General features: G+C 32.4%; 2 protein-coding genes and 1 pseudogene across 2 annotated transcripts; all 3 read left to right on the top strand.

Moving 5' to 3' along the window:
* The first annotated feature begins 33,793 nt into the window (after positions 1–33,793).
* Positions 33,794–34,481, top strand: LOC148572900 (dof zinc finger protein DOF3.4 pseudogene; annotated as a pseudogene).
* A 3,645-nt stretch (positions 34,482–38,126) lies between these two features.
* LOC107624074 (uncharacterized) lies at positions 38,127–39,602 on the top strand. The gene has a single exon (XM_016326521.3). The coding sequence runs from the start codon at positions 38,409–38,411 to the stop codon at positions 39,387–39,389; it is 981 nt and encodes a 326-aa protein (XP_016182007.1). The 5' UTR covers positions 38,127–38,408; the 3' UTR covers positions 39,390–39,602.
* Positions 39,603–62,626: 23,024 nt separating this feature from the next.
* On the top strand, positions 62,627–64,075 carry LOC148572899 (uncharacterized). Its single transcript, XM_088503883.1, has one exon. It carries the CDS (start codon positions 62,907–62,909, stop codon positions 63,885–63,887), a length of 981 nt encoding a protein of 326 aa, XP_088360009.1. The 5' UTR covers positions 62,627–62,906; the 3' UTR covers positions 63,888–64,075.
* The last annotated feature ends 8,014 nt before the right edge of the window (positions 64,076–72,089 follow it).

Below are 72,089 nucleotides of genomic sequence, written 5' to 3'. Positions count from 1 at the left end.
CAGAAAGGATGACATGATGGCTTTCCAATAATGAAAAAATCTGCAATCCGGGGAGAAAAAATAAAAAGTAAAAAATTCTTAAAAGGGATAAAAACTAAAAAGCCAATAAGGATGTGGATGCATGGGAAGAATATGAACTACTTCAAGAAAAATATTAATATTTTTACTTTTGGATATGATTAGGTTATTATTTGAAACGTTGAAAATATATTTAAGAGTCAAGTCATTAATTAAAGGTGAATTTTATCCCATCACTTTTAAAATAATATGTAATTTATTTTTTATGATATGTCAAGTTTTAATTGAATAATATATTAATTATAATAAAATAATTTTATAATTAAAATATTATTTAAAATAAATAATTATATAATTTTTTAAAATATTAATAATCAAATTCCTCTTTTCTCTAAATTATTCTACCTAAAAAAATATCTTCTATATATCCTCGTCCTTCCAAGCTTCACCATTGTCCTTTATTTATTTATCTCAATCTCAGTTTTACTACTTATAATTAATTAATTTTATCAATAAAAAATTAATTCTAATTAAATTATATAACTATACCACGAAACTAATAGATTATTTCATATATAAAATTGATTGTGCTTAAAATGCTACTTATTATTTATTTGCGACTTTTTATAAAGAGGCGTTGGAGCGCAAAAACTACTTCTTAAATAAGTGTCTGTTTGTGATTAATATGCCGTTGAATATAAATACAAGTGTTAATTTTAGTAGCTTATTGTAAATAAATTATACTAAAATTTTAAAGATGAGATTTTTTTTAAACTGAACTGCACCTAATTATTAATACTATAAAAAAAATAGTGGAGTATGGTGTGAATTTGATGGTGATCAGTTTTGTTATTAATATTTTAAAAAATTATATAATTATTTATTTTAAATAATAACTTAATTAATATAAAATAATTCTACTACAATTAAAATATTATAGAAGATAAATTACATGTTATTTTAAAGAAAATTGAATAGAATTTATCTTAATTAAATTGTATTTCATACGCTAAAATATAAAATTAATCAAATATTAATAAGTTCATGTATAAAAGTACATTGAGGTAATTAACAAAATCTTTAATTTCTAGCACCAAATTTATTATTTATTTGAGATTGATGTTCAAACTTTTTCAGAGGATCAACGTTTATTAATGGAATAGAGAATCGTGAATAATTGATGTCTAAGCTTCGTTTGTTTAAAGAATCAACATTTATTTTACTGTTGAATAATAATCAAAATTTTGCGTTAATAATGAAGAGCAAAATCTAACACTACCAAAAATACGGGAGTTACCAACGGGAAGGTACCCACGAACGATAAACAGTAGCAAAATTTAATGACCGTGTTAACCAATGGCAACGTATTATATCTCTGTGGCCAAATTTTATGGAGTTTTCCAACGTTTTCGTTTGTCCCTGGCCAATTTGAGATGGATTATCTCATTTGCCACAGACCCAATGATCACCGTGACAAAATGGAACGATATCCACTTTCAATTCCGTGCTTAAAATTTCATTCTCCTAGAATAACCTCAATTATATATAACTTAGAAAAAAATCTTTAATATTGGTTAAGATTCAATTTCAAAAGCTCTCAATTAAAATGTGAAATGAAGATTTAAAAGAACAACTTAATTCAAATAATTACATAATAATTTTAGATGTGATTTTTTTAATATTTATCTTTTAAGTATTAATGCTCTAGAATTTATCTTTTAGGTACCAATGCTATAATCTTATTTTTTTTTTATTTGTTAACAAAAATTAGATAAAATTTAATTTAAAATATGTAATTATCTTATACTAGCGGTTCAATAGACACTATCTTAATTGTTCAGACGCTTTTTTATTGAGTTAAAAAATATTTTTATATTTTTATTTTTAAAATTATAAATTTAACAGGAATATATAAAAATTAGTTATTAAAAAATAAAATATTTTAAATTATTTAAGATATGCAAAAAATATAAAATAATTAAGTTTAAATTGAAAAAGATAAAAAAGTTACGTTGTTATTGTATATAATAAAATTAACATAAAGATTCAGGGACATGGTTTACAAATTACTTATTTATATATCAAATCTATTTATTTTTTCAATGTTATTTAATTTGAAACAAATTTAAAAATTTATATTCAAAATATTTTTTATCTTTATGCATAATTTGAATAGATAAAAAATATTTCTTTATTCTTATACTAAACATCTTTAATTATTTTTAATTTTATTATTATTTTAACATTATTATTTTTTATTTTGATTTTATTTATTTTTATAGCAAATATCTGCAAAAAAAAATGTTATGTTCGATTTTTATTATTTATTTTACTTTTTTATAGTCGTTTAAGTTAGACCTCTTACTTGTTGAGTGATGTTTACTCCCAACCAAAAAAAATACTTATGAAGTCATATTCATTTTTATTTATAGGAGTACATCTATTATATCATAATTTTAATAATTAATATAAATAAAAAAAATAAAAAAAATTTATATGTTTTTTAATTATTTCTAAGGGTGAATTATATGTATTCCTATAATTAAGAAATAGACTTATCTTATTCCATAATAAATAAATTTTTTAATTATTTAATTTATAAAAAAATTCCATCTTTTTATTTATTCTAAAAATTAAAAATAAAAATTAGTATTTATACTTGATTAACATAATTAAAATAAAATATAAAAATAAACTTTGAATAGAGATAAAAATATAAAATTTTAAATTTCAAAATATAAAACAGTTAAAAGATAAAGTAATTATTTAAATATAATTTTTTTAAAGCAGTCTATAAACTTAGATAAATGAATTTTATATATAAAATGAGTCATTATATATTGACATAAATGATAATTCTTCATAAATAAACAAAGAAACTAAACTCATAATTTTATTTCAATTTGAGAATTTGCGCCAAAAATCGAGCTTAATTCAAGTCACGCCAAAAACCCAAGCTTGAATCAAAACCGCCCCACTTTTTATTTTCAGTTTCGGAGCTCATTCAAGCTTTCGCTCGCCGGCCCTAATCCGCCTCTGCATGTATCCGTCTCCTCGGGCTCAGATCTCGTACCCCCGCTAGGCTCCGATCTCGCGCTGCTGGCAACATCAACGCTCATGATACGCGCGCACAGGTCACATCTCTCACTCGCTGACGCTGCTGTACCTCCTGCCTGTGGTCGCCTCCTCCGATCTCAGACCTCGCACCTCCGGCAGCCTCCAACATTACACTTCAAGCGACATTCACAGTCGTGGTTTGCGCTCACAGGTCACAGGTCTTACTTGGTCACACTGCTCAAGGTCGTTGTCGTCAACAACAAGAACTTCTCCAGGTTTTTTTTTTTCAAATTTAATCCTTTGTAAATTTTTATTTGATCTGGTATTTATGTATTTCAGAAAAAAAAAAAAAAGAAGGGATTAGATGATGGTTTAGAAACGGGCATATGTTCTGTATTATTTGATTTGATGTTGTAAGGAATTATCCTTTTGTTGCCTCCCTCATACAGAGTATTAATTGCAAATTTAAGATTGGCACAAAACTAGGAGCAACCTAGCACTTAGAATTCCTAATACGGTACGATAATTTTCTCTTTAACATGATGCATATTATAGGTGACATTTTAAGCAAATAGTTTGATATCACTAACACATAATGGAATCATAGTCATCATTACTATAGGGATTTTTTTCTATATTGGGCTTCTCAATTTACTTATATAATAATTTGAATGCTAATCTTATTTATTGATATAAAATTTACTGCTATTAAACTAGTTATTATGAAAGTGGATATAGTTGTTCATATTTTAAAAACTTTTTATTTACTGCAAAAATTTCCTTTCATTTCTCATGAATCATATATTCTTGAATCTAGTTATATGGATCAATACTCTTGATGTTTATGTTTCGGTTTTATACTTAAGAGATTATAGAAGGTCGGAGAAACATTATCCAACTTAACCAAAGATATATTTACTAGTTTCTAAATAGGAAATTATTGATTTAGTATGGTTAGATATGACTGATTTCTTTCAATTATTAATGATAAAATTTTGGAAATATTCTGAATCTGAATTTAAATTTGACTTGTTAAATATGCTCTATGATTAACTTACTGAATATGCTGTATTGGATTATGCTTATTAATGTTTAATTTAGTTAACTTACTGAATTTAAGTTTGACTTGTTAAATATGCTCTATGGTTTTTTTTGTATGTTATTTAACTTCTTGTGTTTCAATTATATGAACTATTTTATGTCTGTTTTATTTGATTTTTATTTTTTCTGAATTCTTTTTACGCTGTCTATAACTTTGTGTCGCAGGCATTTAGAATACTATGAAACATAAACGTAATATCAGCGGACAATCAATCCTTGAAGAATTACGAAGACAAAGTGAAGACATAAACTTGAGTTCGGAAGATGGGTTGGAACAAATAAGTCTCAATGATTATTAGATGGACGATGAAGTACCTACCTTCTCTGATTCTATGCCACACATTGAGTCGAAATGATGTATCTCATGTCATGTTTATTTTAATTTTAATTTATGTCTAATTTATACTGTTATTAGAGTTACTTATATTTTTGTCGTACAGAATTATAAAACTTGGTTTTTGTTATTTCTTTACTATATATATGAACAATGCATATGCTTTAATTTACTCTTATTACTTAGTTTGCTATTTTTTTTATTTTAATGTTATTATCGTTGCTTTGATTGTTTATTTTGTTATAAAATTATTTTAATATGTATATATATATATATATATATATATATATATATATATATATATATATGCAATATTAATTTAAAAAAATATTCAATTGATAACTATAGTTGAGAGTTTTTTTTTTAATTGAAAAAAAATTAGCTACGGATTAATGTGTTGGTAAATAACCCATAATATTGGCCACGGAAAAAAGCGTGGAAAAAAAAGCCCAGCCTATCAAATATTTTTTGTGCATGGTTTTTTTTGCCACAGAAAAAATCGTGGCTAAATTACCCAACAACGTTTAGCCACAAAAAAAATGTGGCAAAAAAAGCCCAGCCTATCGATATTAGCCACGGAAAAATTGTGACAAAACTATACTCATTAGTTACACTGTTGTCATTTAGCCATGGTTTAGAGTGTGGCCAATAACATAAAAACCGTGGCTATTTAGATGTCTCCACGGATCATAAAACCGTAGCTAACCGGCCGAAAACCGTGGCTAACGAAAAAGGCGTCGCCCTTGTTAGCCACGGAAATGTATTCGTTGTTAACGCTTAGTCGCCACGGATTTTCTTGATGTTAGCCACAGTTTTTTTCGTGGCTAACCACCGCTTTTGTGGTAGTGTAAGTTATAATAAGAGAATGTCCATATTTATACTTGAAGAAGCAATAATAACAATAAAAGAGCTAATCGTTATTATAAATAGTCAAAATTTAGTATAATAATAATGAACAACAAACATATATATAACGGAAGTTGGAACCTCAATTTTAAAGAGAAGAGATTGTGGTAGCTAAACATATTTGTTGCGTTGATATAATTAAGAGTCATCGTTAACTTAGGTGTGAGAAGAATTTTTTAGTTATGTGCTAAGCATCAAGGTTTGGTTTCAATGTCACAAAAAAACTAAGAACATATTCAATTTTTTATAGAAGAACTCCTCAGATTGAAAATTATGTATTGATTGGCATTGTATTTTGATTCTTTTATTCTGTTTTGATATTTACATCGAAATACTTTGTCTTTTTAACATGTTAGAGGACTTGTGAAATGTTTATGTAACTTTGATGAGACTGTCAAAAGAATTATATAATCAACCATAAGTTATTTATAAAACTATTCTCTTTATTTAAGTCGAGGCTATAACTTAACAATAAAAAAAATGGCCATATACTATGATAACATGATATGGTAATTTGCTTGTTTAGGTCATTAATTAAGAGTAAATTTTTGAATATTAAGTTAATCATGAGCTAATAACTAATCTTTAATAATGTTTTATTTTATTTTCCGATAGTAGAAGACTGGTCATAAAATCTATTATTACATGATGTCCTTAAGAATTAAACTCTGCATAACACTTAAGCAATCCAACCAATTATCACTTGTATTATTCTTGATGGGTAAATAATAAAGTGAGTAATTAATCACATTTAAATTTATAATTTTTATTATATATGAGTTTTATTATTTTAGATTAAAAATGATTAATTTTTTATTTTAAAATTTTATCAATTTTTTTTAATTTATTATGATTCGGTCAATAAATTACTGTATTATAAAATAGAATCGGTTGCAACAAGTAAAACTTGAATCTGAAATTTTTAGGTGACCACTGATTAGTAGAGTTAGCTGTTTGATAGAGTAATTTTTTTTTTTGTTTCCCACGGTATCCCCCAACCCGACAGGTCAAGGACTAATCCGTCGCGGATCTGAGCTCCATTTAAGAGTCTGCCGCTGATCAATGGGTTATTGCATGCACAAGGCGGGATTCGAATCCCCGACACTTGCTTAAGAGGACGAGTGAGCTGACCACTCGACCAACTCAAGTTGGTTTTTGATAGAGTAATTTATTGAAAAGTATATTAGAAAGAAAATCTTGTGGCCCAAGCCGCAAGTAGGCTAGAAAGCAAGGCAGCCATGGCCCAATAGTTATCCATAAAAGAAAATGACACTATATGCTTTTTTCTAGAAGTCATTGATTCCATTTAACCAACTAATAACGTTTTAAATTAATTAATTAAAAGCCATCCCATTGTATTATCCAAACAATTGGAGCTAGTTGAATATGGTCAACGGGGAACAAGCACTTTGGTTGTGGAAGGCGGCGCAGCCTTCACCAGGAATAAAATTGTTAATATAATTAAATAATATTATTGGACATGGATACATACAATTTATTATTATATGAATAATATGCACCAAAGAAGTGATAAATTTTTATGATGTGTCTTGAGAATAAATAGAACAAACATATATAACAATTATTTTTTAACGATAATAATTGAAATAATAAATTATCAAAATGATATATGAAAATTTATTTCATTAATAAAAATAATTTTGAAAAACATAAATAATAAATAAATTTTGAAAATTTAAAAACAGGATAAAAATAAAAAATATTATTTTTCATTTATAAGTATCACACAAATTTTATTATTAACAAATGACTTGTTTATTTGATTAGAATTTTTACAAAAGACTTGAATAAATATTTAGAAGGTGCATATCACAAAATAGAATAAAATTCAATTACTAGAATTTTTTTTATCAATTTAAAAAAAAAAATTTGTCATTCACAAAAGCAAATTACAAAAAATTTTACTTAGCATAAAATCGCAAAATTTAATCTTATTTCTTTAACCATGTTTACAAAAAATACACATTAAAATCTGATTTTTAAAGTTTTTTTTTAAATATATATTTACTATTTAGTTATATTTTGTCATGTTTTTAAATTTTATTTGAATTTATCTATTGTTCATATTTTTTAGAATTATTTTTGTCAATAAAATAAATTTTTAAGTACTATTTTAATTAGTATTTTACCCTAATTAAAAAGAAAAGACTTTAACGGTTGACATGAAATCCAACACATGTTAAAACAACTATTTTTTTTCTTATAGAAAACAATAATGAAAGAGTTTGTTTATGTTGTAAAATTACATATTTACCCCAAAAAATAAACTATTAAATAAAGGTATGTAATAAATGATTATATATTTAATAAATTATTAAATTTCAAATTGTGCTTACTATGGTATGGCTCGTCTTAGCCGATCATTATTCTAGCACGAGGTTGAATTTCTCTTCAAATTTGTTACTTATACAAGGGAAAGGATATTTGATCAAAACGCATAAAATATTCCTAATAATCTTAAAGCAATATGTTATATTGGTAAGAGAAAAATTATACCAAGATAGTGGAGTGATATAGAAGTACATTTTCTTCTTAGGAATTTCGAGTTTATTTGAACTCTTGAACTGAACAAAATCTTTCTAAATTTTGTAGTTATAGGTTCTCAGATCATATCAGTTGAATTCCCAATAGTAAGTGTGAAGTTTCTTGATGTGCAAGGTATAAAAAGAACAATGTGATTATGCAGAAAGATGAAACAGAATTGTAAAAAAAAAGAGGTAAAAGGCTAAAAGAGTAATATTATTATCAATCCCGCTACGTACGTTACCAACAGTATTTCTGCCAACTTCTACCAACTCTTATTTATGACTGTGTTTAATGAAAGTGTCTTTGCAGATGTGTCTAATAAAAATGTCTTTTTTATAGCTGTGTTTAATGAAAGTGTCTTTATAAATATATTTCCTAGATGTGTTTTTTTATACATGTATTTAAAATATAATAATTAATTATTGTTGGCAATAAGTTGACAGATAGTATATTGGTATCGTATACTTTTTCTATTATTATTTTTGAAGTATTTAATTTGATTGTATATTATTGCTTTATTATGTTTGTATATATAGATATAGAAAATTAATTTTTAAATAATTAACGTTACTTGTTTTTAATTGCAAGATTTTTTTTGGATAATTTAGAGTTTAAGATTAGAATTTAGTATAGAATATAAAATTTAAGATTTATAATTTAAATTTTAAAAAATTGTTGGACCCGAAAATTTAGTATTAACGTGAGATTGGTTAGAGAGACAGAAAATTTACCCCCTTAATTAACTATTTCAGTTTTTAATCGAATCTTGGGATACTCTTTTTTTTTTTTTTTTTTCGCGTTTAGAGACCTAATACCTACTTATTGACCTTTATAAATTAAGTCGCATTATTTGAAATTCTAATAAAGTGATCATATATATATATATATATATATATATATATATATATATATATATATATATATATATATCAGATCCATTTGGAGGGTTGGAAAAAATGAAAAATTCAGTGGAAGCTTGGAAGGATTGATAATAATGTGTTGTGTATTTATGTATCTTCATGCATGTGGCAATTATTGGGCGTAAACAATAATGAATCTGAATTTTGGACTTAATATTTTGACATGTTATTACTATATTTTTGTTCAATGAATACATACCATTAAGTGCAAGATAAAAATCGGATTGATGGTGACACTAATCGAAAAAGATTAGAAAACATGGTAGTGACAGTTATTTTGATCAATCAAATCCCACATACAATCCTAGCTATTGATATATATATATGCACAAAAATATGGAGACAAAGGGAAAAAATAGCATATGAAATGTTAATCATTGAAATTGCGTCCAGTTTTGATATGACATTATTGTAAAGCCGGGTATAAAACAGGATGCAATTGGGGACAAATAATCCTCTTCACTAGAAAAACTCTAATTAAACATAATAGAGAAGAATGAACAATTAGGAGTGGCAACGGGGTGGGTAGGAGTGGGTTTTTGCTCTACTCGATCCCGCTTCATTGTACAACAACCCGCATAAAATTCGTCCCGTTTTTATTCGTGGCTAGTAAAACGTTGAACCCTAATCCGCTCTTGCGGGTACCCGCCCCGCCTCTACCGTCTCTATAATTATTAAAATCATGGTTCTGAAAACCGAACCGGACTGGCCGGTTCAACCGGAAACTGGTCATATGGTCGGTTTGATTAACTCTAAAAATCGGCTAGCAAAAAATTGGTCAGAAAACCGGTCAAACCGACGGTTAACCGGTGAACCATCAGAACCGGTCAGGTTTTTTTAAGGGATTTCCGGTTCATGGCTACACTCAAAACGGCGTCGTTTCTAGTGTCATATATATGACAAAAACACCCTGAAGATTGAAACCCTAGCCGCTATCTCTTACCCTCATCCCACCCCTCTCTTTCTCTTACCCTCATCCCACCCCTCTCTTCCTCTCTGAAATTTGACCTCTGGAGAAGAATCCAGCCCCAAACCCCCTTGGAAGCCACAGCCACCATCCTCCCTCTGTTTTGTTAATTTGGCTTTGCTCTTACAAAACCAGATATCTTCTTGGAATTAGTATTAATCTCTGCTAGAGGATTGGTTATGAAGCTTCCTCCATCGCTATGAAGCCTGAGTCTATGGCTTCTCAACTCGGTTTCAGCATTCATGTCATCTTGATGGAGGACTGCGGCAAGCAATTGGGTGCCGTCAGATCTAGATAATTGGGAGGATGAATACCGGCTCTGTGTTCTCTTCCAAAACTTAGCGCTTAAAATTTCAGAACCTGGTAGCAAGCAACATGCATACCTAGGAGCACCAGGTTTAGACATTCTTCCACTTGATACGGCCAAATCATAAGAGATCTCATCCAACGCAAACTCAAGGCCTTGCACACGAGTCTCCAGAGAACGCATTCCACTCTCAGATCTTGAACCCAACCATAATCCTTTTTCCACAGCAACACCCAGCCACCATCCACTCTTCAGATCGGCCCTCTTCTCGCCGTCGCCGTGCTCGGAGCTCTTCTCACCGTCGCATCTCTCTCTTCAAGCTCTCTGTATCTCTCCCACGGTTGCTTACTCACAGTAGCAACCCTTGCTTTCACCTTCATCCTCCGACAGTTGTTGAAGTCCACTGTCCTTCTGACTGAGTTAATTTTTCTAGCTTTGAGTTAATTTTTCTGAAATAATTTTGTTGATTGTTGATGTTTTTTGTTAATTTTTTTGTTGATTTCTGATTTTATTGTCCAATTGTAATGGATTTTAACTTCTGAATTTGTCTTCTGAATTTCTGGATGTAATTGTTAAATGTTGATTGTGTTTTGAAATTGCATGTATCTTTTAATTTCTGAGTTTGTCTTTTGAATTTCTAGATGTACTTGTTAAATGTTGATTGTGTTCTGAAATTGCATGTAGTTTTTAGGTTTTAACTTCTGAGTTTGCTTCTGAATTTCTGGATGTAATTGTTAAATGTTAATGTGTTCTGAAATTGCATGTATGTTGGTTTGTTGATGTGATTAAAAATTGTATAAATTTTTGTTAATAATTCATATTTAGTTGTTGATTGTATTTAATTTGTGCAAGTTTGTGTTTGTGTTTGTGATGGTTGCTGATTATAAAAATATTTTATATTTAATTAAACCGGTTGAACTCCGGTTGAACCTTGGTTGAACCGTTGAACCGTTAAACCAGTCACCTTACCGGTTCATTGACCGGTTCGGTTTTCGGAACCTTGATTAAAATCTAATAAATAAAATTAAATTTTAAAATTTATATAACCATCATCACATACATAACATAAATTAAAGTAAAAATTTAAATATAATACAATATTATTAATCATTTACTAATTGTTTTACATATATTATACATATTATATATTAAAATGATATATATTATATATATAGCGGGTATTACCTAAACCCGACCCCGCCCCGCCCCACCCCTTCCAAGAACCCGCCCCGCTAAAAACCCGCCCCGGTACGGAGCGGGTAATTATCCGCCCCGAGCAAGTAGGGACGGGGTGGATACCCGCGGGTTCAGGTGGTATTGCCATCCCTATGAAGAACCAACATTTCATAGTTGAATCAACATTACAATCTCTTAATAACCATCCATACATACATACATACATACATACCGGAGGATTTGTTGGCCTTCAACAAAATCCATCAGCCTAATGAAGGTTTAACTAAGATTTAGGTTATATTTGATTAGAGTCTATACTTTATAGTTTATATGCACAAAATACATGAACATATTAGAATTAAAATATGTTTGGTACGGTTGTATTGAAACACAGAGAAAGAAGGACACAATATAATGGAACTGAAATATATTATCCCAATGTACAACTCAAAAAAATTTGCCACTTGAAATCTTTCTTTACAGAAGGTGAATGAGGATGAGGACACATAGCAATGCAACAAAAAGGTATAGAGTTGCTTTTATGTACAACAATTTTAAACTACTGCCATTGTTATCTATAGTGATTAGTTGGTCACAAAATCACTGCCAATTGAGGTTCTCAATGATACCCTATGGCAATTTTCTATAACGGTTTTTAGAATGCCAGGCTCATTGCTCTAGTCCTTAAAAAATGGTATCTTTTGTAGGAGTTTTGGCAACAGTTGTTTAAATTTTCATTTTGATTTTGTAGCGCTTTTGAACTGTTGCAAATCTTACAACATACAAGACACATTTGTTAGAAGTTTTGAACCACCACCATTTACATATAATTTGTTTTACCGGAAAATTCCATCAGGTTCTTCATTTTTTTCCAACTATTTAATTTTCATACAATACTACATAATTTATCTATTGCAGTTAATTAAAGTATCAATACCATCTAAATTTATAATTAAAAAGTTAAGAAGTCTATTGCAGTTAAAAAGTCTAAGGAGAGTAGTGGTAGCTATTCTTAATTAGAATGTGTATTAAAAATATTCCAAAAATATGTAAAAATTTGTTGTTGAATTGGAAGGTCATATATATATATATATATATATATATATATATAGAGAGAGAGAGAGAGAGAGAGAGAGAGAGAGAGAGAGAGAGAGAGAGAGAGAGAGAGAGAGAGAGAGAGAGAGTGCTGCATGATTCTCAAAAGAGGGGCAAAGATAAAAAGCGCCAAAGAAGATTGAACAATCAATGGTTGATGTACTCTTCTTTATTGCTTAATTTTAGAAAAGTATTATCCAGTGTTTGACTTAGGAGAATTAATATTTCATCAAGGCAAAAAAATTTCGTTATGGTCTCTCATGAACGCTCATCGAGAATAATTCTTCAAGAAGCAGATCAAGTGCAACAAAGTACGAAACTTAAATCCCAAGAGGACATGGATCTTAACCAGCTCAGTGATAAGGCTGATATAGCTCTAAATCCACATAATGAAGTTGTCTCTATACCGAAATCATCCTATAAGGATTTTTTTTTATTGAAATCAGTTAGCCCAGAAATCGATGAAATTTCTGATTATGATAAAGACATCGATGAAGCCACTCCAAATCTGGAGGATAAATGATATAAGGAGGCCGAAGCTAACGTAGAGGAAGAAAATTTTTTTGACCCTTATCCAATTATTAACGTAACTAAAGAGGAATTCAAAGAATGGTGCAAATCAGATGGTGAGCAGCCTTTATCGTGAAGCTCTTAGTGGAGGACCCTGAATGGTGTCAAGACATTACTTAATCATCCAGAGATGGAGACCCTTCTTTCTCTCATATGAACAAGCAGTTCGGAAGATTGCGGTTTGGATTCGCATCCCAAACCTTTCAATTGAACTCTATATCTATCGCTTCGTTTGGAGGGTTGGATCGGCTATAGGAGCCATGCTCAAGATCGACAAGACAACCTCGATTCACTCTCGGGGCCGATTTACCAGAATTTGTGTGGAGATTGATCTTGCAAAAAAATTTGTTCCGAAAATTTCTGTCATGGAGAGCATCCTGAATGTTGAATATGAGGGGCTACAACTCATTTTCTTTAGTTGTGGTCTCTATGGTCATAGAGCCAATCAGTGTAACGAACTGTTGGGCCAACCGTGGGGAGCTCTCGACCACCGGAGAGATTTCGGGGAGAAATCAAGCGAGAGAACATAAGATGAGAAGACACCACATCCAACTCAAAACCTTAAGGTGTCAAGTAAATGGGTCTCTCATCTTATAAACTTCTCACTCTTCCTTACTTTCTTTGATGTGGGACTAACTTCAACACTCCTCACACTTGTAACACTAACAATCTCCCCCTCAAGTGTGAGCCTCCACATCAAGCATCAACTCCCCTCTAGCTCCTCCACCACATATGAGTATTCGTCCATCACACAGCCGCAAAACACCACGGGACACGCCGTCCGGACCACCTTTGCCGGGAAGACTTTTGATGCTTCACCTTGAATACCCCTTAGAATACCCCTTAAAACCAGACCGATTAAACCATCGGCTCTGATACCACTTTGTTAGGCCAACCGTGGGGAGCTCTCGACCACCGGAGAGATTTCGGGGAGAAATCAAGCGAGAGAACATAAGATGAGAAGACACCACATCCAACTCAAAACCTTAAGGTGTCAAGTAAATGGGTCTCTCATCTTATAAACTCCTCACTCTTCCTTACTTTCTTTGATGTGGGACTAACTTCAACACTCCTCATACTTGCAACACTAACACAAACCTCCAGTGAAAGGACACGATCACCAGTCGGAAGCTAGTGCTGGGACTTTGGCCAAGGTCACGGTGAATGGTAACCACAAAAATCAAGACAATCAAGCTCCCAATATGGATAGTTCGAATTACCAGTCAAATATGGAGACAAATCAAGACTCTCAACGGAAGTTGGTAACTACTCAAGAGGCTCCTAATTTCGGGCCTTGGATGATGGTGAGGAAACAACTAAGGAAGCGGCATGAGAAAAGCACTGTAACATCTAAAGAAGCCCGATTTGTAACACCCTACCACACAGAGCTTTACGCTTAAGTCGTAAAACAGAGGTGGTGTGGTATTACGACCTCTAAAATAAAATGTATATATATAATAGCAGAAGAATTATAATATGCTAGGAGCCTTGAAGAATAGAGGAAATAAAAATCGCGAAATAAAAGTGCAACACTCAAAGAACGAGTTAACTTGCGTGCTAAGAAAACCATAACTATTAAACATATGGTAATAGAAGTAGGAATAGAGTGCTAAAGATACAAAATAACAAGCTCCTAACTCAGCCTGCGAATCAAGACTGGCCGGAGAATATTTACACATATGTACATACATATCCAAAACCCAAAAGTACATATACACAATCATGCCTCTCCATAAACCTCTAAGAGGATCAAAAAGAACAAGTTATGCGGAGAGAAAGCTAAGTACATATATATTCATCACTGTACAACAAAACTACCTGGTAACCACTCCGCTTTAAGAGTCCAGACGCCTAACGAGGTGCCTCTCGACCTGCATCTGAAAAACAACAACATAGTATGGAATGAGAACCAGAGGTTCTCAGTATGGTAAAGGTGCCACACACATAATATATAAGGTCCTGGGAATGCCAGAGGCAATCCTAGAATGCCGACACTCAGATTATAGAGCTTAAAGTATTAAACAGAAGCCATAAGAGGTGGTTTTCTAAGAATATTTAAACCTAACTTAACCTCAAAATCTAAGTCCCATACTGCCATTACTCCATACCTCCAACTTCATCATGCATTTTCACAGACAAATAGACAGATAAAGACAAGCACAAGAAGGTTACAATTACTGCAGGTAACAAATACACATTTGACATGGCAAATACATATAGGCACACCCAATTAAAGCACAAGCAAGTAATTCATGTATTATGCATATGATGCATGCCTGTCCTATGGCTGATGAGGCTCATCTGTCGGTTATCCAGCCAACCCGACAAGTCTGAATTGTCCTTAGACTGTCCCCTGACGTGCATCCCCAAGAGTCTATGCATAGCTTTATCTCAAATAATCAATATTACTCAATGGGGGTAACATTCCCGGGAATTTATATAGTGCCCAGTCACACTTACGTCGTAGGGTCAACAGAGTATCGAGTTTTCAACCTGGTACACGTGGTGGCAAGCCACGGCACTTAATCCAGGGAACCTCGTATCTCAGATCATTAAATTATTCAAGCCATATAAATAATTCAATTATAATTCATCAACATCCACATTATTCTCAATCGCATCTCTTTCATCATCATACATCAATCATATTCAATCCTTATCCTTCATTATCACACCTCCCATTCCGTCCATCAATAGTTCCAATCCAAAACATAATTCATTCTTTTCTAAATGAATCAAACTTAAAACATGCTCATTTTCTTAATAACTCAAAATCAAACCATATAACCTTTGAATATAAATATTTTTAAATAATCATATAAATAAAATCTCTAATTTTTATAAAATTTTTCCAGCATCTCCTCTAAAACTCGGACTTTGCCACCCTTTTCGGGTCCAAACCTGCATTCTTTTCAATTCAACATACCCTTCTTCATCATCATAACAGTCACCACAATAAATCCACCTTAGATCAACAGTGAAGGTTGTGGTAGGCTTAGAGAAGGGGGTTGAATCTATGCCTTCCTCTTAATTGCTGTTATTACCCTTTTAAAACAAACTTTCAATTCAGGTTCTGTTTGAACTCAGCAGCGGAAATTTATGAGACGATTTATTTTTGTCTTATGAATATCAGAAAACAGAACTCAGCAGAGAAGAGAAAAGCTAACACCAGCATGTATCTTGGTTCGGTTGCCTTGTGCTATGCAACCTACATCCAGTCTCCTCCACAAATATGGAAGAATTTCATTATAGTTAACAGTATTACATACACCAATTTCACAGGATTGACCCAATCCTTTCATACTCAAGTTCTAACCTAACTTGACATTGGCTATGCTAATACCTAACTAATCACTCTTAGTGCTAACCCAACTAAGAAAGGGATACCTTACAGGTACAAGATACAAGACATAAACATACCTAAAGAAATCTGAAAATAACTCTAGGCTTTTCTCTCAAGTGTTTCTTTCAGCCTTTTTCCACTCATGGCTTTTACTTGAGCTTTCTCACAATGCCTTTTCTCACAAGAAATTACAAAAAGATAAACTTAGAAAAGTACATTACAATCAGTAAAACATGAAGGAGATTGACTTCATCAGCAGCCTCTTTGCTATGTGTAAAATCAGATTCGCAAACCTCAGATACAGTTCTTCAGTATTGGCCAAATGCTTCTTTGAAAGAAAGCATTATCCAAGTAGAGGAACTTTTTCAGAACACAACTCACAAACTCTGGTTTTCTCTCCTTGCTTTCTGAAGGAGCAGCAAGCTTCTTTTATCTCCTTGCATGTTGTTGGGTTCTTCTTCCAAGGTCAACACCTTGAGCCTTGAGCTTCACCAATCCACAGATTCACTTTTTCACATTAAACCTTAGAGTAGAAACTTTGCTTCTGACTTCATCATCTTGACCGAAAGCCATGAAACAGCAACCATAGAAATCTTCCAAAGGTCAACTTGATCTGAGCCCTTGAAAACCAACTTGGTCCCCAAGTCTTGTTTAAGACCGTAGATACACAGCAGGGAAGAACAGAAATCCTCTTTCTCTTGTATCCCATTTCGGATAGAGCAGAGAGTTGGGAAGAAGAGATGTAACCGAGTTGCATGTATGAGAAAAAGATTTACCTATAACCTAAGCTTGATTTGGTTTGGATTTGTTGAGATGACTTCTGCCTTTCAAGCTTAGTTTCTCTTTCTTGCTTCTTTGGTGACTATCTTGGTGAAGAAGCTCTTTCTCTCTTTCTCTTTCTTACTTTTCTGAGGCTGATTTGACTTGGTCAGATAGAGATGAACGTTGCACTTTGAAAGAAAGAAGACTTCAATCTTACAAGAGAAGCTTTGTGGGATGGATACGGGCTTAGATTGGTTTTCCATTAAACAACCCGTTGGTGCCTTGCCTTGCTTCTTTGAAGAATTTTTGCTTGAGATGAATGACTCGGGCTTGTCTTTATTTTCACTTACTATTCAGCCCATTAGCATATATCTTTTGTTTGATGTTTGGCTGCTGCAACACTTGTTTTTAGCCTACATCACTTATCAAAAATAATCAAAATTAATTTGGTGATTAGCCCACTAATCAAATGTTTGTCATCATCAATTCTATTAATTAATTTCTTAACTCAACAATCTCCCCCTTGATGACAAACATGATTTAATTAATAATCAAAAGAAGTTTAGTTTGAGTAAGATTTAGAAACTCCCTTTGAATGATGTTGCTTGCTAATGTGTTGCTCCTCCTTTCCTTTTCAACAGTAGCTCCCCCTGAATTTATGCTCTTTCTTTTTTGTTCCTGTTTACATTAAGCTTAAAAGGAGCTATTCAAGATGTAACTTGACTAAGGGATCATCAACACAGATTCAGCCCAGTATTTCTTATCATGATGACAGCAAAAGCATATTGTAAAACAAAATCAATTTGCAAAACAAAGTTCAGTACAAAAGCAATTTGCAAAACAAAGTTCAGGTCTTATCAGAAAAATCAGCAGCAGTATAAGGCAATATCAATCAACTGAATCAACTGAATCAACTTTTAATAGCTATTACTCCCCCTTTTGTCATCAAGGGCGGATAATAAGCAAGATCAACAAAGACAAAGTCTTGCATCCTGCAGAAAAGAGTTAGCCCATAGTGCAAATTACTGACTAAACTACCAAAGGTGCAGCAATATCTAGAGTTATTACAGTCATCCAAAATGAAACAGTTCAAAAGTAGCTAAAGAAATAGAATTCATGAGACAAAAAGAGAGCAGCAACAACAGTTTTCATGAGACAAATCCTAGGCATCAGAACCATTCCCCTCCGAAGCAGCTTCCTCTTCAACATCAGTGGCATTGTCTTCATCATTGTGAAGGTTGTCAATGAAGGTCATGAGCACAGCCACCCTGTCCCTTGATTTTCTCAGAAAGTTCTCATGCTTGCTAGCTAGCTTCCTTTGTTCCTTGCTCATGGCAATCATATGATTTGATTGGAAACAAACTCTTGAGCGACATCCTTGACCACATTCAGCAGAGCAGATTTCTTCCCAGTGGAGATGGAAGTATCCTCGGTGGAAGGAGGAGGAGAGTCATCTGGAATGAACTCTTCATCATCATCATCTAGAACCACTCTCTCAGATCTAGTTGGTCCTTTTTGCTGTTTCACTGAACCATCTCCTTTTAGGTATGAATGTCTGTTTTCATAAGCCTCATTTGACAGATCAACACCAAAATTCTCAAATATGCAAGTTAAAAACATGCCATAAGGTAGTGCTTTATCTTTCACACTTCTAACAGAATCAAACATGTATCTAGCCATCAAATAGGCAAAAGAGATTTCTGTTTTAGTGATTAGGGCATACAAAATAAGTGTGTCCGTGTAAGAGACCCTTTGATATGAACCACTTTGAGGAATCAAGATGTGATTAACAATTCGGTGCAACTAAGCACGTTCATATCCTAGGACTTTGTGAGTAGGTGTGATACCATCAATTAAGGAAACATGTTCACAAATGTGAGCCAAAGCATCATGGTAAGAGATACCAACCTCATCATCCCACTTTACAGATGTATAAGCACACGGCCCAACATCAGTGTACTTCAAGGAGTCACTGATAGTTTCATTATTCAAGATAATGTCTCTACCCTTAACATACGAATGCACACTTCCTTCATGGTAAGTCATGTTTGCATAAAATTCTTTGACCAACTGAGGATATACAGGTTTTTTGATTTTGAAAAGGTGATTCCAGTCTAAAAATTCCAAATTTTCAACAAAAGGAAAATCTTTCTTTTTCAAATCAGGTAAATCAGACAGAAAGATGGACATAGAGTACGATATTGAATAACTCCCTCATAAAAATTGTGGTTCATGGCAGATTTGAAATGATGGGGTTAAAGTCTGAGTGAGATGTCATGTAGTGTGATTTGTGAGCAAAAGGATCAATGTCTGGTTCTCTAATAGATTTGAGAGGGCGATGAGGGTTACCTCTTTGTGATCGAACAGGGACAGACCTTGACTTAGGTTTTGCTGTCTCAGGAACAGGTTCTTCAACAGCAGGACGCTTCCCCTTGGATGAGCCAGGTTTCGAAGAGCTTGGTTTGGAGGGCGTCGTCTTAGGTGGTGGCGTCGGCTTGGCAGGAGCAGGGTACCTTGGAGTGGTTTTGGTTCGCGCCATGGGAACAGAGCGAGGAGGAGAAGGAGATGGAGTAAAGGTCCGGTCTTGGGAGCGAGTGGAAGGTTTTGAGGGAAGTTTGTAAACTTTTTCACGAGGAGGCCTTTTAGCAATGGTTTTCTTCCTCATTTGGTTAGTTTCAGTCTTTTGAGGGAAGAGAAGCAGTAAAGTGAGTGGGAAGAAACCGAAGAGTGTGAGGGGAAGTTATGGAGGGAAGAGAGGGAGTGTTGGTAACCGTACCCAAAAGTGGATTTCCAAAACCATGCAACTGCATCACCATTTGAAAAGACTTGAAAAGACATGACCTCATAAAAGAAAGTTTTGATTTGATTAAAAATTTAATTTTAAAATTTTGAAATCCAAAAAAATTAAACTGAAAATCCCCTTTTTTAAAAAAAAAAATAAAAGAAAACTTTTTCAAATAAATTAAACACACAGGTCAACAAAAATTAACCAAAAAATGTAACATTCATATTTGGGCCCAGAGATGTTGGACTTAAGGAAACAGGTTTGGACCACTCATGATCTGAATTTTGAGGTTGGCTCAGATTGAGGTTCATTTGAAACAAGCCCAAAACACGCTGACTTGAGGGAAATGTTCATCACCTGCCCAGAATTGTCTCATGCCTGTTTATGAGACAAAAAGCTCCAGCAAATACATCAGCATTTTTCAAACAAAGAATCATAACTCAGAATTCCTAGACTATCCCTAAGCATGCAGAATCTATCCTCAGCTAATGGTTTTGTGAAAATATCTGCTAATTGCTCCTCTGATTTAACAAATTGAATACTAATATCTCCCTTTTGGACATGTTCTCTTATTGAGTGAAATTTCACTTCAATATGCTTAGTCCTAGAGTGCAAAACTAGATTTTTAGAAATATTAATGGCACTCATATTATCACACATCAAAGGAATATTTTCAGCATTTAATTTGTAATCAGCAAACTGTGTTTTTAACCATAAAAGCTAAGAACAACAAGAAGAAGCAGCTATATACTCAGCCTCTGCAGTGGAAAGGGCCACTGTTGGTTGCTTCTTACTTGACCATACATTTAAGGACTTCCCAAGGAAGTAACATAAACCAGAAGTGCTCCTTCTATCAACGCTATCACCAGCAAAATCTGCATCACAATAACCAACTGCAGAAAAATCATCAATCTTAGGATACCATAAACCAAAATTGGATGTGCCATGAACATATCTAATGATCCTTTTAACTGCAGAAAGATGTGACTCTTTAGGTTTGGATTGGAACCTAGAACACAATCCAACACTTTGCACAATATCGGGTCTAGAGGAAGTTAAGTACATTAGAGAACCAATCATTCCTCTATACCTAGTCTCATCAACATCTTTCTCAGTTTCTCCCTTATCTAATTTAGAACTAGGATGCATGGGAGTTTCCATGGGTTTGGCATTTTCCATACCAAATTTCTTAACTAATTCCTTGGCATACTTCTCTTGATGAATGAAAATACCTTTTTCAGATTGTTTAATTTGCAGCCCAAGGAAGAAATTAAGTTCACCCATCATACTCATGTCAAATTCACTTGTCATGAGTTTTCCAAATTCAGAACAAAGGGATTCATTGGCAGATCCAGAAATAATGTCATCAACATATATTTGAACTAGAATAAAAGAATCATTAGAGTTCTTAATAAATAGAGTTGTGTCAGTGGTGCCTCTTTGAAAACCATTTTTCAAAAGAAAAGAGCTAAGTCTCTCATACCAAGCTCTAGGAGCTTGTCTTAAACCATAGAGAGCTTTAGATAATTTGAAAACATGATCAAAATGCTCTTTATTTTCAAAACCAGGAGGCTACTCCACATACACTTTTCTATCTATTACTCCATTCAAAAATACACATTTCACATCCATTTGATATAATTTAAAACCACAATATGCAGCATAAGCTAAGAGAAGTCTTATGGCTTCCATTCGGGCAACAGGGGCAAAGGATTCATCATAGTCTATTCCTTCTTCTTGGTCATAACCTTGTGCCACTAGCCTTGCCTTGTTTCTTGCAATGCTACCATCTTCTCCCAACTTATTCCGAAAAATCCACTTGGTGCCGGTCACTTTCTTTCCACTTGGCCTTGGAACCAAAGTCCATACTTGGTTCTTTTCAAACTCAAGAAGCTCATCCTCCATAGCTTTAACCCAAGAGGGATCACTGAGTGCTTCCTTGACGTTTTGAGGCTCAATTTGTGAAAGAAGGGCAATGTTTGATCCTTCATTTTCCTTTTTAGTGGAAGACCTTGTTTGCACTCCATGAGAGACGTCCCCAATGACAAATTTCTTAGGATAATTCTTCAAGAATCTCCATTCACGAGGTCTGGTCGACTTGGATGCAGATTGAGATACCAAGGGATTCTGGGTGCTGCTGGCTTCAGGATTTCCTTCAGATTCATGAGACAAAATGGAATTGTTTCTCGAATTTTCAGCAGTTGCAGTTTCTGGTTCAGTTTGACCAGAATGTCCTTTCTCTTGATTTTGCACAGTTTCAACTTCCTTTTGAGCTTGATTTCCTGCATCACAATCTTCCAAAATGCTTTGTACCAAGTTAGTGTCACAGAATGTAACATGTATAGACTCCTCAATAATCCTAGCATCTTGATGATAAACCCTATATGCTTTACTAGTTGTGGAATATCCTACAAACAAATACTCATAAGCCTTTGGATCAAATTTTTCCAAATTTTCTTTATTATTTAAAACAAAATTTGCATCCAAAGATGTGTAAGTAATCTAAGTTTGGTGGGTAGCCTTTCCAAAGTTCATAAGGGGTTTTCTTCAAAAATTTCCTTATGATTGTTCTGTTTAAAATGTGGCAAGCTGTGTTTACCGCTTCAGCCCAAAGGAATTTTGGAACATTACTCTCACAAAGCATAGCTCTTGTCATCTCTTGTATGCTTCTATTTCTTCTTTCCACAACACCATTTTGTTGTGGTGTTCTTGGACAAGAGAAGTTGTGAGATATTCCAAATTCCTCACAAAAGGATTCAAACAAATTATTTTCAAATTCAGTTCCATGATCGCTTCTTATAGAAGAGATTTTCAAATCCTTTTCATTTTGAATTTTCTTGCAAAAAGGTTCAAAGGCCGAAAAGGCTTCATTTTTGTGTGCAAGAAATAAAACCCAACCAAACCTAGTATAGTCATCCACAATCAGTAAACCATAATGTTTACCACCTAGGCTTTGAGTTCTTGTTGGACCAAATAAATCAATGTGTAGCAACTCAAGTGGTCTTTTAGTAGAGATGTCTTCCTTTGGTTTAAAAGAACTTTTTGTTTGTTTTCCCATTTGGCAAGCATCACAAGTGATGTCTTTGTCAAACTTTATCAAAGGAAGACCTCTTACTAATTCTTTCTTTACAAGTTTGTTTATTTAAAACATACTTGCATGGCCCAATCTCTTGTGCCATAACCACTTTTCAGATTCTTTAGAGTGAAGACAAGCTACATTTTGATCCTTTAGTTTATCAAGAGTAAGTCCATACATATTATTGAAACGCTTGGTAACAAACATCACTTCATTTGTCTTTTCATTAACAACACAACATTCAAGCCTTTTGAAAACAACTAAATATCCTAAATCACACAGCTGACTTATACTCAAAAGATTGTGCTTTAAACCACATACCAAAAGTACATCATCAATGAAAGTAGATTGCTCATTACCTACTTTTCCAACAGCAATGATTTTACCTTTACCATCATCTCCAAAGGTCACAAAACCTCCATCATACTTATTTAGTTTGATGAAGTAGGTTGACCTTCCAGTCATGTGCCTTGAACATCCACTATTCATGTACCACATGTCCTTTTTGTTCTTGGATGCTAGGCAAATCTGCAAGATGAGTTTCAAGTAGCCTTAGGTATCCAAATTAATTTGGATCCTTTGAAGTTAATCCATCTTGGTTGCCCAAGTGCATTGAAATCATAGACAACATTGTAAACTTAATTTCCAACAACTCTTTTTTCAATGAAACATTGTTCATATGAGTGACCAAATTTCTTGCAATTGACACAATGATTTTCAGATGTGTGTCGCTGAAATTGAGGTGAGTTATATTGCTTGAAATGATTAAAGTGTTGAAATTTTCTGGTTTTTGGAGGAGATGCATTTCTTATGACAAACTGATTTTTATTAAAGTTGTTCCTCTTTGCAAAAGCATTTTCACCAGAATTTCTTTGAACATTTTTACCTTTCAAATATGAGGTTTTGTTGTAAAATGGTGGTTTCTTGAAAACAGCCTCATTTTTCGAAATGTAACCCAAACCTGGCCGGTTTGAACTCGGATCAGTTCTTGGTGAAGGCTCAGTTTCACTTGTGTATGCTTCATCAAATTTTTCTTCACAAGTTGAAACATATCCGATACCTGATTTGCTTGGTATGGATTTGGTATTTGATGAAGAAGCCACAAATTTTATAGAGGAAGTATTAGAAACTGCATCTTCCTTAGCTATGTAGCCTAAACCAGATTTTTCAAACAATGGTCTTTGACTTGCAAGTAATTTGTCCAAGTTGCTAGAACCTTGAGCAAATTTTGCTAAGTCACCATTCAGTCTTTTAATCATATCATTTAATCTTTCATTTTCAGCAATTAACTCATGAGAAGGATCCACAATGTGCTTTCCTTTTAATTTTTCAAGTTCAGATTTTAGAAATCTGTTTTCTTCAATGATGTCCAAAGCACATTCAATTTCCTTCACTTTTTCTTTTAAAAAATCATTTTCATCTCTTAACACATCTCTTTCAGATCTGCATTCATTGTATTTATCAAGCAGTTTTGATGTGTTTAAAGTGAGATCATCAATAATAGCATGCAAATCCTCAATGGTCAAATCATAATAGTTTACCTCATCAAGATTGTTGTTTCCAGCCATGAAGCAGTCTTTGTCATCTCCTTCAGATTCTTCTTCTTCATTTGAGTCATTCTCAAGATCCTCCTAAGCTGCTATGAGTACTCTCTTCCTTTCCTTCTTTCCTTTGTCCTCCTTTTTGAGCTTTGGACAGTTTAGCTTGAAGTGTCCAGCCTCCTTGCAGTGATGGCACGTCACCTTGCTCAAGTCGATCTTGTGTTCCTTTGAACTTGAACCCTTGTATTTGCCCTTGTTCTTCATCATCCTTCTAAATCTCCTAGCAAAAAACAAAAGCTCGTCATCTGAAATACCATCACTAGACTCACTCTCTTTTGGTTCTATTTGTGACTTGAGGGCTATTCCCTTTTTCTTTGAGTCTGTGTTTGTGTGTGTAGCTTCATTAGCAAGGAGTTTTCCTCTCAGCTCATCATAGGTTATGGGACTTAGGTTGTTACTTTCGGTTAGGACAGTGGCAGTGGTTTCCCATTCTTTTGTGAGGCTTCTAAGGAGTTTTCTCACCAAGGTTTGTTCTGTATAGTTTGTACCCATAGCATCAAGGTTGTTGATTATGATTGAGAATCTCTCAAACGCTTCATCAATGCTTTCTCCATCCTTCATGCTAAACATCTCGTACTCTTTTCGCAGCATATCAATCCTCGTTTCTTTGACTTGTTTAGTGCCTTCATGTGTAACCTAGAGTTTTTCCCAGATTTCTTTGGCTGTCTTGCATCTAGACACCTTCCGGTACTCTTCAAAGCTGATAGCACAGTGAAGAAGGTTGATGGCTTTGGCATTCAGCTCTATCTTCTTCTTATCATCTTCATTCCATTCAGCTTCTTCTTTTGGAGTCACCACTCCATTAGCACTTGTTTTTGTTGGAATCTTGGGACCGCTCACAACAATCTTCCATATGTTGTAGTCAATGGATTGGATGAAAATCCTTATCCTTTCTTTCCAGTAGGAGTAGTTCTTCTCGTTGAAGAAAGGTGGCCGGTTGTTTGACTGGCCTTCAGTGAGGGTGTAGGCAACTGTGGTTGTGCCCAAGTTGTTCGCCATTGGATCTTTGCTCCAAGCGGTTAAGCTTGATTCTTGAGACCGTGATACCAATTGAAGGTTGTGGTAGGCTTAGAGAAGGGGGTTGAATCTATGCCTTCCTCTTAATTGCTGTTATTACCCTTTTAAAACAAACTTTCAATTCAGGTTTTGTTTGAACTCAGCAGCGGAAATTTATGAGACAATTTATTTTTGTCTCATGAATATCAAAAAACATAACTCAGTAGAGAAGAGAAAAGCTAACACCAGCATGTATCTTAGTTCGGTTGCCTTGTGCTATGCAACTTACATCCAGTCTCCTCCACAAATATGGAAGAATTTCACTATAGTTAACAGTATTACATACATCAATTTCACAGGATTGACCCAATCCTTTCACACTCAAGTTCTAACCTAACTTGACATTAGCTATGCTAATACCTAACTAATCACTCTTAGTGCTAACCCAACTAAAAAAGGGATACCTTACAGGTACAAGATACAAGACATAAACATACCTAAAGAAATCTGAAAATAACTCTAGGCTTTTCTCTCAAGTGTTTCTCTCAGCCTTTTTCCACTCATGGCTTTTACTTGAGCTTTCTCACAATGCCTTTTCTCACAAGAAATTACAGAAAGATAAACTTAGAAAAGTACATTACAATCAGTAAAACATGAAGGAGATTGACTTCATCAGCAGCCTCTTTGCTATGTGCAAAATCAGATTCGCAAACCTCAGATACAGTTCTTCAGTATTGGCCGAATGCTTCTTTGAAAGAAAGCATTATCCAAGTAGAGGAACTTCTTCAGAACACAACTCATAAACTCTGGTTTTTTCTCCTTACTTTCTGAATGAGCAGCAAACTTCTTTTATCTCCTTGCATGTTGCTGGGTTCTTCTTCCAAGGTCAACACCTTGAGCCTTGAGCTTCACCAACCCACAGATTCACTTTTTCACATTAAACCTTAGAGTAGAAACTTTGCTTATGACTTCCTCATCTTGACCGAAAGCCATGAAACAGCAACCATAGAAATCTTCCAAAGGTCAACTTGATCTGAGCCCTTGAAAACCAACTTGGTCCCCAAGTCTTGTTTAAGACCGTAGATACACAGCAGGGAAGAACAGAAATCCTCTTTCCCTTGTATCCCATTTCGAATAGAGCAGAGAGTTGGGAAGAAGAGATGTAACCGAGTTGCATGTATGAGGAAAATATTTACCTATAACCTAAGCTTGATTTGGTTTGGATTTATTGAGATGACTTCTGCCTTTCAAGCTTAGTTTCTCTTTCTTGCTTCTTTGGTGACTATCTTGGTGAAGAAGCTCTTTCTCTCTTTCTCTTTCTTACTTTTCTGAGGCTGATTTGACTTGGTCATATAGAGATGAATGTTGCACTTTGAAAGAAAGAAGACTTCAATCTTACAAGAGAAGCTTTGTGGGATGGATACGGGCTTGGATTGGTTTTCCATTAAACAACCCGTTGGTGCCTTGCCTTGCTTCTTTGAAGAATTTTTGCTTGAGATGAATGACTCGGGCTTGTCTTTATTTTCACTTACCATTCAGCCCATTAGCATATATCTTTTGTTTGATGTTTGGCTGCTGCAACACTTGTTTTTAGCCTGCATCACTTATCAAAAATAATCCAAATTAATTTGGTGATTAGCCCACTAATTAAATGTTTGTCATCATCAATTCTATTAATTAATTTCTTAACTCAACAAACAGTTATACTCAAACAATATTCAAATCCAACAACCAAAATTCAACTAAGGATCATAGTTCACTAATCCTAGGCTTCTAACATAAAATACCTCATTATCACAACAACCTCCATAATAGTTATACCTCAAATCAATAATTCATCAAATCATTAGTTAATCAACAAACACCAAACCAACCATGTTCATCAATAATAACATTCAACCATAATTCTCTCCAAATTAACATAACAACATTCACCATCCAAAATTAATAACTAATTATCCAATAAACTTCAACCAAATATATTCATCGAAAAATTACTAAACATTAAACATACACCTGCATTCCAACTTTTCCTATGGTCATCTAGCCTAAGTTTTCACAGAACATTATATATTAAATGCAAGAAACCTAAACCATACCTTAGCCGATTCCCAAGTATTATTCCAAGATAATTTTTTCTAAAGAACACAGCCCTCAAAACCTCAACTAATCCGCTTCCTCCAAGTTCCAGTATTCACAATTTCGAGCTCCAATTATTTATTCACAACCTAATACACATTTATAACATATATATACCCAATTTAATACTCAAAGCTCAAATTCAGTAAAATTAAAATAGAATTATGGTATCCTCACCTTACCCAAGCTTCACATAAGCAAGAGTAAATATTTTCCTCAAGTTAATTAGATCCTAAAATATCAGAAATCAAAGGAATTCAACATCTCTTCCAATTATTTGAAAATTGGGGGAAAAGAATGGCTGGAAGTGATTAGTGGCTTACCAAAGAAATTGTTCCGGTAGAAATGTAGAGCTCGACGAGGTGGACGCGTGGCCGCAAACGGTGCGGCGATCGGAGCTCGGACGAAGAAGTTACGGCGTTCGGGAGTTGACGCAGGGGTTTCGGTACATTTCTCTTCTCCCTCCCCCTGTTACGTTGTGCTTCTGCTGCATTGGAAGAAAGAAATGAGCTTTTAAGCTCATGTAATGGGTTGGTCCGGTTGGTCCCACGGGCCCAGTTCAACCGGTTCGGTCCGTTTAGTCCAATCTTGGGCCGTTTTCTTCGAAATTGGTGTCAAAATTCTCGTTTCGACGAGCTCTATCCTAATTTGATATAATTTTTACATTTATAATCTTTTTTATTAAAAACTAATTTATTGACTAATTATCTACTAATTAATCGGGGTTTACACGATTTAGGAAATATTAAAACATTAACAAGGAAGGTTCTCGTATTAATCTTGAGCAAAATATGAAAAGTGGATCAAGATATAATATCTTATTTGAGAAAACATTAGATACTACACCTAACACAAATAGGCATGAGGAGCCCCACCACAACATATGCATGAATATTAATCCTATGAGGAGTGAGCCTGTTAAGGAACCTGGGCCATCAAATCAAGTTGTGAAAAAAGCCCTTAAACATGGAGTTGGGAAAAATTCCTAAAATAAAAAAGGCCCACTAATGCAAAACTTGGGCCCATTATCAAAGGAAACTAAAGATCATGAAGCCAACTAAGGCAGGAGAAAAAAACACTTCCTCCAAAGACGATTCCATTAATTTGAACTAGGAGATAAGACCGATCATAAAAATCCGAACTCTTCTGCTATGGAATGGAAAATGCTTGAATATATGAGGCGGATACAACTGCAGGAACGTGATGCTTTTGAAGCAAAGATAATTGCTGGTTGTGTGCTTGAAAATCATGTTGTTAATAACAACTTTCTCAATCAGAAATCTTCTATTACCAGTAACCCTATGCCTCTGACAAGTGGTATTGTGCCGGTTCCCAACAAACCACCTGATGAAAAAAGAGGGATTTTGTGGCTGGCAAGGATCTGAAGCAGAAAATAGGTTCTATCCCCCAACCAAGATACCGATTTTGGGGAAGGGGCTAATTCCCATACTTGATCTTAGGTCTGGTGATCTAATCTATCTCATCGTTGTGTCCAATGAATATGATAATCTAGAGCTGCAGGGTGCTGGAGGTAAAACGTTTATTTCTTTGATTAAGGATATAAAAAAAGAATACCAGAAATAGGGCTGTTTGGGGAAATTTGGATTTTGACGCTAATTTTATCGAGGAAGTAAGAGGCTACTTAGGAGATATAAGGTGCCTCTCAGATCCTGGCATTTGGAAGGTGGACATTATTTTTCATAATCATTAGTTTGTTCATATGATGGTTACTATGGTGTTTCAACTTCCTGGTTGTTAACAGCTTGCTATGGAAGTCCATAGAGCGCTAATCAAAAAATTCTTTGGAAAACTCTCAGAGCCTTTAGTTTAAATACTTATCTGCCTTGGCGTGCCTTGGGTAACTTCAACGATTTGCTCCACGAGTATGAATATAAAGGAGGTACCGAAAATAACGATAGAGGTGCTTGCGAAGATTTTCAAACTTTCATTTTTTATTGCAGATTAATGGACCTCGGCTACTTCGGTTGGCCTTTTACCTGGAGAAGAGGTAATTTGATGGAACGACTTGATAGGGGTCTGGGTAATTTGGACTGGAATATTACCTTTCCAGAAGCTAGGATAATACACCTTCCCATGTTCAAGTCCGACCACTTTCTCCTGTGCCTTTAGTTCTCGTCTTCGATGCCGACTAACAGAAGAATGAGACCATTTAGATTCACTGCCGCATGGCTTACTCATCCTAATTTTGGGAACCTTATCAATAATAATTGGGTTATACAGGGGTTTTGGAATATGGGTATGGTTGCTTTTCAAAATGCTTTGAAGGACTGGAATTATAGGGTGTTTGGTAATATTTTCAAAAGAAAAAACCAAATCATAAGAAGATTGCAAGAAATTACAGCTAACATGAATCCTATTGGAAATAATATCTTCTTGGAGAAACTCCAGAAAGATCTTTGGAGGGAGTATGAAGAGATACTTATTCAAGAAGAGATGTTATGGTTACAGATATCTCGGTGCAAATAGATTAATTTGAGTGACAGAAATACCAAGTACTTCTACAATATCACTATGGCTAGAAGGAGAAACAAAATGACTTCTCTTCAAGATAGTAATGAAAATTGGATCTCAGATGATGATGCTCTTGAAAATATGGTGACAAATTTCTATTCTGAGTTATACAAGGATGACCTTTCTGATTGTCCATATATTCTCCATGGTAACTTTCCTACTCTTTCTCATGATGAGCTAATCAATATTGGGAATAATATATTTGCCTTGGAAATTAAGAATTCTACTTTTAGTATTAGTGGTTTGAAAGCACCAAATAGAGATGGTATACATGCCATTTTCTATCATAATCAATGTGATAAAGTTGGTCCTGACCTATGTAATCTGGCGAAAGCTATTTTTCTTCAACCTTGTAAAATTAGCGAGGTTAATGAAACGCTTATCACTTTAATTGCAAAGGTAGAGTCAGTCTCAAGCTAAAACACATGATACCTATAAGCTTATGCAACATTTCATACAAAGTGGTCTCCAAGATCCTTGCTAAGCGATTGAGAATGGTTATAGAAAATCTTGTTAAACCCACCCAATATAGCTTTATTTCTGGTAGACAAAGTTCTGACAACATTATCATTACGCAGGAAGTAATTCATTCCATGAGGACAAAGAAAGGAAACAAAGGTTGGATGGATATAAAAATCGACTTGAAAAAAGCTTACGACATGCTCAAATGGAGTTTTATAAAAGATACGCTGGTTGACATCGGACTCCCTACTCACTTTATTAATTTGATCTGTACGTGCATTTCCACAGCCAAGGTGGAGGTCTTATGGAATGGTGAAACCTTGGATGAATTTCTTCCTTCCAGAGGTATTCAGCAAGGAAAACCCCTATTGTCTTATATTTTTGTTCTTTGTATGGAGCGTCTCACCCAACTTATCAGTGCAGCTGTGAAAAACCACTTTTGGAAGCCCATACGACTTAACTGGGATAACCCCGATCTATCCCACCTTTGCTTCGTAGATGATCTCATTCTCTTTGCTGAAGCTAGCATGGACCAAGCAGAGATTATCAACAAGATACCTGAGAAATTTTGCACAAGTTCCGGGCAGAAAGTAAATAATGATAAGACCCAAATTTTCTTTTCCAATAATATGGGCAACAATGTTAGGAGGAGATTAGTGAAACACTCTATTTCACAAGAACGAATGATCTTGGAAAATATATCGGAGTCTCCCTTCTTCACACAAGAACCAACTGCAACACCTACAATGAGATTATTGGCAAACTCAACTCTAGGCTGAATGGATGGAAAGCTTTCACTCTATCTTTTGCAGAAAGAACAACTCTGGTAAAATTTATTCTTTTCTCTATTCCTACTTATACTATGCAAACTTCTATTCTTCCTGCATCTACTTGTAATCTTATTGACTGTAAATGCAGGAGCTTCCTTTGGGGAGAAATATCATTCGCAGAAATTTCATCTCCTCAACTGGAAGACAATCAGTCAACCTAATACTAATGGTGGGCTTGGTATCTGGCATGCCAAAGAGTTTAACCATGCCTTCATGATAAAAATTGGCTAGAGCCTTATAGAAAAAAGAGATGCACTCTGGGTCAAAGTCCTCTAATCAAAATATAATTGTGGAAGCGACCTTCTCCCAAGAGTGAAAAGAAAGAATAAACAATCAAATATCTAAAAAGGAGTGTGTGCTTCTTGGTCTAATGTTCAAAGGAATTCTATTTGGAACATTGGTGATGGGAACAATATAAACTTTTAGAACCACCAATGTGTGCCAAGACTCGGTCCTCTCAACAATTATGTTGCCTAGGTAAGTCAGCCTTACAATTCAAATGATGGACTAATGGACTTTCTTTTAGTTTCAGGTGAGTGGGATGTCGATAAACTTCGAAGATGGCTTCCGGATCTAGTGGTGAATAGAATTCTAACCATTTCTCCACCATCCCCGGAGAAAGGTCAAGACTAGATTGCTTGGGCAGCTTCATTGGATGGCACTTTAAATATGAAATCACCATATTCTTCTCTCTAAAATAATATAGGAACTGCAGATCGTCTTTTCAAGCTTGCTTGGAAGTGGAATGGCCCCAAAAGAATTTGATCATTTATCTGGCTGGTTGTTCATGAAGCTATTCTGACGAATGCAAAACGGAAAAGAAGACACTTAACTATTGATGTAACTTTGTTACTGAAGATGCTCTATATGTTTTCTGCAATTATTCCTCTACAACTATCATTTGGAATCTCTTACAAGCCAACTAGAAAATTCAAAACTTCTTTAACCTGAATATCTGGGAGTGGCTTTTGTAAAATCTATCTCATCAAACTAATTGGAACACTATGTTTGGAGTGACTATATCCTCTTTATGATACTAACGTAATAAATTGGTCTTTGAAGAAGGAGCTGGCACCTCTTCCTTGGTAGTTGTGGAGTCAATCAAAATGTGGATCATGGAAATTACCAAACTACTGGACTTGAGGATTATTTCAAAGAATACGCACTAATCTTCTCATAATATCCTAATTAGCTAATTACCCCTCCGAATCATTGGATAAAAGTAAACGTTGATAGCTCCTTTTTGCCCAAAAAAGAAGTGCAGCTTGTGGCGGCATTTTTTGAGACAATTTTGGAAGATTTATCAATGGTTTTTCTTGTAATCTGGGCAGCTGCTCCATCATGCATGCGGAGCTCTGGGCAATAATTAGAGGCTTGCAAATTGCATCAGCAAAGAAGTATAACCATTTCATTGTAGAATCTGACTCAGCCATAGTTATTAAATTCATCTCTAAAGGATATCCTCCTCTTCACCCTTGTAACCCCCTTGTGAAAGATATCAAAGTTCTTGCTAATAGCATTCTGCAGATCTTTTGGCGTCATACCTTGAGGGAAGCTAATTTGATCGCTAATCAACTTACAAAGAATGGACAGGACTTACCCTTAAGTCTTCATTTATTCGATATTCCTCCCTCCAATATATCTCTTGCCTTATCTTTTGATAGCTATAGTTGTTTTAGAATTAGGAATGTTTTCTAATTTTTTTTTTGTTTAGTTTGTTTTTTCTGTTTAGGGTCATTGACCCCTATCTTTTACAAAAAAAAAAAAAAAGTGTTTGACTTAGATTAAAATTACAAGTGCTTACTACTTATTATGAAATTAAATTATACTTTTTTATATCTATGATTTTTAAAAAAAAATATTCCTAACAATTAATTTTATTTAACTTTATCTATAATATTTTTATTTATTTAATTTTATTTGGGTTAAGTATTGAAATCGTCCCTAAGGTCTGGGGTGAAAATCAAAATCGTCCCCGACCTTTTTTTGTTATTAAAATCATCCTCAACGTTACAAAACGTTATAAAATCGTCCTTTTCCACTTCAATTTTATTTTTTTTACCATATTACCCTTCATTATTAATAAAAATAATTAAAAATAATATTAAAAAATTAAAATAAACCTCCCCCTCCCCCCACCCCTCTCCCCCCTCCCGTAACTCCCTCACCCCCTACCCCTCATCCCTCACCCCTCACCCCCTCACCCACTCCCTCACCCATACAATTTCAACTATATACTATTTCTACCTTCACCCCATTTCACAACGCCATGCCCTCCTCCGACTCTGGCGAAAGCCGTCGATCAGCCAAGCTTCACAACACTTCCCTAGCCCCACCGCCGGCCGAGCAAGAGCACCTGCCGTGCCCTCCATGCGACTCTACTAATACCAAGTTCTGCTACTACAACAACTACAACTTCTCTCAGCCTCGCCACTTCTGCAAGTCCTGCCGCCGCTACTGGACCCACGGCGGCACTCTCCGTGACATCCCCGTCGGCGGTGGAAGCCGTAAAAACGCCAAGCGCTCTCGCACCGTTCCTTCAGCCTCCACCGCCACAACCTCCTCTTCCGCGGGTGCGGCCGTCACCTCGGTTTCTTCTGTGACCCCGCTCACCATGGTTCCCGTGGCCGGGAACAACCACCCCGGAGCACCCGTGCAGTTCGATGGATGGTGAAGCAAAGGGTAATAACGTGAGCTTGTGCGGTGGGAGCTTCACTTCGTTGCTGAGCAACACACAGCAGGGTCCTGGTGGGTTTCTGGCTCTGGGTGGGTTCGGGCTTGGTCTTGGGCCTGGCCTCGAAGATGTTGGATTTGGGATGGGGATGGGGAGAGGCGGTTGGGCCTTCCCGGGCGTGGTGGCGGACGGAGGCAGCATTGGCGGCGGTGTTGCGGGCTCCGGTGTTGGGCACACGTGGGGTGAGGGGGAGTGGGGTTACGGGAGTGGGGTGAGGGGGTGAGGAAGTGGGTGAGGGGGTGAGGGATGGGGGTGAGGGGTGAGGGAGTTACCGGAGGGGGAAGGGGTGAGGGTTGAGAGGGGTGGGGGGGAGTTTGTTTTAATTTTTTTAATATTATTTTTAATTATTTTTATTAATAATGAAGGGTAATATGGTAAAAAAAATAAAATTGAAGTGGAAAAGGATGATTTTATAACGTTTTGTAACGTTGAGGATGATTTTAATAACAAAAAAAGGTCGGGGACGATTTTGATTTTCACCCTAGACCTTAGGGACGATTTCAGTACTTAACCCATTTTATTTCTAATATTTTAGATTTATCAAAACTATTTTTAAATATTTTTAATTTTGTATCTAATATTTTAGATATAAAATTAACAGTAAGGGATAATTTTAAAATAAACCAAAAATATTAAGAATTAAGTTAAAAAAAAAGTAAATATTAAAAATATTTTTAAAAAATCACAAATATTTGAGATAAAAAATATAGTTTATCCACAAATTAATTGCTAAAACAAGTGAACCTCATCTATTATGCACTCTTTCTGTTTTCAAATAATATTCATTGTTAAATCTTCACCTAGATTTAGGGATGTCAACAGGGCAGGGCGGGGGCGGGAGATGCCTCTCTACTCCTATCTTCGCTCCTAGATTTGCTTCCCGTTCCCGCTTCCGTTTTTCGTCGTGGGAGAATATTGCTCCCCATCCCCATTCTTCGCGGGGACCCTATTCCCCATTTATCTGATAGTTCTAACTAATTATTAATTTCCATATGAATAGAGCTATAAGTATCCATCCTACACAAAAATAGCAAGATTTTATACAAAAAATCTAAACGACAAGATGATGACTTCTTTCAAAATGACGTAGTGGGGGGACGCAACGGCAAACTAGAGGACAGAGCAGTAGACGGGGTGGGAGACGCGACAACAGAGAGGAAAATGGACACAACGACATAATTACAGAAAGGGACGCCATAAATAGAGAGCACGATGCAATGAAGGTGATGGCGGTGAGAAGGGAGAGTGGCGAGGGAGTGGCTGCAGAGAGGTTGGAAGTTGGATGGAGTATGAACAGTATTAGGGATCTCTTAATTGAAGAAGGGTTATGCAAATGAGGATTAAGAGTTTTGGGTTTATATATATGTGTGTGTGTGTGTGAAATGACTAAAACACATATATGAGAAATAAACTATTAAGGACAATTCAGTAAATTTATGAATTTCGGAGATTAGCGGGGATGGGGCAGGGATCCCCGCTCAGGTCCTCGCGCTTGTCTCGGAAAAATTTTGTCTCCCATCTCTATTCCCGCAGAAAAAATTTTCCACAGTCAGATCCCCATTTGAGGCAGTCCCCGCAGTCGCAAGTCATCTCGCAGAATTTTACCATCCCCTGCCTAGATTAAGAAAACAATTGAGAAGTATTTTATAGAATTATCTTAAATTAATTTTTTTATATTTCTTCTCTTTTACATCCAATTAATATTTTTTTAATTCATTACTAGTTATGTAATTCTTAGAGGTATGGTTGAAAAAAAATAAAGGATTGGATAAATTTTTCAATTTTCCAAACAAATAACTATTTGTGAACAAACTAAATTTTCGAAGTGTACAATTATTTAGAAAAGTAGAGGAAGTACAAGAGTTTTAAAAAGAGCAAACCAATATTAAACAGGATCAAGAGTGAATAATTAATAAATGATTAAATCAACGGCAAATTTATTATTATGAGAGTCCATGAGCATGTCATGTTAAAAATAGTTAAAAAAAACTATTATATATCAACAATTTTTTTTTTCAGTCAATATCTATCGATCTTTTTAATCATAAATTATAAACTCTAAATTTTAAACTCTCATCTTCCCAAAAAAAAAAAGGCATTAAAAACATTAATCTACAATAAAGTAAAAAATTGGTTAATATTAATTAATTAAAAGTTGATTTATATATTAGCTAGGGTGAGGGATACGTAGCTACAATGTGATATATATTGAGATAATAGCTTCGACTTGCCTCTTTCATACTCAAAGTCTTATGTGCTTTATTTTTGGGATGGAAGACAAATTAAAGATGAGCTGGTTAAGAGTGTTGGCAATGCAATTTGGACAAAATACAATTTGGATTAGATGATTTAAAAAAAAAATTCGATCCTATCTTATCCAATTTTAAAGAGTTTGAATTGAATTGAATTTACGATTTTGTAAACTAAAAAAATTAAATATACATAACAAATTTTAATATCAAATTTTAAATAATTAACAATGACATAACAAGTTTTAATAATATCTTAAAAAATTAACGATAACATAATAATAGAAATAAAATTATAGGTTAATTAAAATTAAATAAATAACATTTTAAACATAAAATATTTATTAAATAATAATACATAAAAATATATAATAAATTAAAAATATTATAAGTATAATTGTAAATATAATAATAAAATAATAATTTTATAATACATGATAGCTTGTGTGGTTTGGATTGGATTGGATCGATTATAAAAAATAAATTTGAAATTCAATTCGATTCAGTAGTTTACAAAAAATAAAATCCAATCAAATTCGAATTAGTGCAGTTTTAATTTGTTTTCGATTTGGATCAAATTAGATGAACTGTTTAATTTAGATCGGTTTGAATTTGAACATCTCTAAAACTGTTATATGAGTTTTTTTTTTTTTTTTTAATTTCTGGAGAATAGAATGCATAGGTTGGTACATATTTCCAAATGCTTATATTGTACTCTATTTCTATCGCCTTTTGGCCTGCATTTTTTTTAATTGTATAATATAATATATTATTTATTTCATTTTCATTAACTAAATTCAAGAGAGAGAGAGATAGGGGGGGGGGATATTCTTCATATTTTAATTCTTTTGATTGCTTAATCAGTTTCATTAATTTATTTTATAAAACAAATGAACTATACGTAACTGAAAGAAATAATAATAAGGACTATATTCAAATTAGTAAATTAGATAAATTAATAAATTAAATTTTGTGTACATTCAATTATTTTGTATTTAGTATTAAAGATATATAATAAATTTGTTATTAGTTTAAATTTGTTATTTTGTTTAGCTAAGATTAAATTTAAAATTTAATATTTTATTATTCAATCAGTTACAGTTACAATCACTTTCAGTTAAGATTATAATTGATTTATCTAAATATAATAAAATCTAATATAATTCATATATTTGAATTCATCCAACTTTTTAGTAAAGACGTTGTTATTTAGAAAAGTTTTAAATATTTCACATTAGATAAAGAAAAGGCCAATGCATAAATGCATTTTCTTTTTCCAAAAAAAAGAAAAATTCAAATAGAGCATCTAGGTGAAAGATAAATACAGTCACATTCACCAACTACTTTCCTTTATTTATTCTATCTCAAATATGCCTAACTCTATAGTGAAAATTTAAAACAATAGAATACTACATATATGTTCATTTACATATTCTAAGGAAAAATATGGAAACAGGACTGTATCATAATCATACAAATTAAAATAAAATCTTTTTCCAAAATCAAAACTATATCATAATCATAACTATATAATTAATTCCAACCATATACGGCATTACTCATTACCCCCCACCTAATTTAATTTTTAAATGGTCAAATCCATGCAAATTAACCAGAATAAATAAAAATCCAAAACAGCAAAAGAAATCTGATCTCTACCATTCGCTGACACAAAAGAAAGAATTTGAATAACTACCTTCAACTTCAGTAATCAGTACTTACCTATATCTTCCATCTTCATCGTTCTTTTTTGTGGTCTCAAACTCTCAATAGTTGTCGCTACTCACAACAACGACGACAACAACAACACCGTCGTAGATTCCTATGTTTCTTTCCTTATTCTTCACAGATTCAACAAATAAGACCTTACTATAACAATTCTCACAAACTTCAATTAAATCATGAAAACCGAACAACACAACAATAATAAGAGACTACTCTCTTCACTCCTCAGAACAGCAAAGCCCGCGGCGTATTTTATCTTTCTTCTGCTAACTTACGCCTTAGGTTACCTCTCCGCTCCCTCTGCCACGTCATCACAACCACCGCAACAGCAAGCACCGCCGTTTGCGTCGTCAACGCCGTTAAATGCCGTTTTTCCTTCTCCTGATTTTGACTCAACTTCCAACTCTGTTATTCGAGTAACAGTCAACTCCACAGAGCTCGACTCGTTCCGAGTCACGACTCGATGCGCTGATCCGATCTCACCGGAACTCGTTAGACGTACTCTCGTCGACCGTCTCTTCAACGGTACGTCACCATTCAGCAACTTCCCGCCGCCGCACGCCGCTCCTCTTCTCCGGCGAACGACGAAGATCAAAGGATGGGGCTCAAACGGTGCCGTATTTGAGAATCTCATAAGGCGCGTGAAGCCACGCGTCATCGTCGAGGTTGGCACGTTCTTAGGCGCGTCGGCGATACACATGGCCGAGTTGACTCAGCGACTCGGCCTCTCGACTCAGATTCTGTGCATCGATGATTTTCGCGGTTGGGCCGGGTTCAGAGACCGGTTCAGTAAAATCCCGATGGTAAACGGTGACGTTTTGCTGTATTACCAGTTTTTAATGAACGCGGTAAATTTTAACAAAACCGGGTCAATTTTACCCGTACCTTTTTCAAGCGGGTCAGCACTAATAAAGCTATGTGAATGGGGCGTGTATGCGGATCTCGTAGAAATAGATGCGGGTCATGACTTCTTCTCTGCTTGGTCGGATATAACCCGTGGGTATCGAATCCTCCGACCCGGCGGAATTATATTCGGCCATGATTATTTTACTGCGGCGGATAATAGAGGTGTTAGAAGAGCCGTTGACTTATTTGCAAAAGTCAATGGTCTTAAGATTAAAATCGACGGTCAACATTGGGTTCTTTACTCTACTTAAATTCTATGATAGGAAAATATATATATAATTTTTTCTTTTTAAAATCAAATATACATACTTTTACTTTTTTCTTTTTAATTTTTTTTTTCTTTTTGTAATTCTACTAGTACGGGATATTTTCACAAACATTGTTGTGATATTTTATTGCTATTCGATCTTATATGATATGATAGTGATTGGAAGATTAACTTCTCAGCAATACATGGTTGATAAGTAGATATGTATCGTAATCATAGATTTAATTTTTTGGGGTCTATATATGTAAGTGTTTCAAGAGAAAGAGAATGAGAGGGATGAAAGCAGAAGATGTTTTCATTAACTAAGGTTGTATGATTTTCGGAATTCGGAGAAAATGTTTATATTGAAAAAAAAAAGGTTAGAGGCCCAAAAACAAACACAAAAAAAAAAAAAACTAAGCAAAAGCTATGTATATACTATGACTTCCTCTTTACTTGAATTGGTCTTTTTGGACAACATATAATTGGGTCTCCTTATATGAGTCTTTAACCCCAAAAATACAGTATAGGGGTAATTTCGGAACTAAACACAAGTCAGTCCAGACCCAAACATAAAAGAGATAAGAAATATCCAAACAAAAACATTAGAAGTTTTGAAAAAACAAAGGAGAGAAAACGAGCTGAGTTTTGAGTTGGAACTGGACCAAAAGTAGAGGAATTTATTATAGGCTTTCGGCCCAAGAATTGAAGGCTATTTATTCACGGTCAATATAAAAAGAATGTTATTCAGGTCCGAAAAAAAAAAATGTTATTCATTATGAAACTAACAAAGGGTTAGTTTTTACTTATTAAATAATTACGATTATAGCTACCAAAAAAAAAATAAATAAATAATTACGATTACTCTACCAAAAAAAAGAATTACGATTCCTAAGGGTTCGTCAAGTGGTCGGTTCACTTGTCCGCTTAAACAAGTGTTAAAGATTCGAATGTCATTTTTTATATCTATTGACTAATAACAAACTCATAAATAGAATTTAAATTTGTGATGAATTAGTCCTAAACTTGCAAGATTTACCATTGAAAAAAAAATTACTTCTAATAAAATCAAAGTCAAAGAGATTTATTTGTGTTTGGTAGTAAAAGTAAGGATTTATACCATATTACTCACTTGAAAACTACAATAAATTTCATACATACTTTACCTAATTAATTAATTATATTTATCTTACTAAATTACTTAAAATATGATGGATGTAATTGTTTAATTTATTTGCATAATATTTGTTTTGTCTGGATTTTGCTTTTTCTTCGACCTCGACACAAAATATCGATCAAGTTTGTATCAAAATCTTAATTCTGCGAATAGATATGACTTATGTGAAAAAGAATAGGCTCGATTCGAGAATTATTTAGCATTAATGTCAAATCAACGTATGTCGAAATACTTGTGATAAATTCCATCACAAGAGAATAGATAAAGCTCATAATATATAATTGACAAAATAAAAACTTAAAAATAAAATACTTGAAGAAAATGAATAAAATAACATAAAAATATAAATAACAAGAAGAACGGTAAATGAAATAAACAAAGACTATAAGTAAAACGATAAACAACTTGAACTCTAAAATAAATGAAAAAGGAGATTAAAATACTAAAAGAAAGAAAACAAAGCAATAAAATAAATTGGAAATAAAAGAGAAATAAAAGGAAGAAATAAAAAAAAAAAAACAATAAAAATGACTCCAGACACTTGTACTGATATTTTATGTTTTTCTTTGACGTCAATATGACTTAGATTTTGCAGAATTTTGTGTGATAGTGTAATATTTAGATTGAAGTTCCTGAATCTTTTTGAACTTCTTTTATTTATAGGTTATAAATAGTGAATTGTATTGACACGATCTAACTTCTTCCTTTTTCTTAGGCCATGATCCTGTCTTTGACCATGAAAAATCTTACTCTCAAATTTGAGTCTCACGTCTTCTCTTACCTTAGTTTTTAGACCACACGTTTGATATGGTGCTTATGGATCACGTCACATGTGATTATCATGCCTCGACTATGGACACTTGCTATATCGACTCCGCTTTGCATAGTAAGTTGAACCCTATGTGCTAACGTTCTCATGGAATAACCCACTGTTATGATATTTCGATTTGCATACCATCGACTCAATTATTTGTAAGGGTCGAATGACCGTTTGTTACACTATGATCGAATTCTTTACCATGTCGAATTTTTACACTAACATTATTATATTAAACTCCAATGATTAATATGTTTACTTTCTAATTTTTTGCTCATTTTTTTTTTATCAATTTTTGCAAGGTTCCCGACCACAAAGGGAGAGATGGCATCACTATAGATGCCAAACAAACAACGCAACCATAACCAAAGTATAAGAAGGATCAAGTACAATACAACACTTCAAACAAAACACCCTCTATCAAACAACTCCAAACAAAATACAATCCACTCCACTAAAAAAGGGATAACTTATCCCAAACTCTAAAGTTCCTTCGACATGGCCATCAAGATAAAAAGAGAATAGAACCAAACACAACTCAGAAAAATCTGTATTGTTAGCAGCAACTACATTACCAAAAACGGTCACACCAATAAATTCTTTGACAATCTTCAAATTTTGTAAAGTTTCTCCAAATACTAAAGTGCTTGAAATCGATCAAATTTGTAAAATGAATCTAAAATTTTTAAATTATGCAGCAAATTCAAGAAGTTATTTTTTTTTTAAATTAAAGTTCTATTGTTTGTAGTCTATTTTTGATATCCAATGCACTACATTTTGATTATTTGACATCACTTGCAGGTCTTTAATTCTACCCATTAACTCCTCCAAAATAAATTATATCACATTTTTCACTCCCTGAAAATAATATTTGTCATGTTATGAAACATTATTTAATTTGGATTTAGTACGTTTCAAAGAGAAAATCTAGGTGTTTTTTTGTTTGTTTGTTTAATTTTATTTATTTATTTTTATAAAAGAAGATTCTGTCTCTCAACATTGAAAGTGTTTTAAACAGTAGCTTAGAGAGGTTGCTTATAGTTAAGGGAAAAAAATAGTTTGATTAAACACTAATAATGATTATACATAGTAATGTGTCTTAGATAAACTTACACCTTTTAACCGTGTGTGATGATGGGAAAGAAAAGTCTTTTCAAAGTGACTAAAAGAAATTCAAGTGGGTTATACTTATGTGTTTTAACTAATGGTTGTGTTTATATTGAGGAAGAAAAGGTCAATTTAAAAGTATAACCCCACTTTCTCAATTAATCACGTTTACATAATGTTTATCACATAATGTTTATCACTGTTTTTTTTTTTTTTTTTTTACCTTTAATGTTTGTCAATTTATGTAAGGATCTTTTGAATATACAATAGAGATTAGGTTTTATAATTACTATTTTTCTTAATTATTTTTTAAATTTATTTTATATACTTAATTCTATTTTATTTAAAGTTTGTCTCCTTGTGCATACAGCAATTCATTGAGCCAACAATAAATTTTTAAATAAAACTCAGAACCGTAGTAGATTAATTCATGACCTGTTAGATCAAAAATATATATCTTAAAAAAATAAATATTTAATAATGTATATTTTTATAATTACTATTTATAATGTGGTAGTTCAATTCTCTCTTAATAAATATCACGTGATAAAAAAATTTAAGAGAAAATTTCACTCCCTTCTCCTGCGAGATGCTAAAATGACACTTTTCTCCCTTATATTTATAAAATATACATTCCCTTCCCTTATAACTTTTAAAAAACTTTCTTTTTAATCCATTTTAATTTTTTTGTATTAACTAATTTTAAATTTATTCATTTTTCAAGAAAAAATAAATTTTTTTTACAAAAATATCCTTTAACAAAAATTTTATTTTTTGTCATTAATTTTACTTACCAAAATAATCTTTAATAAATTTTTTTTATGAATTAAATTGTATTTTTATCAAAATATTTTTAAAAAATTTAATAATTAAATTATTTTTTCTAAGATACCCTTCAATAATTTTTTTAATTATTAATTATAATTTTACCAAAATTTTTGTTAATTTTTCAATATCAATATATATTAATTGTTATACATATTAACAATGGTAAGAATTTTTTATTTTATGTTAAAATAATATATATTGATATCGAAAAATTAATAGTAAAATATAAAAAAATTGTTAACAAAAATTTTGATAAAATTATAATTAATAATTAAAAAATTATTGAAGGGTATCTTAGAAAAAATAATTTAATTATTAAATTTTTTAAAAAATATTTTGGTAAAAATACAATTTAATCAATAAAAGTTAATTTATTAAAGGATATTTTAGTAAGTAAAATTAATGACAAAAAAATAAAATTTTTGTTAAAGGATATTTTTATAAAATTTTTTTTTTTGAAAAATAGATAAAGTTAAAATTAGTTAACAAAAAAAAATTAAAATGGATTAAAGAAGATATTTTTTAAAAGTTATAAGGGAGGAAAATGTATATTTTATAAATAGAGAGAAGGGGAGTGGAATTTTCTCAAAATTTAAATCTTATCGATCAGAATAAAGTATATTTAATAATTATCTATTAATTTCTTGAAGAATTTTCTTATTGTAAAAGAATTAGTCACTAGTGTCAAAAGATAAACAATTTTTTTTTTAAAGAAAAACAGCAAGATATATTAAGGCCTCAAATCATATGTTTTCATCACTCTCAACAATACTATAAAATTAAACTATATTTAATGAGTTAGTTGTTGATGACGAGACGTAGGGTTTTAAATAATCTATCCATATATCCTTCAACCAAGGGTGCTAAATTAATTTTGGTGTTATTATTATTATTATATTAGACGAAAACCAATAGGAGAATCCATCATTTGAGAAGACATTAGTCCATCACAATAATGATGATTAACAACTTTCGCATTAAAATAATTGCCACTTGATTCAATATAATGGGTACGAAAATTGAGGTCGTTTTATTTGAATAATTTTGTTACTTTAAAAGGTTACAAACCAGCTAGCGAAAATCTCTTTTATGTGACATTTTACCAGAATGTTTAGCTTATTTGGGTATGAAACTGTGAATTGAATATGAAGTAAGCATATTCCTTCTTTCTAATAATCATTTCATCATGAGGAATCAAATAATTCATCTTCGACTCGGTCATTGATGAAAATTTCACCAGAATTTGTTTTATAATTTCATTTTCGGTTACAAATTATTTTAAATGGATTTTGCATTATAAAAATGTTTTCGCCTTAGCTTGTCTATCTAATTTTTTTCTTTGTTTTGAATCTTTTATGAAAATGAAAAATTAATATAAAAGAGAAACTAAATTGAAATTAAACAAGATCCTAAGGTTGGAATTATAGGATTATGATTATCACACTTGCATCCACGTCATCACACCCACAATCACGACAAGGACAACCACGGCCATTCGTAAGGGTGTTCTGTAATTAAAAATTTAAAATACATAATTTACCATAAAATGTTTTTTATATTACACAATGTTATTTTTATTAAAATAATTTATTTTGATATAAACATATATTATATAAAATATATAAAATTATACATATTAATTATGCAATGAAAGTCTTTTCTATTTAACTGAATTTATTTTGAGATAATTTTTTGTCAAATTCGGGTGCATGTGCTAAATTTCAAATAGTTCAAGTGATTATTATTAGTCTAACTCTATCAATAAATTGGTCATTAAAACAGTTTGACTTAAATAATATCTTCTCAAATAATTATTAAAAAAATAATAATAAAAAAAATAATTAAAATTTATCTTATTTAATATGTATTATTAATTTTAATAAAAATACGTTTATAATTTATATGTCTAACTTTTAAGATTTCACTAGTGAAAAATCATTTTTGGTATGTAAACTACACAAAGTCATCTATAAGAAGCCAACGGACATGTTTACTATCTCTGCCAAATTGAAATGATTTGGATTTTCCAACTCCATATATGATGATTCATTATTTATCAGAAAAATCCAAATTTGTCATTTACTTATTAGCTTAGATGGATAATGTCATGATCATTGGAAATCATTCTATTGAAACTGAGATTGTCGTTAAGCAATTGCATTCAATTTTTTCTCTGAAGGTTAAGAACAGATTATACATCAAAGTAGTAAGTTAGTTATGCTTAGCACTATATGTATATAAGGAAGCATGTGACCCAGTGTATTTATATATTCATTCTGTCGACAAAGCAGTTAATTATTTCGACCATAAGATATGGATGACGATACAGAGGTATAGTCGAAGTATGAAAGGGATAAGTCGAATTAAGAAAGGGTGCAAATAATATGTGGAAAATAAATTGGTTTGTAAAGGATAAATTTTAGTTTGAATGTAGAGACTATTACTTGACTCTTAAGATGTCGTAAGAAAGTGGGTAGTTATTAATCTTGGAAAATAAATAAAGTAAAAGAATAATAACTATTCAGTATAAGAAAATTTCTTTTTCTATAAATAAAAGAAGTAAAGAATCGAAACCAATCAATTATAACTCAAATGACATAGTTTTTCATACTTATTTAAGAGGTCGCGAGTTTAAATCCCTCTATCTTTGATTAAAAAAAAAAGAAAAAAACTAAATCTTTGCAAAATTTTTAAGTCACACTTAAAAATTTATTTTGTTTATTTCTATTTATTCCTTTTTTCAGTTTAGTTCTTTCATTAAACTTTATTTTTGTTTATCATTTTATTCACGTTTAAGTAATTTCTATTTATTTTTAAATTAGGGTTAATTATTATTTTGATCCCTAAAGTTTTGGCCAAAATTTTTTTTGTTTCTAACTTTTTTTTTACATACAAAATTGTCCCTAAAATTCAAGTAATTTTAAAATTGTCTTTTTAGACAGATTAATTTTTTAAATGACAAAAATATCTCCTCTCTCTCTTCTCACCACCACCACCACCCCACCCACTACTACTCTATCATATCTGTACCACCCCACTCACTACCATCCCATCACCATCTATTCATGAATGCAATAAGAAAATCCAACCTTCAACAACAACCTCAAATAAATCAAAACTAAAATAACAATTCATCTCCAAAATCATCATCATTAACAAAAAAAAAAATATATCATCGTCATCATCAAAACAAACATTAACAAAAAATTAGCCATTGACAAGAAGAACAAACAACTTGTTTTTCCTCCAATTTTTCACCAAAATCAAAGAACTAATAAAAGCAACAATAATCCATGTTCAAAAATTAGGGTTTGTTCTCCTCATTATTCTTCTTCTTCCATTAATAAAATTCAGAACCATTAACAAAACTCAGAACTAAAATTCTTCTTCTTCTATTAACAAAACTCAGATCTAATTACATGAATCAGAAATTTCTAAATTCATCTTCAATTACAAGAACTAAAAATTCATAAATCTAATTACCAAATACAAGTTAGTAACTTACTACTTTTTTTTCTATCATTAGCAAAATTTAAAAATAAAAATCCTTAAATACAATTAACAAAACTCATATCCAAAGGTTGCGATCCCTTCGATGGAGCTGAAGATTGTGATTCCTCTTAAAACACTTGTTGCAGAAGAAGGAAAAAAAGGAAGATGAAGTTTTTTTTTTCAATTTTTGTTTGTACCTAACATTTTTAAAAGATTACATTTTTTCTTGATTGCTGGTTTTGAAGGTACTTTTTGGTTGCCAGAAAAAGAAATACTGTTTGTGAAAATAAAGGCACCGCTGGACTACTAGAGGACACGAGGAATACGACTACTATCACTACTTACCCGATGACGACGAGGAACATGAGGGCCAAGGCCAGGTGGGTCGCGGCGAGGCGAGGGCGAGTCACGGCAAAGCTAGGGCTTGAGTCGTGGTGCTACGAGGGCGAGAGCCAAGCGACGGCAAGGGTGAGTTGCGGCGAGGATAGGACGCAAGTCGTGGCGCCGCGAGGGCCAGGGTCAAGCGACAGTGAGGGCAAGGTGCGGCGAGGCGAGGACGAGGGCGAGGTGAGGCTTCCTTCTCTCCTTCTCTCTCTCTGAGTTTTTTTTTTCTCTCTGAGTTTCTACTTCTCTCTCTTCTGAAGGTGTGATGGAGATGATGATATTGAGGATATAATTGTTCGAAAAACGATTTTAGAACTAAGTTCAACTTTAAGAACGATTTTGTATGCAAAAAAAAAAAAAAAGTTAAAGACTAAAAAATTTTCAGCCTAAACTAAAGAGACCAAAATTGTACTTAACCCTTCAAATTATTTTAGTTGCATATTATGTTTAGTTGAATTCATTTTAATTGTTGTGTTTGTTTAATCCCTATTTATATAATGTTATTGTCATTTTATTATTCCGAAACTTGTAAAATTAGTTTTGACATTAAAATTAATAAATTTTGGGTGGAGCTTATTTCTTTAAAAAAAAATCGTATCTGCTTTTCGAATTAAAATCATTGATACAAACTAAGCTTGAATCAACACATGTGTCGAGGTTAATTGAACTAAAGCGAAATACACTCATTCAATAATTCCAAGGAATTACATTCTCTCCTCTGCATTTTTGTATACCTTTTCACCACAAGGGTCTTTAGTTAGTGTTAGCTTATTTATCAGCTTAGTTAGGATTAGTTGGTTGGTCAACATTTAGAAGAGCTTTCAATTAAGTTGTTATGATTTGTGAATAGAGGAGACAATAGGTCAAAATTATCAAGCCGATTTATCAAAAAAGTAAAGTGGGTTAGGATGAAAATTTGAACTTGCCAAATTTGCAGGATTTGACAGGGTGAATACGAAGGTTGATAGGTTTTTTTTATTTAAAAAAAGAGATGAGAACTACAAAAATATATATACGAAAATTAAAATTAAAATTTTCAAACATGTCTCTTTCATTTTTTTAATTCTTTTTTCCTTTGTATGAACAGATATTTAAATATCATTATTTATTATATATAAAAAATAATAATATAGTATTAAAGATATATAAATATAAAGGTATGTAAACAATAATGAAAGAGTTTGTTTATGTTATAAAATTACATATTTACCACCAAAAAAAAACTATTAAATAAAGGTATGTAATAAATGATTATATATTTAATAAATTATTAAATTTCAAATTGTGCTTACTATGGTATGGCTCGTCTTAGCCGATCATTATTCTAGCACGAGGTTGAATTTCTCTTCAAATTTGTTAGTTATACAAGGGAAAGGATATTTGATCAAAATTGCATAAAATATTCCTAATAATCTTAAAGCAATATGTTACATTCGTAAGAGAAAAACTATACCAAGGTAGTGGAGTGATACAGAAGTACATTTTCTTCTTAGTAATTTCGAGTTTATTTGAACTCTTGAACTGAACAAAATCTTTCTAAATTTTGTAGTTATAGGTTCTCAGATCATATCAGTTGAATTCCCAATAGTAAGTGTGAAGTTTCTTGATGTGCAAGGTATAAAAAGAACAATGTGATTATGCAGAAAGATGAAACAGAATTGTAAAAAAAAAGAGGTAAAAGGCTAAAAGAGTAATATTATTATCAATCCCGCTACGTACGTTACCAACAGTATTTCTGCCAACTTCTGCCAACTCTTATTTATGACTGTGTTTAATGGAAGTGTCTTTGCGGATGTGTCTAATAAAAATGTCTTTTTTATAGCTGTGTTTAATGAAAGTGTCTTTATAAATGTATTTCCTAAATGTGTCTTTTTATACATGTATTTAAAATATAATAATTAATTATTGTTGGTAATAAGTTGGCAGATAGTATATTGGTACCTATACTTTTTCTATTATTATTTTTGAAGTATTTAATTTGATTGTATATTATTGCTCTATTATGTTTGTATATATAGATATAGAAAATTAATTTTTAAATAATTAACGTTACTTGTTTTTAATTGCAAGATTTTTTTTGGATAATTTAGAGTTTAAGATTAGAATTTAGTATAGAATATAAAATTTAAGATTTATAATTTAAATTTTAAAAAATTGTTGGACCCGAAAATTTAGTATTAACGTGAGATTGGTTAGAGAGACAGAAAATTTACCCCCTTAATTAACTATTTCAGTTTTTAATCGAATCTTGGGATACTCTCTTTTTTTTTTTTTTTTCGCGTTTAGAGACCTAATACCTACTTATTGACCTTTATAAATTAAGTCGCATTATTTGAAATTCTAATCAAGTGATCATATATATAGAATCTATGATCACATAATTGTCATGCAAGACGAATTAGTGACGTAACATGTTTAAAATTCTAAAAAAAAATCAAACTAAAAACCAAATATGCTACTGTCACTTTATATATATATATATATATATATATATATATATATATATATATATATATATATATATATATATATATTTATATCAGATCCATTTGGAGGGTTGGAAAAAATGAAAAATTCAGTGGAAGCTTGGAAGGATTGATAATAATGTGTTGTGTATTTATGTATCTTCATGCATGTGGCAATTATTGGGCGTAAACAATAATGAATCTGAATTTTGGACTTAATATTTTGACATGTTATTACTATATTTTTGTTCAATGAATACATACCATTAAGTGCAAGATAAAAATCGGATTGATGGTGACACTAATCGAAAAAGATTAGAAAACATGGTAGTGACAGTTATTTTGATCAATCAAATCCCACATACAATCCTAGCTAGTGATATATATATATATGCACAAAAATATGGAGACAAAGGGAAAAAATAGCATATGAAATGTTAATCATTGAAATTGCGTGCAGTTTTGATATGACATTATTGTAAAGCCGGGTATAAAACAGGATGCAATTGGGGACAAATAATCTTCTTCACTAGAAAAACTCTAATTAAACATAATAGAGAAGAATGAAGAACTAGGGGTGGCAACGGGGTGGGTAGGGGCGGATTTTTACTCTATTCGATTTTGTCCCGCTGTATAACAACTCGCATAAAACCCGTTCCGCTTCTATTCGCGGGTAGTAAAACGTTGAATCCTAACCTGCCCTTGCGGGTACCCGCCCCACCCCTACTCGTCCCTATAATTATTAAAATTCAATAAATAAAATTAAATTTCAAAATTTATATAACCATCATCACATACATAACATAAATTAAAGTAAAAATTTAAATATAATACAATATTATTAATCATTTACTAATTGTTTTACATATATTATACATATTATATATTAAAATGATATATATTATATATATAGCGGGGCGGGTATTACCTAAATCCGCCCCGCTAAAAACCCGCCCTGGTACGAGGCGGGTAATTATCTGCTCCGAGCGGGTAGGGGTGGGGTGGGTACCCGCGAGTTCGGGTGGTATTACCATTCCTACGAAGAACCAACATTTCATAGTTGAATCAACATTACAATCTCTTAATAACCATACATACATACATACATACATACATACATACATACATAGCGGAGGATTTGTTGGCCTTCAACAAAATCCATCAGCCTAATGAAGGTTTAACTAAGATTTAGGTTATATTTGATTAGAGTCTATACTTTATAGTTTATATGCACAAAATACATGAACATATTAGAATTAAAATATGTTTGGTACGGTTGTATTGAAACACAGAGAAAGAAGGACACAATATAATGGAACTGAAATATATTATCTCAATGTACAATTAAAAAAAAATTGCCACTTGAAATCTTTCTTTACAGAAGGTGAATGAGGATGAGGACACATAATAATGCAACAAAAAGGTATAGAGTTGCTTTTATGTACAACAATTTTAAACTACTGCCATTGTTATCTATAGTGATTAGTTGGTCACAAAATCACTGCCAATTGAGATTCACAATGATACCCTATGACAATTTTCTATAACGGTTTTTAGAATGCCAGGCTCATTGCTCTAGTCCTTAAAAAATGGTATCTTTTGTAGGAGTTTTGGCAACAGTTGTTTAAATTTTCATTTTGATTTTGCAGCGCTTTTGAACTGTTGCAAATCTTACAACATACAAGACACATTTGTTAGAAGTTTTGAACCGCCACCATTTACATATAATTTGTTTTACCGGAAAATTCCATCAGGTTCTTCATTTTCTTTTTTTTTTTCCAACTATTTAATTTTCATACAATACTACATAATTTATATATTGCAGTTAATTAAAGTATCAATACCATCTAAATTTATAATTAAAAAGTTAAGAAGTCTATTGCAGTTAAAAAGTCTAAAGAGAGTAGTGGTAGCTATTCTTAATTAGAATATGTGTATTAAAAGTATTCTGAAAATATGTAAAAATTTGTTGTTGAATTGGAAGGTCATATATCTTGCATATATTGTGATCTTGAAGGATATATATATATATATATATAGAAAGTAGGAACAGGAAGAAATAGATAGAACGTATAAAGAGTGTTGCATGATTCTCAAAAGAGGGGCAAAGATAAAAAGCGCCAAAGAAGATTGAACAATCAATGGTTGATGTACTCTTCTTTATTGCTTAATTTTAGAAAAGTATTATCCAGTGTTTGACTTAGGAGAATTAATATTTCATCAAGGCAAAAGAATTTTGTTATGGTCTCTCATGAACGTTCATTGAGAATAACTCCTCAAGAAACAGATCAAGTGCAACAAAGTACGAAAAAAGTTAAATCTCGAGAGAAAATGAATCTTAACCAGCTCAGTGATAAGGTTGATATAGCTCTAAATCCACATAATGAAGTTGTCTCTATACCGAAATCATCCTATAAGGATTCTTTATTGAAACCAATTGGCTCAGAAATCGATGAAATTTCTGATTATGATAAAGACATCGATGAAGCCACTCCAAATCTGGAGGATAAATGATACAAGGAAACCGAAGCTAACGTGGAGGAAGAAAAATTTTTTGACCCTTATCCAATTATTAACGTAACTAAAGAGAAATTCATAGAATGGTGCAAATCACATGGTGAGCAGCCTTTATCGTGAAGCTCTTAGTGGAGGACCCTGGATGGTGTCAAGACATTACTTAATCATCCAGAGATGGAGATCCTTTTTTCTCTCATATGAACAAGCAGTTTGGAAGATTGCGGTTTGGATTCGCATCCCGAATCTTCCAATTAAACTCTATAACTATTACTTCGTTTGGAGGGTTGGATCGGCTATAGAAGCCATGCTCAAGATCGACAAGACAACCTCAATTCACTCTCGGGACCGATTTGCCAGAATTTATGTGGAGATTGATCTTACAAAAAAATTTGTTCCAAAAATTTCTGTCATGGGAGAGCATCCTGAATGTTGAATATGAGGGGCTACAACTCATTTGCTTTAATTGTGGTCTCTATGGTCATAGAACCGATTAGTGTAACAACCCTCTAGCGAAAGGACACGATCACCAGTCGGAAACTAGTGCCGGGACTTTAGCCAAGGTCATGGTGAATGGTAACCACAAAAATCAAGGCAATCAAGCTCCCAATATGGATAGTTCGGATTACCAGTCAAATATGGAGACAAATCAAGACTCTCAATGGAAGTTGGTAACTACTCAAGAGGCCCCTAATTTCGAGCCTTGGATGATGGTGAGGAAACAGCTAAGGAAGTGGCATGAGAAAAGAATTGTAACATTTAAAGAAGCCCAATTTAGGAAATATTAAAACATTAACAAGGAAGGTTTTCGTATTAATCTTGAGCAAAATATGAAAAGTAGATCAAAATATAATATCCTATTTGAGAAAACATTAAATACTACACCTAACACAAATAGGCATGAGGAGCCCTACCACAACATATGCATGAATATTAATCCTATGAGGAGTGAGCCTATTAAGGAACTTGGGCCATCAAATCAAGTTGTGAAAAAAATCCTTAAACATGGAGTTGGAAAAAATTCCTAAATAAAAAAAGGCCCACTAATGCAAAATTTGGGCCCATTATTAAAGGAAATTAAAGATCATGAAGCCAACTAAGGCAGGAGAAAAAAATAGTTCCTCCAAAGACGATTCCATTAATTTGAAACTAGGAGATAAGACCCATCATAAAAATCCGAACTCTTTGGCTATGGAATGGGAAATGCTTGAATATATGAGGCGGATACAGCCGCAGAAACGTGATACTTTTGAAGCAAAGATAATGGCTGGTTGTGTGCTTGAAAATCATGTTGTCAATAACAGCTTTCTTAATTAGAAATCCTCTATTACCAGTAACCCTACGCCTCCGACAAGTGGTATTGTGTCGGTTTCCAGCAAACCACCTGATGAAAAAAATGGGGATTTGGTGGCTAATGCATGAGCATATTTTCTATCTTTTCCTAGTGAATTTGCATTTAATTTGTTAAGTTTAATCAAGAACTAATTATCTTTTAGCCACTATGTATGCTACTTTGAGTCTTGTGCAATTCTGTTTATTTTAGGTAGCATTTGGTTGGATTTGATGGAGCTTCCACAGAAAAAGAGAAGAAGGCTATATAGGGCAGGAATTGCTTAGAGGATGGAGAGGAAGCTAGCACAAATGGAAGGAGCATAAGAATTAAAAGAGTTGACCAGCGAGGAGCGACGCGTACGCGTGAAAAGCGAAGATGCACAGCGACGCGTGCGCTTACTTGACGCGTGCGCGTACTTGACGCGTACGCGTGACATGCGCCGCGTACAAAAAACGCAGAAAACGCTGATTCCTATTAGTTCTGATTTAAACTTTATTTTATTTGAAAATAGGAAAAGATATTATTTTAGTTTTAGAAAATAGATTTTAAATTAAGTAGGATTAGATATAAAAGAGAAAAGAAACTTCTCTTCTGGGGGGGGATTCCAACATTATTCCACTTTTCATTCCACCTCAACCCAATTTACAATCCTAGTTTCCCACTCTGAACCATGAGCAACTAAACCTCCATTGTTAAGGTTAGGAGCTCTGTCTATTGTATGGATTGATACTATTATTTTTCTATTTTAATTCATGTACTGATTTATATTTCAAGGATTATTTTCCTTCTTTATATTATGAATTTGGGTGGAACAGAAGTATGACCCATGTTCTAATTGAGTTCTTGTATAACTTGGAAAAGCTCTTTACTTGAACAACAGCTTGAAAACATATTCTCCTAAATATCTAATTATCTGGATTTAACGGGATACGTGACATATAATCCTCTTATATTTGGGTAATTAGGATTTTTGTGGCATAATAACTAGAATTAAACTTCACCCCCTAATTGGAATTAATTGACCAAGGAATTGGCGGTCGATGAATTTTAGAGGAGACTAGAAAGGTCTAAGGAATTAGGATCTAGTCACATATAGTTTGCCATGAATTAAATCTTGCATGATTAGAATAAATTAATAAGAAAAGTCAATCCGGAAAATAGATAACTCTGAAGCCTTAACTGCTTTCTCCATATTTTATTCCCAACTTATTTATTTGCCTGTCTTCTGTTTAATGCTTTTTGACCTCTCAAATACTATTTTCTGTTTGTCTAACTAAGTAAGTCATTTAACCATTATTGCTTAGTCCATCAATCCTTGTGGGATCGACCTTCACTCACCTAAGGTATTACTTGGTACGACCCGGTGCACTTGTCGGTTAGTTTGTGGTTATAAATTCCGCACCAGTGGCTGGCAAGGATCTAAAGCAGAAAATGGGTTCTATCCACCATACTTGATCTTAGGTCTGGTGATCTAATCTATCTTATCGTTGTGTCCAATGAATCTGATAATCTAGAGCTGCAGGGTGCTAGAGGTAAAACATTTATTTCTTTGATTAAGGATATGAAAAAAGAATACCAAAAGTAGGGCTGTTTGGAGAAATTTGGATTTTGATGCTAGTTATATCGAGGAAGTAAGAGGCTACTCAAGGGATATAAGGTGCCTTTGGGATCCTGGCATTTGGAAGGTAGACATTATTTTTCATAATCATTAGTTTGTTCATATGATGGTTACTAATGGTGTTTCAACTTTCTGGCTGTTAACAGCTTGCTATGGAAGTCCATAGAGCGCTAATCAAAAAATTCTTTGGGAAATTCTCAGAGCCATTAGTTTAAATACTTATCTGCCTTGGTATGCCTTGGGTGACTTCAACGATTTGCTCCACGAGTATGAACACAAAGGAGGTACCGAAAATAACGACAGAGGTGCTTGCGAAGATTTTCAAACTTTCATCTTCGATTGTAGATTAATGGATCTCGGCTACTTCGGTTGGCCTTTTACCTGGAGAAGAGGTAATTTGATGGAACAATTTGATAGAGGTCTGGTAATTTGGACTGAAATATTACCTTTCCAGAAGCTAGGATAATGCACCTTCCCATGTTCAAGTCCGACCACTTTCTCCTGTGCCTTCAGTTCTCGTCTTCGATGCCGACTAACAGAAGAATGAGACCATTTAGATTCACTGCCGCATGGCTTACTCATCCTGATTTTGGAACCTTATCAATAATAATTGGATTATGCAGGGGTTTTGGAATATGGGTATGGTTACTTTTCAAAATGCTTTGAAGGACTGGAATTATAGGGTGTTTGGTAATATTTTCAAAAGAAAAAACCAAATCATAAGAAGATTGCAAGAAATTACAACTAACATGAATCCTACTGGAAATAATATCTTCTTGGAGAAACTCCAGAAAGATTTCTGGAGGGAGTATGAGGAGATACTTATTCAAGAAGAGATGTTATCGTTACAAAAATTTCGGTGCAAATGGATTAATTTGGGTGACAGAAATACCAAGTACTTCTACAATATCACTATGGTTAGAAGAAGGAGAAACAAAGTGACTTCTCTTTAAGATTGTGATTGAAATTGGATCTCAGATGATGATGCTCTTGAAAATATGGTGACAAATTTCTATTCTGAGTTATACAAGGATGACCTTTCTGATTGTCCATATATTCTCCATGGTAATTTTCCTACTCTTTCTCATGATGAGCTAATCAATATTGGGAATAATGTATTTGCCTTGGAAATTAAGAATTCTGTTTTTAGTATTGGTGGTCTGAAAGCACCAAGTAGAGATGGTATACATGTCATTTTCTATCATAATCAATGTGATAAAGTCGATCCTGACCTATGTAATCTGGTGAAAGCTATTTTTCTTGAACCTTGTAAAATTAGCGAGGTTAATGAAACGCTTATCACTTTAATTCCAAAGGTAGAGTCAGTCTCAAGCTAAAACACATGATACCTATAAGCTTATGCAACATTTCATACAAAGTGGTCTCCAAGATCCTTGCTAAGCGATTGAGAATGGTTATAGAAAATCTTGTTAAACCCACCCAATATAGCTTTGTTCTTGGTAGACAAAGTTCTGACAACATTATCATTACGCAGGAAGTAATTCATTCCATGAGGACAAAGAAGGGAAACACAAGGTGGATGGCTATAAAAATTGACTTGGAAAAAGCTTACGACATGCTCAAATGGAGTTTTATAAAAGATACTCTGGTTGACATCGGACTCCCTGCTCACGTTATTAATTTGGTCTGTACGTGCATTTCCACAGCCAGGATGGAGGTCTTATGGAATGGTGAAACCTTGGATGAATTTCTTCCTTCCAGAGGTATCCAGCAAGGAAACCCCCCTATTGCCTTACATTTTTGTTCTTTGTATGGAGCGTCTCACCCACCTTATCAGTGCAGCTGTGAAAAACTACTTTTGGAAGCCCATACGACTTAATTGGGATAACCCCGATCTATCCCATCTTTGCTTCGTAGATGACCTCATTCTCTTTGCTGAAGCTAGCATGGACCAAGCAGAGATTATCAACAAGATACCTGAGAAATTTTGCACAAGTTTCGGGCAGAAAGTAAATAATGATAAGACCCGAATTTTCTTTTCCAATAATATGGGCAACAATGTTAGGAAGAGATTAGTGAAACACTATTTCACAAGAACGGATGATCTTGGAAAATATATCGGAGTCCCCCTTCTTTACACAAGAACCAACTGCAATACCTACAATGAGATTATTGGCAAACTCAACTCTACGCTGAATGGATGGAAAGCTTTCACTCTATCTTTTGCAGGAAGAACAATTCTGGTGAAATCTATCCTTTTCTATATTCCTACTTATACTATGCAAACTTCTATTCTTTCTGCATCTACTTGTAACCTTATTGACTGTAAATGCAGGAGCTTCCTTTGGGAAGAAACAGATCAATCACAGAAAATCTATCTCCTCAATTGGAAGACTATCAGTCAACCTAATACTAATGATGGGCTTGGTATCTGGCATACCAAAGAGCTTAACCATGCCTTCATGATAAAAATTGGCTAGAGCCTTATAGAAAAAAGAGATGCTCTCTGGGTCAAAGTCCTCCAATCAAAATATAATTGTGGAAGCGACCTTCTCCCAAGAGTGAAAAAAAAGAATAAACAATCAAATATATGAAAAGGAGTGTATGCTTCTTGGTTTGATGTTCAAAGGAATTCTATTTGAAACATTGGTGATGGGAACAATATAAACTTTTGGAACCACCAATGGGTGCCAAGTCTCAGTCCTCTCAACAATTATGTTGCCCAGGTAAGTCAGCCTTATAATTCAAATGATGGACTAATAGACTTCCTTTTGGTTTGAGGTGAGTGGGATGTCGATAAACTTCGAAGATGGCTTCCAGATCCAGTGGTGAATAGAATTCTAACCATTTCTCCACCATCCCCGAAGAAAGGTCAAGACCAGATTGTTTGGGCAGCTTCATCGGATGGCACTTTCAATATGAAATCACCCTATTCTTCTCTCTAAAATAATATAGGAACTGCAGATCATCTTTTCAAGCTTGCTTGGAAGTGGAATGGCCCCGAAAGAATTCGATCCTTTATCTGGCTGGTTGCTCATGAAACTATTCTGACGAATACAAAACGAAAAAGAAGACACTTAACTATTGATGCAAGGTGTCATCAATGTAACTTTGTTACTGAAGATGCTCTACATGTTCTCCGCAATTGTTCCTCTGCAACCATCATTTGGAATCTCTTACAAGCCAACTAGAAAGTTCAAAACTTCTTTAACCTGAATATCTGGGAGTGGCTTTTGCAAAATCTATCTCACCAAACTGATTAGAACACTATGTTTGGAGTGACTATATCCTCCTTATGGTACTAACGTAATAAACTGGTCTTTGAAGAAGGAGCTGGCACCTCTCCCTTGGCAGTTGTGGAGTCAATCAAAATGTGGATTATGAAAATTACCAAACTACTGGACTTGAAGATTATTCCAAAGAATACGCACTAATTTTCTCATGATAGGCTAATTAGCTAATTACCCCTCCGAATCATTGGATGAAAGTAAACGTTGATGGCTCCTTTTTTGCACAAAAAAGAAGTGCAGCTTGTGGCGGCATTTTTCGAGACAATTTTGGAAGATTCATCAATGGCTTTTCTTGTAATATGGGCAGCTGCTCCATCATGCATGCGGAGCTTTGGGCAATAATTAGAGGCTTGCAAATTGCATCAACAAAGAAGTATAACCATCTCATTGTAGAATCTGACTCAGCTATAGCTATTAAATTTATCTCTAAAGGATGCCTTCTTCTTTACCCTTGTAACCCCTTGTAGAAGATATCAAAATTCTTGCTAATCGCATTCTGCAGATCATTTGGCGTCACACCTTGAGAGAAGCTAATTCGATCGCTGATCAACTTACAAAGAATGGACAGGACTTACCCTTAAGTCTTCATTTATTCGATATTCCTCCATCCAATATATCTCTTGGCTTATCTTTTGATAGCTATAGTTGTTTTAGAATTAGGAATGTTTTCTAATTTTTTTTGTTTAGTTTGTTTTTTCTATTTAGGGTCATTAACCCCTATCTTTTACAAAAAAAAAAAGTGTTTGACGTAGATTAAAATTACCAGTGCTTACTACTTATTATAAAATTAAATATACTTTTTTTATATCTATGATTTTTTTAAAATATTCCTAACTGTTAATTTTATTCAATTTAATCTATAATATTTTTATTTATTTAATTTTATTTCTAATATTTTAGATTTGTCAAAATTATTCTTAAATATTTTTAATTTTGCACCTAATATTTTAGATATAAAATTAACAGTAAGGGATAATTTTAAAATAAACCAAAAATATTAAGAATAAGTTAAATAAAAGTAAATATTAAAAATATTTTTAAAAAATCACAAATATTTGAGATAAAAAAATATAGTTTATCTACAAATTAATTGCTAAGGCAAGTGAACCTCATCTATTATGCACTCTTTCTGTTTTCAAATAATATTCATTGTTAAATCTTCACCTAGATTTAGGGATGTCAATGGGCAGGGCGGGGGCGGGGGATGCCACCCTGCTCCCATCCCTGCCCCTAGATTTGCTCCTCGTCCCCGCCCTCGTTCCCCGTTGTGGGGGAATATTACTCCCCATCTCCATTCCTTGCAGGGACCCTATTTCTCATTTATCTGATAGTTCTAACTAATTATTAATTTTCATATGAATAGAGCTGTAAGTATCCATCCTATACAAAAATAGCAAGATTTTATACAAAAAACCTAAACGACAAGATGATTACTTCTTTCAAAATGACGTAGTGGGGGGACGCAACGGCGAACTAGAGGACAAAGCAGTAGACGAGGTAGGAGACGCGACATCAGAGAGGAAAATGGACACAACGACATAGTTACGGAAAGGGACGCCATAAATAGAGAGCACAATGCAGTGAGGGTGATGGCACCGTGAAGTGTGAGGATACGGTGAGAAGGGAGAGTGGCGAGGGAGTGGCTGCAGAGAGGTTGGATGGAGTATAAACAGCGTTAGGGATCTTTGAATTGAAAAATGGTTATACAAATGAGGATTAAGAGTTTTGGGTGTGTGTGAAATGACTAAAACACATATATGAGAAAAATAGTGTGTGTGTGTGTCCCGCGCTTGTCTCGGGAGAATTTTGTCTCCTATCTCTATTCTCGGGGGAAAAATTCTCCACAGTCGGATCCCCATTTGAGGCAGTCTCTACAAGGATCCTCGCATCTCGCAGAGTTCTGCCATCCCTGCCTAGATTAAGAAAACGATTGAGAAGTATTTTATAGAATTATCTTAAATTAATTTTTTTATATTTCTTCTCTTTTACATCCAATTAATATTTTTTTTAATTCATTACTAGTTATGTAATTCTTAGAGGTATGGTTGAGAAAATAAAGGATTGAATAAAATTTTCAATTTTCCAAATAAATAACTATTTGTGAACAAACTAAATTTTCGAAGTGTACAATTATTTAGAAAAGTAGAGGAAGTACAAGAGTTTTAAAAAGAGCAAACAAATACTCACCAAAAAAAAAAAAAGCAAACCAATATTAAACAGGATCAAGAGTGAATAATTAATAAATGATTAAATCAACGGCAAATTTATTATTATGAGAGTCCATGAGCATGTCATGTTAAAAATAGTTAAAAAAAACTATTATATATCAACAATTTTTTTTTTCAGTCAATATCTATCGATCTTTTTAATCATAAATTATAAACTCTAAATTTTAAACTCTCATCTTCCCAAAAAAAAAAGGCATTAAAAACGTTAATCTACAATAAAGTAAAAAATTGGTTAATATTAATTAATTAAAAGTTGATTTATATATTAGCTAGGGTGAGGGATACGTAGCTACAATGTGATATATATTGAGATAATAGCTTCGACTTGCCTCTTTCATACTCAAAGTCTTATGTGCTTTATTTTTGGGATGGAAGACAAATTAAAGATGAGCTGGTTAAGAGTGTTGGCAATGCAGTTTGGACAAATTTTGAGTCAAAAATTTATTTAATTCGAACATTAATTTTATTTGTAATGCAGTTTGAATTAGATGATTTAAAAAAAAAAAATTCGATCCGATCTGATCCAATTTTAAATGGTTTGAATTGAATTGAATTGAATTTACGATTCTGTAAACTAAAAAATTAAATACATATAATAAATTTTAATATTAAATTTTAAATAATTAACAATAACATAATAAGTCTCAACAATATCTTAAAAAATCAACGATAACATAATAATAGAAATAAAATTATAGGTTAATTAAAATAAATAAATAAATAACATTTTAAACATAAAATATTTATTCAATAATAATACATGAATAATATAAAAATATATAACAAATTAAAAATGCTATAAATATAATTGTGAATATAATAATAAAATAATAATTTTATAGCACATGGTGACTGGTGTGGTTTGGATTTGATTTGATCGGTTATAAAAAGTAAATTCGAAATTCGATCCGATCCAGTAGTTTGCAAAAGATAAAATTCATTCAAATTCGAATTAGTGCAGTTTTAATATATTTTCGATTTGGATCGGATTAGATGAGTTGTTTAATTTGAATTGGTTTGGATTTGGACATTTCTAAAACTGTTATATGAGGTTTTTTTTTTAATTTCTGGAGAATAGAATGCATAGGTTGGTACATATTTCCAAATGCTTATATTGTACTCTATTTCTATCGCCTTTTGGCCTGCATTTTTTTTTAATTGTATAATATAATATATTATTTATTTCATTTTCATTAACTAAATTCGAGAGAGAGAGAGAGGGGGGAGGATATTCTTCATATTTTAATTCTTTTGATTGCTTAATCAGTTTCATTAATTTATTTTATTAAACAAATGAACTATACGTAACTGAAAGAAATAATAATAAGGACGATATTCAAATTAATAAATTAGATAAATTAATAAATTAAATTTTGTGTACATTCAATTATCTTGTATTTAGTGTTAAAGATATATAATAAATTTGTTATTAGTTTAAATTTGTTATTTTGTTTAGCTAAGATTAAATTTAAGATTTAATATTTTATTATTCAATCAGGTACAGTTACAATCACTTTCAGTTAAGATTATAATTGATTTATCTAAATATAATAAAATCTAATATAATTCATATATTTGAATTCATCCAACTTTTTAGTAAAGACGTTGTTATTTAGAAAAGTTTTAAATATTTCACATTAGATAAAGAAAAGGCCAATGCATAAATGCATTTTCTTTTTCAAAAAAAAAAAATCAAATAGAGCATCTAGGTGGAAGATAAATACAGTCACATTCACCAACTACTTTCCTTTATTTATTCTATCTCAAATATGCCTAACTCTATAGTCTATAGTGAAAATTTAAAACAATAGAATACTACATATATGTTCATTTACATATTCTAAGGAAAAATATGGAAACAGGACTGTATCATAATCATACAAATTAAAATAAAATCTTTTTCCAAAATCAAAACTATATCATAATCATAACTATATAATTAATTCCAACCATATACGGCATTACTCATTACCCCCCACCTAATTTAATTTTTAAATGGTCAAATCCATGCAAATTAACCAGAATAAATAAAAATCCAAAACAGCAAAGAAATCTGATCTCTACCATTCGCTGACACAAAAGAAAGAATTTGAATAACTACCTTCAACTTCAGTAATCAGTACTTTACCTATATCTTCCATCTTCATCGTTCTTTTTTGTGGTCTCAAACTCTCAATAGTTGTCGCTACTCACAACAACGACGACAACAACAACACCGTCGTAGATTCCTATGTTTCTTTCCTTATTCTTCACAGATTCAACAAATAAGACCTTACTATAACAATTCTCACAAACTTCAATTAAATCATGAAAACCGAACAACACAACAATAATAAGAGACTACTCTCTTCACTTCTCAGAACAGCAAAGCCCGCGGCGTATTTTATCTTTCTTCTGCTAACTTACGCCATAGGTTACCTCTCCGCTCCCTCTGCCACGTCATCACAACCACCGCAACAGCAAGCACCGCCGTTTGCGTCGTCAACGCCGTTAAATGCCGTTTTTTCTTCTTCTGATTTTGACTCAACTTCCAACTCTGTTATTCGAGTAACAGTCAACTCCACAGAGCTCGACTCGTTCCGAGTCACGACTCGGTGCGCTGATCCGATCTCACCGGAACTCGTTAGACGTACTCTCGTCGACCGTCTCTTCAACGGTACGTCACCATTCAGCAACTTCCCGCCGCCGCACGCCGCTCCTCTTCTCCGGAGAACGACGAAGATCAAAGGATGGGGCTCAAACGGTGCCGTATTTGAGAATCTCATAAGGCGCGTGAAGCCACGCGTCATCGTCGAGGTTGGCACGTTCTTAGGCGCGTCGGCGATACACATGGCCGAGTTGACTCAGCGACTCGGCCTCTCGACTCAGATTCTGTGCATCGATGATTTTCGCGGTTGGGCCGGGTTCAGAGACCGGTTCAGTAAAATCCCGATGGTAAACGGTGACGTTTTGCTGTATTACCAGTTTTTAATGAACGCGGTAAATTTTAACAAAACCGGGTCAATTTTACCCGTACCTTTTTCAAGCGGGTCAGCACTAATAAAGCTATGTGAATGGGGCGTGTATGCGGATCTCGTAGAAATAGATGCGGGTCATGACTTCTTCTCTGCTTGGTCGGATATAACCCGTGGGTATCGAATCCTCCGACCCGGCGGAATTATATTCGGCCATGATTATTTTACTGCGGCGGATAATAGAGGTGTTAGAAGAGCCGTTGACTTATTTGCAAAAGTCAATGGTCTTAAGATTAAAATCGACGGTCAACATTGGGTTCTTTACTCTACTTAAATTCTATGATAGGAAAATATATATATAGTTTTTTCTTTTTAAAATCAAATATACATACTTTTACTTTTTTCTTTTTAATTTTTTTTTTCTTTTTGTAATTCTACTAGTACGGGATATTTTCACAAACATTGTTGTGATATTTTATTGCTATTCGATCTTATATGATATGATAGTGATTGGAAGATTAACTTCTCAGCAATACATGGTTGATAAGTAGATATGTATCGTAATCATAGATTTGATTTTTTGGGGTCTATATATGTAAGTGTTTCGAGAGAAAGAGAATGAGAGGGATGAAAGCAGAAGATGTTTTCATTAACTAAGGTTGTATGATTTTCGGAATTCGGAGAAAATGTTTATATTGAAAAAAAAACGGTTAGAGGCCCAAAAACAAACACAAAGAAAAACTAAGCAAAAGCTATGTATATAGTATGACTTCCTCTTTACTTGAATTGGTCTTTTTGGACAACATATAATTGGGTCTCCTTATATGAGTCTTTATCCCCAAAAATACAGTATAGGGGTAATTTCGGAACTAAACACAAGTCAGTCCAGACCCAAACATAAAAGAGATAAGAAATATCCAAACAAAAACATTAGAAGTTTTGAAAAAACAAAGGAGAGAAAACGAGCTGAGTTTTGAGTTGGAACTGGACCAAAAGTAGAGGAATTTATTATAGGCTTTCGGCCCAAGAATTGAAGGCTATTTATTCACGGTCAATATAAAAAGAATGTTATTCAGGTCCGAAAAAAAAAATGTTATTCATTATGAAACTAACAAAGGGTTAGTTTTTACTTATTAAATAATTACGATTACTCTACCAAAAAAAAGAATTACGATTCCTAAGGATTCGTCAAGTGGTCGGTTCACTTGTCCGCTTAAACAAGTGTTGAAGATTCGAATGTTATTTTTTATATCTATTGACTAATAACAAACTCATAAATAGAATTTAAATTTGTGATGAATTAGTCCTAAACTTGCAAGATTTACCATTGAAAAAAAAATTACTTCTAATGAAATCAAAGTCAAAGAGATTCATTTGTGTTTGGTAGTAAAAGTAAGGATTTATACCATATTACTCACTTCAAAACTACAATAAATTTCATACATACTTTACCTAATTAATTAATTATATTTATCTTACTAAATTACTTAAAATATGATGGATGTAATTGTTTAATTTATTTGCATAATATTTGTTTTGCCTGGATTTTGCTTTTTCTTCGACCTCGACACAAAATATCGATCAAGTTTGTATCAAAATCTTAATTCTGCAAATAGATATGACTTATTTAAAAAAGAATAGGCTCGATTCGAGAATTATTTAGCATTAATGTTGAATCAACTTATGTCGAAATACTTGTAATAAATTCTATCGCAAGAGAATAGATAAAGCTCACAATATATAATTGACAATATACAAACTTAAAAATAAAATACTTGAAGAAAATGAATAAAATAACATAAAAATATAAATAACAAGAAGAACGGTAAATGAAATAAACGAAGACTATAAGTAAAACGATAAACAACTTGAACTCTAAAATAAATGAAAAAGGAGATTAAAATACTAAAAGAAAAAAAACAAAGCAATAAAATAAATTGGAAATAAAAGAGAAATAAAAGGAAGAAATAAAAAAATAATATAATAAAAATGACTCCAGACACTTGTACTGATATTTTATATTTTTCTTTGACATCAATATGACTTAGATTTTGTAAAATTTTGTGTGGTAGTGTAATATTTAGATTGAAGTTCCTGAATCTTTTTGAACTTCTTTTATTTATAGGTTATAAAGAGTGAATTGTATTGACACGATCTAACTTCTTCCTTTTTCTTAGGCCATGATCCTGTCTTTGACCATGAAAAATCTTGACTCTCAAATTTGAGTCTCACGTCTTCTCTTACCTTAGTTTTTAGACCACACGTTTGATATGGTGCATAGATCACGTCACATGTGATTATCATGCCTCGACTATGGAACGCTTGCTATATCGACTCCGCTTTGCATAGTAAGTTAAACCCTGTGTGCTAACGTTCTCATGGAACAACCCACTATTATGATATTTCGACTTGCATACCATTAACTCAATTATTTGTAAGGGTCGAATGACCGTTTGTTATACTATGATCGAGTTCTTTACTATGTCGAATTTTTACACTAACATTATTATATTAAACTCCAATGATTAATATGTTTACTTTCTAATTTTTTGCTCATTTTTTTTTATCAATTTTTACAAAGTTTTCGACTACAAAGGGAGAGGTGGCATCACTATAGATGCCAAACAAACAACACAACCATAACTAAAGTATAAGAAGGATCAAGTACAATACAACCTTTAAAACAAAACACCCTCTATCAAACAACTCCAAACAAAATACAATCCACTCCACTAAAAAAGAGATATCTTATCCCAAACTCTAAAGTTCCTTCGACATGGCCATCAAGATAAAAAGAGAATAGAACCAAACACAACTCAGAAAAATCTGTATTGTTAGCAGCAACTACATTACCAAAAACGGTCACACCAATAAATTCTTTGACAATCTTCAAATTTTGTAAAGTTTCTCCAAATACTAAAGTGCTTGAAATCGATCAAATTTGTAAAATGAATCTAAAATTTTTAAATTATGCAGCAAATTCAAAAAGTTATTTTTTTTTAAATTAAAGTTCTATTGTTTGTAGTCTATTTTTGATATCCAATGCACTACATTTTGATTATTTGACATCACTTGCAGGTCTTTAATTCTACCCATTAACTCCTCCAAAATAAATTATATCACATTTTTCACTCCCTGAAAATAATATTTGTCATGTTATGAAACATTATTTAATTTGGATTTAGTACGTTTCAAAGAGAAAGTCTAGGTGTTTTTTTGTTTGTTTGTTTAATTTTATTTATTTATTTTTATAAAAGAAGATTCTGTCTCTCAACATTGAAAGTGTTTTAAACAGTAGCTTAGAGAGGTTGCTTATAGTTAAGGGAAAAAAATAGTTTGATTAAACACTAATAATGATTATACATAGTAATGTGTCTTAGATAAACTTACACCTTTTAACCGTGTGTGATGATGGGAAAGAAAAGTCTTTTCAAAGTGACTAAAAGAAATTCAAGTGGGTTATACTTATGTGTTTTAACTAATGGTTGTGTTTATATTGAGGAAGAAAAGGTCAATTTAAAAGTATAACCCCACTTTCTCAATTAATCACGTTTACATAATGTTTAACACATAATGTTTATCACTGTTTTTTTTTACCTTTAATGTTTGTCAATTTATGTAAGGATCTTTTGAATATACAATAGAGATTAGGTTTTATAATTACTATTTTTCTTAATTATTTTTTAAATTTATTTTATATACTTAATTCTATTTTATTTAAAGTTTGTCTCCTTGTGCATACAGCAATTCATTGAGCCAACAATAAATTTTTAAATAAAACTCGGAACCGTAGTAGATTAATTCATGACCTGTTAGATCAAAAATATATATCTTAAAAAAATAAATATTTAATAATGTATATTTTTATAATTACTATTTATAATGTGGTAGTTCAATTCTCTCTTAATAAATATCACGTGATAAAAAAATTTAAGAGAAAATTTCACTCCCTTCTCCTGCGAGATGCTAAAATGACACTTCCCTCCCTTATATTTATAAAATATACATTCCCTTCCCTTATAACTTTTAAAAAACTTTCTTTTTAATCCATTTTAATTTTTTTGTATTAACTAATTTTAAATTTATTCATTTTTCAAGAAAAAATAAATTTTTTTTACAAAAATATCCTTTAACAAAAATTTTATTTTTTGTCATTAATTTTACTTACCAAAATAATCTTTTTTTATGAATTAAATTGTATTTTTATCAAAATATTTTTAAAAAATTTAATAATTAAATTATTTTTTCTAAGATACCCTTCAATAATTTTTTTAATTATTAATTATAATTTTACCAAAATTTTTGTTAATTTTTCAATATCAATATATATTAATTGTTATACATATTAACAATGATAAGAATTTTTTTATTTAATGTTAAAATAATATATATTGATATCGAAAAATTAATAGTAAAATATAAAAAAATTGTTAACAAAAATTTTGGTAAAATTATAATTAATAATTAAAAAATTATTGAAGGGTATCTTAGAAAAAATAATTTAATTATTAAATTTTTTAAAAAATATTTTGGTAAAAATACAATTTAATCAATAAAAGTTAATTTATTAAAGGATATTTTAGTAAGTAAAATTAATGACAAAAAAATAAAATTTTTGTTAAAGGATATTTTTGTAAAAATTTTTTTTTTTGAAAAATAGATAAAGTTAAAATTAGTTAACAAAAAAAATTAAAATAGATTAAAGAAGATATTTTTTAAAAGTTATAAGGGAGGAAAATGTATATTTTATAAATAGAGGGAAGGGGAGTGGAATTTTCTCAAAATTTAAATCTTATCGATCAGAATAAAGTATATTTAATAATTATCTATTAATTTTTTGAAGAATTTTCTTATTGTAAAAGAATTAGTCACTAGTGTCAAAAGATAAACAATTTTTTTTTTTTAAAGAAAAACAGCAAGATATATTAAGGCCTCAAATCATATGTTTTCATCACTCTCAACAATACTATAAAATTAAACTATATTTAATGAGTTAGTTGTTGATGACGAGACGTAGGGTTTTAAATAATCTATCCATATATCCTTCAACCAAGGGTGCTAAATTAATTTTGATGTTATTATTATTATTATTATATTAGACGAAAACCAATAGTAGAATCCATCATTTGAGAAGACATTAGTCCATCACAATAATGATGATTAACAACTTTCGCTTTAAAATAATTGCCACTTGATTCAATATAACGGGTACGAAAATTAAGGTCGTTTTATTTGAATAATTTTGTTACTTTAAAAGGTTACAAACCAGCTAGCAAAAATCTCTTTTTGTGACATTTTACCAGAATGTTTAGCTTATTTGGGTATGAAACTGTGAATTGAATATGAAGTAAGCATATTCCTTCTTTCTAATAATCATTTCATCATGAGGGATCAAATAATTCATCTTCGACTCGGTCATTGAAAATTTCACCAGAATTTGTTTTATAATTTCATTTTCGGTTATAAATTATTTTAAATGGATTTTGCATTATAAAAATGTTTTCGCCTTAGCTTGTCTATCTAATTTTTTTCTTTGTTTTGAATCTTTTATGAAAATGAAAAATTAATATAAAAGAGAAACTAAATTGAAATTAAACAAGATCCTAAGGTTGGAATTATAGGATTATGATTATCACACTTGCATCCACGTCATCACACCCACAATCACGACAAGGACAACCACGGCCATTTTTTTTTTTTTTACCAAAGATAGGAGATTCGAACTCGCAACCTCTTAATTGAGTATGAGAAGACTATGCCATTTGAGTTATAACTCATTGGCAGGACAACCACGGCCATTGGTAAGGGTGTTCTGTAATTAAAAATTTAAAATACATAATTTACCATAAAATGTTTTTTATATTACACAATGTTATTTTTATTAAAATAATTTATTTTGATATAAACATATATTATATAAAATATATAAAATTATACATATTAATTATGCAATGAAAGTCTTTTCTATTTAACTGAATTTATTTTGAGATAATTTTTTGTCAAATTCGGGTCCAAATGCTAAATTTCAAATAGTTCAAGTGATTATTATTAGTCTAACTCTATCAATAAATTGGTCATTAAAACAGTTTGACTTAAATAATGTCTTCTCAAATAATTATTAAAATAATAATAATAATAATAAAAATAATTAAAATTTATCTTATTTAATATGTATTATTAATTTTAATAAAAATACGTTTATAAGAAGCCAACGGACATGTTTACTATCTCTGCCAAATTGAAATGATTTGGATTTTCCAACTCCATATATGATGATTCATTATTTATCAGAAAAATCCAAATTTGTCATTTACTTATTAGCTTAGATGGATAATGTCATGATCATTGGAAATCATTCTATTGAAACTGAGATTGTCGTTAAGCAATTGCATTCAATTTTTTTCTCTGAAGGTTAAGAACAGATTATACATCAAAGTAGTAAGTTAGTTATGCTTAGCACTATATGTATATAAGGAAGCATGTGACCCAGTGTATTTATATATTCATTCTGTCGACAAAGCAGTTAGTTATTTCGACCATAAGATATGGATGACGATACAGAGGTATAGTCGAAGTATGAAAGGGATAAGTCGAATTAAGAAAGGGTGCAAATAATATGTGGAAAATAAATTGGTTTGTAAAGGATAAATTTTAGTTTGAATGTAGAGACTATTACTTGACTCTTAAGATGTCATAAGAACGTGGGTAGTTATTAATCTTGGAAAATAAATAAAGTAAAAGAATAATAACTATTCGGTATAAGAAAATTTCTTTTTCTATAAATAAGAGAAGTGAAGAATCGAAACCAATCAATTATAACTCAAATGACATAGTCTCCCATACTCATTTAAGAGGTCGCGAATTTAAATCTCTCTATCTTTGATAAAAAAAAAAAAAGAAAAAAACTAAATTTTTGCAAAATTTTTAAGTCACACTTAAAAATTTATTTTGTTTATTTCTATTTATTCCTTTTTTCAGTTTAGTTCATTCATTAAACTTTATTTTTGTTTATCATTTTATTCACGTTTAAGTAATTTCTATTTCTTTTAAATTAGGGTTAATTATTATTTTGATCCCTAAAGTTTTGGCCAAAATTTTTTTTGTCTCTAACTTTCTTTTTTACATACAAAATTGTCCCTAAAATTCAAGTAATTTTAAAATTGTCTTTTTAGACAGATTAATTTTTTAAATGACAAAAATATCTCCTCTCTCTCTTCTCACCACCACCACCACCCCACCCACTACTACTCCATCACATCTGTACCACCCCACTCACTACCATCCCATCACCGTCTATTCAAGAATGCAATAAGAAAATCCAACCTTCAACAACAACCTCAAATAAATCAAAACTAAAATAACAATTCATCTCCAAAATCATCATCATTAACAAAAAAAAAATATATCATCATCGTCATCAAAACAAACATTAACAAAAAATTAGCCATTGACAAGAAGAACAAACAACTTGTTTTTCCTCCAATTTTTCACCAAAATCAAAGAACTAATAAAAGCAACAACAATCCATGTTCAAAAATTAGGGTTTGTTCTTCTCATTATTCTTCTTCTTCCATTAATAAAATTCAGAACCATTAATAAAACTCAGAACTAAAATTCTTCTTCTTCTATTAACAAAACTCAGATCCAATTACATGAATCAGAAATTTCTAAATTCATCTTCAATTACAAGAACTAAAAATTCATAAATCTAATTACCAAATACAAGTTAGTTACTTTTTTTTCTTTCATTAGCAAAATTTAAAAATAAAAATCCTTAAATACAATTAACAAAACTCATATCCAAAGGTTGCGATCCCTTCAATGGAGCTGAAGATTGTGATTCCTCTTAAAACACTTGTTGCAGAAGAAGGAAAAAAAGGAAGATGAAGTTTTTTTTTTCAATTTTTGTTTGTACCTAACATTTTTAAAAGATTACATTTTTTCTTGATTGCTGGTTTTGAAGGTACTTTCTGGTTGCCAGAAGAAGAAATACTGTTGGTGAAAATAAAGGCACCGCTGGACTACTAGAGGACACGAGGAACACGACTACTATCACTACTTACCCGATGACGACGAGAAACACGAGGGCCAAGGCCAGGTGGGTCGCGGCGAGGCGAGGGCGAGTCACGGCAAAGCTAGGGCCTAAGTCGTGGTGCTACGAGGGCGAGAGCCAAGCGACGGCAAGGGTGAGTTGCGGCGAGGATAGGACGCAAGTCATGGCGCCGCGAGGGCCAGGGTCAAGCGACAGTGAGGGCAAGGTGCGGCGAGGCGAGGACGAGGGCGAGGTGAGGCTTCCTTCTCTCCTTCTCTCTCTCTGAGTTTTTTCTTTTCTCTCTGAGTTTCTACTTCTCTCTCTTCTGAAGGTGTGATGGAGATGATGATATTGATGATATAATTGTTCGAAAAACGATTTTAGAACTAAGTTCAACTTTAAGGACGATTTTATATGCAAAAAAAAAAAAAAGTTGAAGACTAAAAAATTTTCGGCCTAAACTAAAACGGCCAAAATTGTACTTAACCCTTCAAATTATTTTAG

Source organism: Arachis ipaensis, chromosome B2 (genome assembly GCF_059453495.1).
Source record: "Arachis ipaensis isolate K30076 ecotype BB chromosome B2, ASM5945349v1, whole genome shotgun sequence".
In the NCBI taxonomy this organism is placed as follows: Eukaryota; Viridiplantae; Streptophyta; class Magnoliopsida; order Fabales; family Fabaceae; genus Arachis; species Arachis ipaensis.
Note: the sequence above shows the minus strand (reverse complement) of the source record. Positions and strands in the feature narration are given on the sequence as shown.

Coding starts and splice junctions, on each gene's coding strand:
- LOC107624074 (XM_016326521.3), top strand. CDS start 38,409: ATGAAAACCGAACAACACAACAATAATAAGAGACTACTCTCTTCACTC.
- LOC148572899 (XM_088503883.1), top strand. CDS start 62,907: ATGAAAACCGAACAACACAACAATAATAAGAGACTACTCTCTTCACTT.